The following is a 72089-nucleotide window of genomic DNA, read 5'->3' on the forward strand; positions in this document are numbered from 1 at the left end:
CAGATGTCAGGCCTGTTCTAGTTATGCTGTGCTGCAGCCTGGAGGCATCATAGTAAATCATTCTGCAATGATAATCAAAAGGATGCCTCGCAATTCTGTTAAAAGTAAACTGTTTCTAGGTCTTGTTTGCTAGTTCGCTTTAATGTCCTTCCCCCTTATTAATTAATGTACAGCTATATGTCTAATTAATGTTCTGTCAAAGTCTCTGGTAACTTCAAAAGAAACAACCATTCTAGAATTTTGTCCGGCCATGTTTTCAGTGTGCGCATGGCTCAACAGCAATGAGCTACTGCAGCTTCACCCATACACCCCATAAGAATGAACCGGTGAATGACTCGGTGACCGGAGTAACATCAGTTGCTCCCGGCAGAAGGGAATTGTTTTGTATTATCTCATTTCTGCTCTCCTGACCAGGGGTCACAGTTATAAAACTTGCAGATACACATAAAAGAGGCCTGAAATGTGCTGTCACAAGAACGAGTCAAAGACATCATGAAGGTTTGGGACAGCCACCCATATATTGTTGCAAGGCAGCAAAATAGGTTTGAATTTGAACAGAGATGTTCACAGATCCAAGTGCAAAATAGAACTAACTTCTCTGGTATCAAAGATGGCATCTTTATTAGTCAGTGTAGGAAATTACATCATTGTCTTTGGAACCGGAAGTAACGTCATCATAGGCGCTGAAACTGGAAGTTGCATCTTCATAGGCGCCAGAACCGGAAGTGCCATTTTCCGATGCGCCGGAACCAGAAGTGACGTCATCGAAGGCACCAGACCCGAGCAGGATTTCCTGAGCATGGTCTGCAAGGAACTAAGAGAGACAGTTATCGCACCCTGCCACCCCCTGGTCTGGTGTGGAATTACTGTCACTCAGGCCCTTTAGCTGCCTCCTACTTACAAGTGTGTGACAGTGCATATGCAATTTTCCACCCAAAAGCAGGGATTTATAAAAGAAATCTTGATGGGAAAACGTGTGTATGCAACGTGTTGGAGAAAGTGGGAAATATCGACACCCTTGATCAAGTAGGGAAATGCAAAAATTTATATCACCAAGCTGATATTATATTGTGTGATGACGTGACAAGACATGTCAAATCTCAAAAGTGATGGAAAATGGAATGAACATTAGAAAAACAGTCCCATTCGGTCCACCAAAGCTCGCCGGTCCCAACCACTTAACTCCAAAATTACTTAAAGTCAAGTTTTGAAGGTCTACCACACTACTTAGTAGCTTATTCCAAGTGTCTATGGTTCTCTTGAAGAAAAAACTTCCCAACATTTGTGTGAAATTTACCCTTAATGAATTTCGAACTGTGTCCCCATGTTCTTGATGAACTCATTTTAAAGTCACAGTCTCGATCTACTGTACTAATTCCCTTCATAATTTTAAACACTTCAGTCAGGTCTCCTCTTAATCTTCTTTTGCTTAAACTGAAAAGGCTCAGCTTTTTTCATCTTTCCTCACAACTCATCCCCTGTTACTCTGGACTCAGTCTAGTTGCTCTTTGTCCTTTGTCCTCTTTGCTGCTATGTACTTTTTGTAGTCTGGAGACCAAAACTTCACTCAGTACTCCAGATGAGGCCTCACCAGTGTGTTATAAAGCTTGAGCAGAACCTCTTTGGACTTGTACTCCACACGTACTCCACACAATAGGACACTATATAACCTGACATTCGGAAAACTGCCTGGCAGTTCATAGTATCGGGTCCAGTATGACTCCTAAATCCTTCTCATAAAATGTACTTTCAAGTTTATGACCTTCCATTGTGTTTTCAAACCTAACATTTTTAATTCCTACTATGTAGGTGTTTTCTCATACCAGTGAATCAGAAGGTGCCAGACAAAAAGTACTGAGAACAAAGCATTGTTAAGTAATTCTTATTAACACGATTATCACACAACTCTGAATAATTCTTGAATTAACCTCATATACACCTCAGTATCCCAGCCTGTGAAGTCAGTATTAGCTCTGTATGTACACTGTGAAAGGCACTATATAGGCGCCTGACCCGACACAGATGGACATGGAGACACACGTAAAATAAAACACAAATTTATTTTTCTTCAGCTGGAGGGCACGTCTTCCCCGTGTCCCCCAGCCACAGCACAGTCCCAAAACACCAACACAATACCACAGAAATATCCTCCACTCCTCCCAGGTAGCTTCTTCCTTCTTCTCCTGACTCTGGCCCCTCAATTAGTAGCTGCAGGCTTCTTTTATAGCCCACCCGGAAGTGCTCCAGGAGGTAATTGGCCTAATTAGGCTACACTTCCGGGTGTGCCTGTGTTACAGCCCACATGGGCTCAGGATGCATTGCAGCTCCCCCTGGCGGTGGCCACGGAGCCCAACAAGGATGAGCTCCAGTATAACATAATTGTGGCCCCAATGCAACCCAGGGGGGTTGCCACCAAGTGTTCTGGGGGACGTAATGTGCATCTCATGGCTGCTCCCCTGGATCCAGTACCAAAGGGGCATCCTGGCTGGGCATGGGTCCCGGCCGTCTGCCACAACACTTAAAAGATCATCTCACACCATACATTGCTTGAGCTGCAAATTTATTGTCTACATGTTAATGGCCACTCCTCTGCAATGGACAACCGTTCATCTGTGCTAGAGACCCTTATCTCCAAAATATTCATTTTAAGTTTGTAGAAGCAGAAGACATTATATTTATATAGTGCATTTCTCACTAGTCAAAGTGCTTTACACACTTTTACCACCACCAAAGTGTAGCATTGACTGGTGTGATGCAATGGCAGCAGTATATACTCACCACACATTAGCTTTTAGGTGGTGAAGTGGTGAGAGAAATAGCCAATTAGAGACAGGGAGTGATTAGTGGGACCAGAATGACCAGGTCGTGGTAGCCTGGACATTGGGATACACCATACACTTTATGAAGGGATCTTTTATGACCACAGAGAGACAGGACCTCAATTTTATGTCTCATTTGAAGGATGGCACCATTTTGACAGCACAGTGTCCCAATCACTGCACTGGGGCATCAGGATCCACAATCAGACCAGAAAGTAAGTGCCTCACCAACACCTTTTCCATCAATAACCCAAGCTTTTACTAGATGGACTTCCGTCCAAGTACTGGTCTGTCCTGAATGTGCTTAGCTTCATGTGGATGATCTGCTCTGAAGTTCATTTGGTGTGGCTCCTGGTCAGATTACATCTACTCTGATTAATCTACTCAGATTATATTCAACTTTATTATGTGCTTTACCTGTGGGGCCCATTTGTGTCAATCTAGGGTAGAAGGCACTTTTCGTCAGATGTTTTGGTTATGTCCTATCACTGCCTTTTTTCAGTTTTCCACTCGATATTCTTCTTACTTCCTCATTTTCTTTGGCTTGACCTTCCTTCCCTCTGATTTAACCCTCTTCAATAGATGCTATACTCCCTTGGCCCTCTTGCTGCTAGATTTATTTTAATAACTTACCAGAAATCTGGATATCTCCCTATCAATTTCAATCTGTGAAACCATCTTTTTTAATTCAATTTTACCTGAGCTATCATTAACAAGGGCTAACATTACCAAGTAGCAACATTGGATCAAAATCATTCAGAGCCAAGGGTCAGGTGGTACTCACTACTCATCAAATAGTACCTCCATGGCGCTGGGGAGCCGTCAGCTTGGCTGCCTGTCTTGTTTGTTTGGGTTTCTCTAACAATGTATAATAGTATGAGGGGCAGGGGAGAGGGGAATGGGGCTAGGGGTGTGTGCCAAGTGGTGGGAGGCTAATGATGTGCTGGGCAGTTTTCAACACCTGCTGTAGGGCCTTCCTGTCAGCTGCCATACCATACCGTAATGCAGTTTGTCAATATGTTCTTGCAAGTTCATCTGTAAAAGTTCAACAGAATTTGAGGAGTGAGGCAGGCGTTCTTAAGCCTCCATAGAAATTAATGTCACTATTGTGCATTTTAACCCTTGTTTTAATGTTCAAGTGAGTTCCTCGGAGATGTGGACACCCAGGAATTTGAAGCTGGAAACACACTCCGTGTCAGCCCCATTTATATGGATGGGAGCCTGTCTGTCTTGAACCCAAACGAACATCTTTGGAGAGACCTAAAAACAGATGTCCACCAGCTGTCTCCATCCACCATGACAGTGCTTGTGAGGATCGGTGGAGAAGAACAATAGAAAATCCCCAAATTCAGGTGTACAAAGTTTGCCACATTGGACCCAAGAAGACTCCAGGCTGGAATAGCTGCCAAAAGGGTTTCAACTAAGTTCTGAATAAAAGATCTGAAGATTTCTGTCATTGTAATACTTCAGGGTTTATTTTTAATAAATGTGCCAACTTTTCCAAAATTCTGCTTTTCTTTGGTAATGCTGGGGTATTGAGTGTTACTTGATGAAGAGAAAAATTGATTTAAGAGATTTTAGGAAAAGACTGCGACATGAAGTAAGTGAAGGGATCAGAACACTTTCTGGACCACTGTAATGCAGAAGTAATGTATACGTCTATTTTAGATATATATCATAAATATTTTATTTCTTACTTTTGTTTATTTCATTTAATAGTGTCATTTATATATTTTCAAACATCACATATGATACTTCTATTTTTCTGCTTGCAAACAATGTGCAAATTAGAATTGTTAAGCAGTAAAATGTTAACATGATAGCAAAGTATAAATGAATAGATGCAAATTTATTTAAATGACATTCATAGGTTAACTAAAACAGTAAGCAGTATAACTACAGTAATGCAGGCGTAATCACGACAGCCAACTTATTTTATATTAGCCTAACAAGTTATTTTATAATAAGTGTTCATAGTGTGATGACTTGTCCATTTTGCAAGGGAGTATGAGGGCAACAGTGAACTGGGACTACTGCATATAGAGAAACAGAACAGTCAGTTTTGAGTCTATGAATGTCCCCAGATAGCTGTCATCAATCTTCACTGTTTGGTCTTTGATGATTGCTTCTTGTTGGTGAATGATGTGTCTTCTGAAATCCATTATAAGTTCTTTAGTTTTTAAAGCAGAGTTTTAAAGAGTTAACCAAATCATCTACCAGTGGATCATGGCTGGTTTCATTCTCATGCAGTACACTCACAATCACTGAGTCATCAGCAAATTTTAAGATGAACCTGTTTTGAATGTCATATTAGTAAAGTGTAGAGGATTTACAAAAGAGGAGAAAGAACACACCCCTGAGGGGTCTGTGTGGATGAGGATAGCATGTCAGACAGACAACCACTTGCCTGTTAAAAAGTCAATTAGCCATCTTCCCAAAAAGTCCAAATTAAAATCTTTTTTCCATCTATCTGCAAGAAGGTGGGGCTGGATGGTGCTACAAACTCGGTGAGAAGTCCACAAACAGGAGCCTTTCAAGTGGTTACCGGTTGTCACACACATGCGCATGGGAAGCAGCTAAAGGGCCTGAATGAGAGTAATTCCATGCCAGACCAGGGGGTGGCAGAGTGCATTAACTCTTTCTCTCACTTCTCTGCAGACCAGTTGCGGGAAATCCCAGCTGGCCCAGATGACTCAACTTCCCATCCCGCCCTAAATGATGCCACTTCCAGTTCCAGCGCCACGGATGACATCACTTCCAGTCCTGGGCCCAATGATATCAATTCTGGTTCTGGCCCTATCGATGACATCACTCCAGGTCCCAGCCCCCAATGACACTAATTCCAGTTCTGACCCTACTGTTGACATTGCTTCCTCTGCTCTCCCTTAAAGCTGCCATCTTTGTGACAGCAAATCAGTTCTGTTATGGACTCCAACCTGTGCACTTCTGTACAATTATTCATTTAATTTTGCAGCCAGGAAACAATATATGGGTGACTGCCCCAAACCTTTTTGTGGCTTTTGTCGAGTTTGTGACACTATTTATATGAGAGATGAAACAAAGTGACAATGGCATCCTCTGTACCTCTTTTAGACTGGTGGGTAAACTGAAATGGACCTAATAACAGCTTCCTCTTTACATTTTTTTTCAACTAATTTCATAATCAGTGATTTCAGAGCCAGTGGTCTGATGTCAATTAAGGTTTTTGAAAGAAGCAACCCTGCATGGTGCAACACCCATACTCACTCATACCAGGGCCAAGTTATAGACAACTTTTACTTATCTTTGAGATGTTCGAAAAAAAAACAAAGTCATTTTTGTTTATTTCCAGTGTAGTTCCTGCCTTGTACTCATTGCTCTCCAAATGTGGATCAGGCAGGTTAAGAAAAAGAGTTGATACTTAGAAGAAACCAACATGAACACAGAAAACACATACAGATTTATAAAACTCTTGCAAATTGAACCAGGGTCCAGGTACTAGAAGATGGTGATGCTACCCATAGCCCCACAGAATGTTTCCGTTGTAATTAATCAAATATGAATTTTATACAAAGCATAATCACATTTATAATGGGAAGGGTTAGCTTGATTTAGATCTTAGTTTTGTTGCTTTTTAATGCTGTTATTTGTATTATTGCTAGCATTGGCGTGATCTGAGCACTGCAGTGGTAAAGAGAACAGTCAATGGCTTTCCACATACTGACAACTGATTCTGAAATACATGCATATGGAACCGTACTCCCCCGACGGCTTCATTTGAAAAAATAACACAAGATTAGAGGTCAATGATTTTTTCATATCCATATTGTAGATTGATCATGCTCTCTTCTTGACTTTTCTAGGAAAACTGAAGAAAATTAGGTACACTTTGCATACTCTATATACACCGATATCCTGGTGTGCTTTGGCTAAATTTAGACAATATTCAGACCCCCCTTTTAAAGTGAAAAAAAGAGACAGAGACAATGTCCTCTATGTGGCATTCAAGAATGAAAATCTGCCCTAGTTTGAGACTACAGAACATGAGAGTGGGGAAAGTTTTACTGTGAGCTTGAATTATTCTTACAATCTCATCTTAAAAGTAGTCCATCAAATCATCGATCCATCTGTCCATTTACTGGACTAGAAACTCGGTAAATGCTGTAATTAGAACATCTCTGGAAAATGCAATGCCATTTCATACAATATGTAAATTATTTATTGACAAATATGTATAATTTATTAATCATCAAATACGAAATTGCAATCCATTTCCTGGACCCATTTTTTTATTTATTAGGGTGACAGGTATTCAGAGTCCATCTGAGCAGCATTTGAAACTAATCCAGGATGTGGAGCCAAGGAGTAATCAGGCACGCACACACACACACACACACACACACACACACACACACACACACACGTACTTGCAATCCTGGGACACTTAAGAATTATCGATTTAGTTAATATGTGCATTTTTGAGACCTGGGGGAGACAACTTGAGCACCCACAAAAAAATCCACACAAACTTGTTAATATTTGAACTTCCAGTGCTTCATATCATAAGAGGGATTCCCCAAAAACTACCAGAATTATTAAAAATGAAAACTTTATACAGTGGAACCTCAGTTTGCGAGTATAATTCGTTCTGGAAATGTGCTCGTAGTCCAAAGCACTCGTATATCAAAGAGAATTTCCCCATAAGAAATAATGGAAACTCAGATGATTCATTCCACAACCCAAAACTATGCATATAAAAATGTTTAATACAAAATATAAAGTAAAAATACATAAAACAAATTAATCTGCACTTTACCTTTGAAAAGAATCATGGCTGGTATGAGTGAGTTTCTAAACTCTTGTGGGATTCCACCCAACGGGACGACACACGGAAGAGCATCCCAAAGCAATCGCAATCTCCCAGCGCTGTAGCAGTTCGCCGTAAAAGCGAATCCGAAAAGATCGCGGACATGCTATAAACGCCTAACGTCGATGGGTGATACAAGGAACAAGGAACATTATAAATGCGCAGGGCACAGTACTACTTGGCCACGACCCTGCGTGACTGCTGTGTATGTGTATAGGAGAGTGGCAGATCCCGCTACAATAAATAACTGTGCTGTTGCTGTTTCAAGCTGAATAAAGCTGGTGTTGCTAAAGTACTGAGACTCAGCTTCGTGTTTTGGGGTGCAAGACGGGGACTCGCACGTCACAGCACACACGCGCGCGCATGCACACACACACACACACACACACACACACACAGTTACAATGCTGTAGTAAACAGTATACACTCGTACAAATGTTGACTATATGAGTGAGGCACGGCGACTCAGATGGAGAATAGGAAATGATTACCCACAAACCCACAGCGAGAGAGAGAGAGAGAGAAGAACCATCAGTTTAATTGTGATCACATGACGCTCAGCAGACAAAGCGTATACATACTACTCGTATTGTGAGACCTCACTCATTTATCAAGTCAAAATTTATTAAAAATTTTAGCTTGTCTTGCAAAGCACTCGTAAACCAAGTTACTCGCAAACCGAGGTTCCACTGTAATCTAAATTTACAACAGTTCCCTTTTAGTGACCTTCCAAATTCTCTTCTTGAGATGCGATACATTTTTCCCAATGCTTCTTCCATTCCTAAAAACATTTCCTGTGCTTGTCTTTTGTCACCATCTGTAGAGCCTGACATTTTTTTTTTATCCACAGTATCAAATCTTATTTCTTGTGTGACCAGTAGAGGGCATTGCACCACCCCAAACACAATACACTAAAAGGGTTTATTTGCATTCAAACCTTACTTTACAGAGGCTTTTGCAATTCTCACACCAATTGTTTTCCTTCACCTTCCACTCCTCCAGACAAGCTTCGCCCTCTGCCTCCCAACTCTGACTCGCCTGGCTGAGATCGAGTGGCTTCTTTTATTTTAGACCCGGGAGTACTTCCGGTGCTAGGGCATAGCCCATTGGAAGCACTTCTGGGTCAACAGGAAGTCCCTGAAAGTAGGGTCTATGAATCCAAACAGCGCCCCTAGGTGGCCCCCACAAAACCCCCACGGGAGTACAGATCACAGAATGCCCTGTGGGTGTCTGTGTGGGAATCCCAACCCAGGGATACTGCCATCCGGTGTATCAGGGGAGAACATGTTCAGCCATATATGAATATATGTATATGTATATATATATATACTGTGGGAGATTGGGGGTCATGCAGCCCCCTAACCCAACACAGACAGACACGGATACGCAAGTCCAAACAGCAACACATCTTTACTTTACCATTGCCTCTAAAGTTCAGCACACAAACAACCAAAAATTCTTCACAATAAAGCTCAGTCCCTTCTCTTTCCCTTTGTTTTCCTTTTGCCACCTCCACTCCTCTCCCAGCAAGCTTCGTCTTCCTTCCTCCTGACTCTGGCTCCTTGAACGGAGTGAGGCGGCCTCTTTTATACTGCCCCATGGAATTGCTCTAGGTGCTCTTCGGTCACCTGGTAGCACTTCCAGGTGTGGAGGAAGTGCTGCAGTCCAGGGCTTTGTAACTGTCCAGGCACGTACTGGTGGTGGCCATGGGGCCCCGGCAGGTTTGAGCTTCCAAGCCCCAAGCCCATGGCCCCAGTGCAATCCAGGGGGGTTGCCCTCTCGTGTTCCAGGGGAGGTATTGCCCCAAATATGTTCTCTCCCCCAGCTTCCATCACAGGGGCCACAATATGTATATTTAACAGTACAACCACTCAAAATTTAATGTTCCTTTTAACATGTTATCTTGCTGTCTATTTCAATTTCTCTCCACTGGTTTAATTTTCTTATTCCTCAGAGGTCAAATGCATTGTAGGGAAAAACATTTCACCCTGAAGCAGTGATCCAATTTGCATGAAAACTAGCATATAAAACAAGTAACGCAAGAGTAAGAAATCATTCGGAAAAACAGGATAAAAGCAACAATTTACTACTGATGCAAGCAATAAATGTGGAGATTATTACGTATTATCAGTTCAAAATTCTCATTTTCTGACAGTCTAATATAGTGTGCTGTCACATCAAGTTCTTTAGGTTTCAAATTGTGTCCTTTAACATATTCTACCAAACATCATGAAACTGTTTCTTCAAGAAAATAATGGTCCATGGAGATATGGAGAAAATTGCAGTTGGCATCCTAGTAGAAGGACATGGGCAGCCAGGGATTTCTGGGTGACATCAGCTCTTTGTAATTGAGCATCATCCTGTTGATAATTGAAGCCACATACACCAGCCAGGGAAAGACTTGTATATATACGATGGGTGAGAGAAATTCCTCTATGCATCCTAAACAGGTGTCAATGTCCTTGTGATCCTCTGCACTCCCATACCGAGATATTCAAACAGAATGAACAAATCTGTTGCCCAGAAAGCTACTATCTTCATTTAGGTGCAGAATATCACATATAATCACTCAACCATGCCCATAGCCATCACTCTGCCTCCAAGCAGAGCAGCTTCTTTGGGAATATACACTCCTTGTCCATTTTTATTCTTTCTCAGTTATATTGTGTAATGAACATTACAGAAACATTGCTCAATGAAAATTAATCAATGATACATTTTGAACCTCTGTAGATCAGGGTGAGCTCATACTGTATCTAAGAAGATTCTTCTTCTTCTTCCTTTTCATCTTACCTACTTCTATGTGGGGTTGATGTGCTTGATCAACCACCTCCATAGGAGGGGAGAGGAGAGGTTAGGAGCATCAGCTGTTAGCACAAACCACCTGGAGACAGAAAAATGTTTGGGGCAACCACCCTGTATACTTGAATTAGATGCAAAAAAATCAGCAATCAGAGGGTCATTACAGACTGAGTTCAAGACAGAACTGAATAAACAGGAAGAAGATAGAGTTTTATAGGCAGGTCAGAGGAAATGATGTCAGTGGGGCCGAAACCAGAAGTGATGTCATTGGCCCGGAACAGGAAGTGATGTTGACAGGCTTAGGGGGGGATTTCCCACGGGTGGTCTGCAGGAGAAAGAGAGAAGGGGTTAGTACACATTGCCACCCACTGCTTCGGTATGATGTTACCATCTTTTGAGCCCATTGGTTACCTCTGACTCATGTGACAATGGCTAAACGTTGTTTCACCGAATGAAAAGATCTATATTTAGTCCTTCACAGTTTTTCAAATCCCAAAGTATTGTTTTTGACTCCAAATTTTTTGATTGCATTATTACTGTGACAAAAGATTTCCTTGTTTCTGGAGTTTGACCTTTGGCCCATTTTTGGCCGATTTTTTAGTCTGGTAATTTTAATTTCCTTCGGTATAAAAGATTTTTTCATGGCTTTTATTCTTTCCTTTGAGAAACTCTGAATTACTTCAAATTAATTAATTCAAAGCTTAATTTTGAAATTTTCATGTACATTTTGACCATGTGTAGGCTGAAACCAGCCAGTATAGTCAGAGCTTTGGCTGCCCCTGTATGCACCTTTCTGGGCAGACTGTTGGGGATTTCAGTCTACTTTCTAGCTTATTTCTGAAAGTCTCACACCAGTTTGGCCATTTTGTGTGAGTAATCACAGCATTATGAAACTTAGAAACAAAATAAATCGATTCCTAAGCTTGAAACACCAAAATGGAGCCAAGTTGGTCCTTCTCAAGAAGTTTTAAACCCTTGCCCTATAATAACAAAAACAATGCTTCATTAAATTTTACCTAACTTGATCGATTTTTTCAAAAAAAAAGAACAAAAGAGAAATCAAAAACATCAAAACAATATGCCTAAAGGTGAACCTTAAATAACCAACACTGAGTCCTAGATCCAGTAACAAAGTCTAGAGCCAAAAAGATGAGAACTAGAAAATCAAAAAATAAAGCACTTGCAATCCAAATAATAGACTTAACAATAGAAAGTTTGAACTAATGGTTTGGCAACTTGTTATCTCTAGTTAGGGGATTATTTTGGTAAATAATCATGAAAAAGCCATAAACCAGAGATGCACAAGGATCAAAAAGCAGGAATCAAACTGATCTTTCATCAGAACAAGATTAAAACAAAAATCTTAGTTAAGAGTACAGAAAAATAAACCTTAACCCAGAAAAGCACTAAAAAGCCATTGCAAGTAATTTTCACAAGTGTATCCAACATCCAATACAACATAAAGAGCATGCCAATATTTATATGGATGCACTGATGATGTCACACGTAACACTATACCCAGGTGACGTCCACAAACAAAAGTAAAGGTTTTGCCACAAAGTAATAATAATAATAATAATAATAATAATAATAATAATAATAATAATAATAAATAATGATGAGAGAAATTGGCATTAGACAAGGAATATTCCAGGATGATTCCCTATCTCCCCTTCACTTCTTTTCAATTCTTGTACCACTGAGCACATATACTGAAAGGAAAGACAGTTGCATTTACATCCGGGAATGACCAACACATCAGCCACTTCCTTTACTGTATATGGACAATCTCAAACTGTTCCAGAATTATGAGAAAGATCTTTGAGACGTACTGAACATGGTGAAGAAGATCAGTGACAACATCCAGATGGAATTTGGACTTGACACCTTTGCTGTAGTGATATTCAAAGCAGGTAAGCTGGTCAAAACAGAAAACATCCAGCTGTGCAAAAAGACCATAATCAAAAAGGACCTCAACCAGGATGAGGTATGCAAGAACCTAAGCATCAACAAGAACAATGGTATTCAGCATACCCGAGCAAAAAGAACTATAACAAAGGAACATCTAAGTTGAAATAGCCTGAACCTGAAATCAGAGCTCAACTCTCGTAACAAGATGACTATGATCAACAGCCTAGCATTCTAAGGTGCTGTTGTATAGCTTTGGAATTATGAACTGGAGAAAAGATGAGGTTAAAAAGCCTGACAGGAAAACCTCTGTGAGGACTGAGGAAGAGAATGTGCATGGGGCATTATCTTCCCTGTAGCATTGAAGTGGGGCTCCAACCTTACCTGGAAGTGCTTTTGAGCTACAGCATCAATATCACTGGAGGCACTCCAAGGGGATCAGATAAAAAGAGCTGCTTACTTCACATTGATGAGCCAGAGTCATGTGGAGGGGGACAAAGCTTGCAAGGATGAGTGGAGGAGGCAGTGAGTTACTCAAGAGAGAAGACAAAAGAGTAATTTATTGTGCTATTGTGCTTTACTGTACTCGTGGCTGTGATTGTGGTGGGAAACGCTAAATGCAAGGAGTTTGCCACTAATATGGACTCTTTGTGCTCTGAACATGTGTCCTGAGCCTGCTTGTGTTGGGTGTTTTGGGGAGCTGGAGCGCCCACTACTGCCCATACCTTCTTGTCATGAATTAGATTCAACATCTAAAGGTTGACATTCAAAAACTGCATGTCCAGAGACAACATGGTGGATGAGGACTCATAGTCTGCTTACAACTCTGCCATCATCAGGTTTAACGAGTATATCCAGTTGGGCAAAGACAAGCTCAAAACCATGGTGCATACCCAGTGAAGCAGGGAACACCAAGTACTTGCTTTCCACAATTGCAATTGAGGTCCAAGAACAATTCCAGTTGCAAGAGCCTACAAGTGTACCCTTGAAATTCCACCTGAAAGAGTGCATGCAAAGACACCAGGAGGCAAGACTAAAAGAGTAGCCACTGCACAGTCAATTCTTTTTCTTAGCATTTTATTGATTTTATTAAAATCAAATAACATCCCATACAAGCAAGTCAAGTTTAACAAAACTAGGTTCGAAACACATCGATCCCTACCCATGAGAAAGAGAGCTAGGCCAGCAGAATAAAACTTTAAACTAGTAAAAATAAGTAAATAGATAAATTAATAAATTAATAAAAATAAATAGAATAAAAAAGAGGGGAGATAATCTGCTTCCTCAATTTATATGCTTATTCTAAAATTGATTGATTGATTAGTTCCTGCCAGGTTTTGAAAAAGTTTTATGCGGATCCTCTAAGTGAGAATTTGATTTTTTCCAATTTTATATAATACTAGGGGGCCCCTGGGTTTGGCTAACCAGATATACAATTTAAAGAGATTGTTATTTTTATTACATTCATTTTCATTCATTTTTTATTTCTTGATATTTGCCAGTAATAAAGCTATAGTGAATGAGTTATTCCTCGGGGGGCTGCTAGTGCCGTGCTACATGATCTGCATGTCATGCTGTGTGTCGATCATTTAAATGCCTGTACAGCAACTTCTGCTGCTTGTGGCTTGCTGTGTGATCTGCATGTTGCGCTGCGTGTCTATAATTTAAAAGCCTGTACAGCAGCTGTCCTTTAGCCACTTCGCGTCTCTGCTGCTCGCGTTGTGAAGGCGGTTGGGGGCTGAACGCACGCTAAGGTGATGCGGTTGGATCATCTGCTGGCGGTCTGTGTGTTCTGCTTGTTGCACTGTGCGTCAATCATTTAAAAGCCTGTACAGCAGCTGTCCTTTGGTTTCATTGCCTTGTCTTGCATGACATCAAAGTGACTTCCGAAAAGATCATGTCTAGTCTCCCTCGTCTCCCTCCCAAGATTTTTTTTGTAACAGAGAGTGTAAAATAAGACACCTTGACACAAGACAAAAGTTTGGGGCAGCCACCCTTGTACTTGACCTTGGCTGCAAAAATAAGCAAATTGTTCCACACAATAGTGTACAAAATTGAGTCCAAAACAGAACTGTTCAACAGAGGAAGGGAGTGGGTTTTTATAGGGAGGTTGGTGGAAGTGATGTGGTCCTCGGGGCCGGGACAGGAAGTGACGTCTCCAGACTTGAGGCAGAAGTGATGTCTTCGTATTCAGGTGGAATTTCCCATGTCTGGTCTGCGGGGACAAAACAAGAGGTTTTAGTGCACCCCACCACCCTTCGGCTAGGCATGGAATTCCTTTCTTTTGGTCCCTGTGGCTGGCTCCCATGAGCATGTGTGTGACAAGAGATATAACATCAGCTATCCACTGACTTAAAAGAGGTGAGTTTGGATTCTTCCAGTTGAGCAAGATAGGTCAACGTGCCAATAGTGTAGTAAAGGCAATTAGTTTGTTTGTCCTTCTCCACTTTAAGCCCACCTGGAAGTACCCCAAACACAGCTGTTTAATGAATTAGGAGGGATAGTGACACCAAGACTGTCTGAAAGGCATTTAAAGATTTTGGTCCAGCATGATGTTAATTTGGTGCACACCCAAAACATATGGCCCAATGAGGCTGGAACTTGAGTGCAGCGTTCGTAGGTTGGATCTTGCCCTGGAAACAGTTTGGACAATTTTAAACAAGACAGATGTGCTCGATATATAATTTTGAGTTGAATAATTGTATGCTTTGTGCATATGGAGCTCGAGTGAATTCTGTGCATTACTATCTTCCTGTAAAATGGTTTTATAAAGGCCTATTATGGAGATGCTGTCTGAGTCCTCAAGGCTGAGCAATATTTTTCCGGCATAGAGGTAGGTGGGAGTTGAGGTAACTTGGGCAGGTTTAGTTTGAATTTAATTTGAAGGTAGTGAAAGAAATGTGTTGCTAGAAAGTTAAATTTGAAGTATAATTGTTCGTAGGATACAAAGACGTTGTCTATGTACAGATCTCTAAGTGATTTAATCCTAAATGTTTTCCAGACATTAAAAACTGCGCACGTTTGAGAGTGTGGAAAAAGGTGGTTCTCATGCAGAGGTGCTACAGATAAAAGCTTCTCTGTCTTAAAATACTTCCTACATCAGTTCCATATTCTGAGTGAATGAAGCACAATTGGGTTGTTAGTATATTGGTGATGACTTGTACTTATTGGGGTACACAGCAAGGAATATAAAGACGTACTGCAGGATTTTATTTCTATTGCCAACCAAGCCTGTGTATGTTCATCTATTTGTGTCCATGTCCAGGTTTTTATCGCTTGTATATTTGCCATCCAGTAATAAAACTGAAAGTTAGGTAGAGCCATGCCGCCTTCTGCCTTAGGTCTTTGTAGGGTCACCATTTGGATACATGGATGTTTTGAGTTCCAAATAAATGAGGTTATGGTTGAATCTAATTTCTTAAAAAATGATTTATTGGTGTATATTGGAATGTTTTGAAATAGAAAAAGAAGCTCAGGAAGAGCAAAGTCAATTCTTTAAGCTACTAGAAGTACCACATGTAGATAAAGAAGCATCTTGCACATGTCTTCGAAGCTCGGTACTCAAAGGAGAGACAAGACTATCCTCTTTTCCATGACAGCTTCCAGTGTGTCCAGGGTTCACCCCATGATGGAGCAGACTTTCCTGATAAGTTTATTCAGACATTGTGCTTATTTTTAGCTAAGGTTGCTTCCCCCAAGAGACTGCAGAGTAGACAACCACACTGGCTACTATGGACTAGTAGAACGTCTCAACACATCAAAAGACCTGAGTCACTTTAGCAAGTACAGTGCCACTGTGTTGTCAGACCAGTCCAGTTTGACATGAATAAATAAATAAATACAAAGTGGGAATCCAACAGTGTTATGACAGAAATGTGTCTTGGTTGGGATGCCTGTCATAAATGATACTCATTCATGCTGACAACCACTCGTTTAGAGTGGCCTATTAACCTACAATTCATGTCTTTGGGATATGATAGGAAACTGGATTGCCTGAAGGAAAACCGACCTAAACTCAGGGAGAGCCTGCAGATTCCATGAAGACAGTAACCAGGCTGCCATGCGAGATTCTCCATTTACATAAAATACAGAAGATCTGCCACAGTTGCAATATGTGAATGTGTGCTACTGTAACTATTCAAGGTCTAACATATTATGTCAGTCATAATGTTGTAAAGTTAAAACCTTCTTGAAGCAGCAGTACAGGATTAATGATGTCAAAAACGGCAGTGAAGTCAAGGACAAAGAGATTGATCTGGCAACAGCATTTAAAAGGAAGTCATTTACAATAAAGACAAGAGTCATTTTGGTCATGTAGTGAGGCTGGAAAAAAGACAGTGGGGATTGAGACTCAAATGTATTTCTTGAATATTAGGTTAGCTAGAGAAAAAGAATATTATGATCATGGGAAAGTTTTATGTAAAATGACAGTTTGAGGCCAGGAAAGACCAGACTGGAGGGTCTGGTTGAGCACCTTTATAATAAAAGAAGCAGTTCCTCGTCCTGTTGTGCTCTTCTGTTTTCTTCAAAATCTTCTCTCCTATTTTTGCTTTGGCAGTTTCTCCCCACTGATGTGAAATAGATAGATAGATAGATAGATAGATAGATAGATAGATAGATAGATAGATAGATAGATAGATAGATAGATAGATAGATAGATAGATAGATAGATAGATAGATAGATAGATAGATAGATAGATAGATAGATAGATAGATAGATAGATAGATAGATAGATAGATAGATAGATAGATAGATAAAATGCTCAAAAAAATTAATCACACATTGGATCTCAATGAACAAACTATTCAAGTGGAAAATTTTCACTGAGTGATACTGTGTAATTTGTTCAGAACAAAATGATGTTACAATGGTCAATGGAGACCAAAATCACCAGCCCACTGTGGGCTAAATTCAACATCCCACTGAATATCAAAGTCAAAAATTGAAATGACAGACTGATTCAACTTGTGTGAATTTCATCATGGCAACTCATAATTTGACTCAGTAGTGTGTATGACCCCCATGTGCCTGTTTGCAATCTCTGCAGAGTCTGGGCATAGGCCTGCTGGAAGGGTGGATGGTGTCCTGGGGGATCTCCTCTCAGATCTGGATCAGGGTATCAGTCAGCTCCTGGACAGACTGTGGTGCTACTTGGGCAGCATCTAATGCACTGATACATAGCATCCCAGGGGATCTCAACTGGATTCGGGTCTGGGGAACATGTCAATGGCATCAATGACTTTGTCATCCAGGAACTGCCTACACACTCCAGCCACATAAGGCCGGGCATTGTCCTGCACCAGCAGGAACCCAGGGCCCAATGCACCAGTGTAAGATCTGACAATGGTTCTGAGGATTTCATCCTGGTATCTAACAGCAGTCAGAGTACCGTTGCCTAATACGTCTAGGTCTGTGCAACCCTCTAAGATATGCCTCCCCAGACCATCACTGACTCACTGGCAAACCAGCCATGCTGGATGATGTTTCAGGCTGCATAATGTTCACCATGACATCTCCAGACTCTTTCATATCTCAGTGTGAATCTGCTCTCTTCTGTGAAGAGAACAGAGCACAAATGGATTAGCTGACAACTGTGGTATTCTCTGACGAATGCCAGTTCAGCTGCACTGTGGTGGGCTGTGAACACATGTCTCACTAGAGGACATCAGGCCCTCATACCACTGTTTCTGATGGTTTGGTCAGAAACATGCACACCAGTAGCCAGCTGGAGGCCATTTTGTAGGGCTCTGGCAGTCCTCCACCTGTTCTTCCATGCACAAAGGAGCACATAGTGATCCTGCTTATGGGTTGATGCTCTTGAGGCTGTGCTGGACCTTCTTGCAATGGCACATTGGATAAGCTATCCTGGAGGAGCTGGACTACCTGTGAAACCTGAATCAGCTGCACATACTGCTTCATTTTACCAGTATTGACAAGGAGACTAACAAAATGCAAAATTTAAGAAGAATCAGTCAGGAAGGATAAGGAGAGAGCAATAGTCTGTAGCTACCTGCACAACCATTCCCTTTTTGGATTTGTCTTGCTGTTTCCTCTCCAGTGCACCTGTTTTCACTTTAATTTGCACCAAAGCAGGTGAAGTTGATTCACAGTCACATATGCTTCCTAACTGGACACACTGATATCCATGAAGGTCAATTGACTTGCTGTTAGACTGTGATGACTAAGTGTTCCCTTCATTTTTTTCAGCAGTGTACAACTCTGCCATTAAGAGTCAATGGATGAGACCACAACAACTTCTACTGTTGAGCTACCTTTGATAATCATTTCATAATGTTTCTCTTTTGCCTATTTATTCATTGGTATTTTTAATCTTGTCTGATTTTTTTTAAATTCTGTTTTGGTTTGACAATTCTGTCTCTTGAGACACACCTTAATTCTGAACCTGACCTTAAACAAATGAGGCTGATACTAATATATAGTGGATTCAGAAAGAATTCAGAATTCCTATTTTACCCATCATTCTACACTTAACCCATAATGACAAAGTGAAAACATGTTTTCAGAAATATTTACATATTCATTCAATAATGACATCCTTTACATCTTCTACAACTCTGTACTGGTCTGGTAACTTTCCTGCAATAGAGGCCCACTGAGTCAACAAGTTAATTAAAGGGACAAGCTCAGTTATGGGACACGTTCTCAACCTCACTGGAGGTAGTCAAGTAAGAGAGAATGAAGACAAAACTGAGTGCCATTATGAACAATGCTGCACATTGTAGGAAAAAGTGGGCATTGTCCATTCTGCTAGGTTTTAGTGGTACACCAGGCCTGTTCAGAAAGCAGATTTAACAGGGATGCAGGAATCCAGCCTGCGCCTTCCCCCACTTCCATTCAAAACTAAGTGACTACAGTTCAGCTAGTACTAGGATCTGCCCGGACTTCAATAACAAAGGTATAAATCAGAGGTGACCTGACATCTCTAGGGACCCCCCTGCAGACGACTTGAGCCAGAAGGTGCCAAATGGACTCAAGCAAGAACAACGACCTGTTATTCAAGGGATGACAACTAGGATGGACAGTAGAAGTCACCTGTGAGGACATATACTGATTTTGTAACTAGAAGTGATTTTTATCCTTCAAATCTTCTTTTACTCTATCCACCCACCTCATATAATGTACCCATATGCAGCATGTCATAGTTTATCCATTGTCACCACAAGGGGGCATTGCAGCACCCCAGATCTCAGGCCCATCTCCACAGTCAAGTCTCAATGTAATAAGAAGGTTCACTTTTGCAAATACCTTATAAAAAGGCTTCTTCGATAAACAAAATCACAATACATTTATTCTCCTTCCTCTCCTCCAGGTGAGCTTTGTCTTTCTTCCACCTGACTCCAACTCACCTGGACTTTTATGTTGGATCCAAGAGTAGTTCCAGTTCTAGGGCATAGCCTGATGGAAGTACTTCCAGGTCAAATGGAAGTCCAGGAAAGTAGGGATGATGATTCCTTGCAGCATTCCCTGGCGGTACTTATGAAACCTGACAAGACTGTTCTATGGGACTATAATACCCATGTGCCCACACAGGTAGCGATGTCCAGGGAGGCTCACCCTAGCGTGTCGGTCGAGCATGTTGTCTCCATCTGTCCCTCCACTATACTGGCCTTCTGTCTGGGCCAAGGATCAATTTTCATCCCAATCGGGGTGCCAATCCATCCCCAAGGGCACTTACATCACATAGCATTGAATGCAAGACAGGAAGAAACCCTGGTTGGGACACCACGCCACCACGGCACACTCAGTTATATGTGATATTGAGGAGATGTGGCAGGCTTAAAAAAGAAAGCCTTTATTAACAAAAAATACATGTTTGATTGGGTTTAGAGGGTAATTTAAGATTAAAACTAGTAATGTGATTACTTTTTCCAGAACATAGTGAGTTAAAGTAACCCCGTTACCATTTGAGAGAAGTAATTAGTCATTTTTTAAGAGTTGTCTTCTTTGAGATCTTCAAATCAAGAGAGTGTTTTCCAGAATTGGTTTATTTACCATTGTTTTAGTAAAAATACATGTTTTTGTGATGTTGTGCGCGTGCGACTGGATGACTTTCGATTGAAGATTAACGTAAGATTTTTTTTTCCTATGGGTGCTTTGATATTTTTTTTGCTGTTCTCCAGAGTTGATCACTATAGATGATGTCATACATGTGCTCATGGGAGACAGCTTCAGGGCCTTTTTGATGGTAATCATCATCCGGACCAGAGTTTAGCTCTGCTGTCTTCCTCCTTTCACCCTTAGATGAACAGCCAGACCATCTATGACTTCCGCCATTCTCCCTTGTGAATCCGCCTCTTCCTGCCAGGGCCATTGAAAACTGGTCCACAATACAATTTGCATCTGAGTAGATGTTATTGTGTTTCTTTTTGTTATTTAAAACCATCAATTATACTTTGGTGCCCCATCCCCTGATAATCTTCTTTTCTTGTTTGTTACAATGTCTGTTATGTAAAAAATGATGTCATCGCCATTCGGCATGAAAACATGAGATAGGCCATCACTACATCTCTATATATATAAAATCCAACATCTGTCTATCTGTCTGTCTGTCTGTCCGCTTCTTCACAAGAGAACTACTTAACGGATTTAGATTGGGTTTTTTTCTATAATTTGCTTGAGCATTCCAGGTGATTTTGTGACCTCTGTCATCACGCAAAGTATCATATTTCGCTTGCAGGAAAGATTTATTTGCGCAAATCCAAGAGAGACACAGTGGGCTGAGGGGAGAGGGGTGGGGACCTCTTACATCCACGTAGCTAGCGAACGAGAGAACCACTTAACATTTTTAGATCAGGTTTTTTTCTAGAATTTGCTTGAACATTCCGGTTGATTTTGCAACTTCTCTCATTGCGCTAAGAATCATAGTTTGCTTGCAGGAGCGATATATTCGCACTAATCCGAGACAGAGGCTGCGAGCCGAGGGGAAAGGGAAGCGTGACGTCAGGAGTGGAGACCCGGGCTGGACCCTCCTCACTCACGGCCAGCCTTAGTTCGAGTCACCGTACCCCTGCGTTTTGGAGTGTACCTTGCCTCTGCTTAGCTAGCAATAGCTTTTTGTTTACTGATTTTTAAAGTTTGTCCTGTTTCACTACTACAGGAGCAGAGCCAAGGGGGACAGCTTCTGTAACATATAAAAAACACCATTTTTGGTGGAGTATTCCTTTAAAGTCCAATTGCTTGGCTGCTAGACTACACTTCTTACCCAAGAAGAACTGAAAAATGATACTAATAAAGTAATACTTAATCCACCTCTAGTAGATCAAATTCCGTCTTTTTCAATTCCCAGAATGAGGCATTTGTCATGTGTTTTAAAAAAGCATTGCAGCCGTGCCTTCAAAGCATCAAACTCCTGTGTTAATAAAGCTACTGTAGACCGGTGATCTCTTGTTGTTTTTTTTTTTTTTTTAATACACTGTGGATTTGTGATGTTTAAAGTGGGCATTTATTCAAGCCCCATGTGCCATGTAGCTGTGATATTTTTTTACATGATTAATGATTTGTATGCTGCTAGCATTTGTTAGAACATCATTTGTGTCTTGTGCTTCAGTTGCAGAAAACACTAATATATTCCAAAGGCTTGCCCTCTCTGGAAGAACAGCTGTTAAGTCAAAATACCCCTAAGACCTGCCTGCAACCATTTTTAGGGGACAGTTTACAGCAAGCAGGGATTGTATGCTGGGTTTGAACAACTCATTAACATAAGACGTCTGCCCGTTGCTTCTCATGATTGCTCAGAATTGTAAGGAATCGGTCAAACCTGGAGTAACGCATAATGGATGGCCATAACTTACCCTGCTGCATTAGAGATTCATTTTCAGACTTGTGTGTCAGTGAAATATCAGCCGCAGAATAAAACAATTCTCAAACAAAAAGGCTTTTCATTTGTAGCCTCCTTAGTCGCGCAGCTTACTACTTTTTTGACTTTATAATGACACTAGTTAAGGAGAAGTGCTACCCTACTAAAAACTGACTGGACTATGAGACGGCGCTGTGAAGTTTGCAGATCGCTCCCTCCATAAGGCGAGAGTTTGTTTGGAGCCCTGAAGGCACGCAGTCCCAGGTCAGCAGATGGCCTTGTGATTATTATTTTCAGCCTGTCTTACCTGACCACTTCTTCACTCCATGAGCAGCTGTTTCATTCGCTTCACTGAGACACAACATGGACGGCTATTTTTCTTCTGTTCCTCACTTGGTACATAATATAAATCTTTGCAATGACCCTGCTCTTGGTTCCATCCACCTGCGCTTTGCCTGCAGCAAAAGCAGCCACCAGGGTTTTCTCTTGCCATTCTTTAAAAGTACGCTGAACGTGATACCGTTAACAAAAATGCTGCCTGTTTGCGGGACGATATAATTAAAAAAGGACTGTAACAATCGACCAAAGCTGAAAGAAATTAAACTAGGAGCTCAAACAAACTCTTGAATGTTCAGTACATGTTTATGGAAATTTAATTATGTAAATTTTTGGTTTGTTAAACTGTAAATATTTACAAACTTGTAAATGCTTTTAATTTTTTATTAGGAATAATTATTTCTCTTTCCATGGGTCATTCATTTCAACACCTTCTCATCTTAGAGAGCAGAACCTTTGTTAGAGCTGCTGCTTATAGCTCAGTGTTATGGATTTAGATCCTGGATGGAGTCACAAACGACTACAAATCTACCCATGATACTAACGTCATAATAAAGTTTGCAGACGACACCACCATCATTGGCCTGATCTCCAATAATGATGAACAAGTCAAGATAGAAGAGGTTGAGAATCTGAAGAGTTGAAGCCACAACAACAACCTTGCACTCAGTTCCAGGAAAACAAAGGAACTGATTCTGGTCTTCAGGAGACTGAACTGCAGTGGTCACCATCCCATCATCATTAACGGTGAGAGGGTGGAGACAGTCCAGAGCTTCAGATTCTTGGGAGTCCACATCTACCACAGCTACCACTCTCCTATACACAGACACATCAAACAGGCCTAGTCAGGGCCATGTAAGTGGCCAAGTTATACTGTTCCCCAGATTTACAATGTCTCTTATATCACCCATTGGCGACAGGCACTTATAGCTCAATCTCGAATGGCTCGTAGTTGTTTCCGTGGCACTGTGCTACTGCGTTGTGAATCTGTGGTTACCTCGGCTATGGACAAGTAGTCCTCCACAGACGCAGCAGTTACACTTTTGCATGTCGTCCCGTTGGGGTCGGGGGGGGGAGGGTTTCTAAAAGAGTTCTGAAACCTCACAATATATACACACATACACAGAGGACTGAGAAAGTGCTCAGAATTGCCACTTTTGGCATTTTTATTTAATTGTAGATTCAATTTTAAATTGATAAATTTGCCATTTTTGCCGATCAATTTACAATCAACAACCCATAATGTCAAAGTAAAAGCTGGTTTTTGGAAATGTTTTCAAATGTATCTCTCTATTATAAAAAAAAAAATCCTGGAAAGCAAAAGCAAGGCTACAATACGTGATCTTCTCGGAAGTTCTCAGAAGACATTTAAAAGACCCACGAGACAAAAGAGACTTGCCACGGAGCGGCTCGTGGGGACCGTAAACATGAGACTTGGTGCCAAGAGATTGTCCCACCCAGGGATGTCTCGCGGGGACGTGGAACATGAGATTCTTGCAAGACATGCCCTGCTTACGAAAGATATTATATAAGAGCACACCCATCAAAAAACACTCAGTGGTGTAAAAGCACGTAGTACACACAGATCATGTGCTCTCGGCACATATAAAGCGTATAAGGACAATACGGAGAATAGAGACCCAAAAGCGTTAGAGAGAAAAAAAGGCAGATAAGAGATTATGAAAGCAGTGGAATTCGAAAGGCTCAAACAAACGATGGCGCGATACACATGCAGAGAAAGGTACAGAATTTGAAAGCAGTAAAATTCGAAAGTATTGTAGCATCCCAGCCAGGTTGAGGGCTTTTTGGTTTTAAATGTCTGTTAGGTCCGATTGAGGGAGGGCAGAGTACAGCACGACAGACTGATAGCGGGGTATTGATTGATGCAGTAAGGGGGGGCGTTGGAGAGGGTGCTAGAAAGTTGTGTTTGGGGTTGGGAAGTCAGCGATTGTTCAAGTAAAACTTTTGTGACACTTTATCATGTCAGTCACCACAGTATCAAAGAAAAGATAGAAAAGATTGCAGTACCGCAAACAAAAAGTGATTAATCATCAGAACGTATGCACAAAATGCACAAAACGTGGATTTACACAATAATGGACCATACACTATGAGAATCTGAGGTCCTGGAACAGTTAAAGGAAAGACAAGTTAAATTTCAAAGAATACACAATTCGGTCAGGTGTATATTGATGATCACGGAGAAGCGATGCAAATTTTAACAGGAAAAAAGAAAGGTAATGTATATATTCTGCGAATAACATTACACACCAAAGGAGATCGTGATATGCCATTCGTATTAAAATGTTTACAGTTTACCGTGAGAATAGCTTTTGCTATGACAATCAATAAATCACAGGGACAAACATTAGAAAAAGATGGATTATTTATTAGAGAAACAGAAACAATATTCACTCATGGGCAGTTATACCTTGCATTGGCACAATGTGTCTCCAAAAAATATTGTTTTTAATGATGCTTCAAAGTAAAAGTGCAAACAATGAAATTGAAACAATTCCAAACAAAAAAAAAATTTTAAATTGTATATCTGATTAACCAAACACAGGGGTTGGCGAGCAAAGGGTTGGCAAAGCCCCCTAGTAAAAAATAAAAATCTAAAACCTCTATTCCCATAGATATTCAGACCCTTAATTTTGTACTTTAGTACTTTAGTAGAAGCCACTTTGGAGTGGCACAGCAAAGGGTATGAATACTTACATGAGGAGAGATTTCAAATACAAGACAATGCTGGAATGGTTTTGGGACACATCTCTGACTGTCCTTGAGTGGCTAGGCCAAAGTCCTGACTTATACTCCATAGTGTATATCTGTGGTGAGACTTGACAATGGTAGTTTACAGACACTTCTCATCCCATGTAACTGCCAACTCCTGGTGTGCAAAGCTTGCAGAGTCTTATCCAAGAATAATCAAAGCTGAAATTGTTACCAAAAAGGGGTTTCTACAACGTACTGAATTAAGGGTGTGAATGCTTATATGAAATAGAGATTTCAGTTTTGGCTTTCTAATAAATTTTCAGCTTCCTGTAAACATGTTTTCACTTTTTTCTCATTTTGGGGTATTGAGTGTAGATTGATGGACAAATCCATTTAAAATTAAATATACAACATAATAAAGTGTTGGAGAAAGTGAAGGGGTCTGAAGTTTTTGAAGTCACTGTATGCATACACACACACACACACACACACACACACACACAAAGACTAAGTGACAGAACACATCTAAAGCTGGGCTTGTGGCAATGTGGACATGGGGCTGATCGTCAATCTTCAAAGCATTTACAAAATCCAATTGTATTTTATGTCTAATTTGGAATTAATTACTTAAAAATGACTTTTTAAAACTCTTTTTCTTTTGTTACAACCTTTAAAGTAGATGGCAAGAACTGGAAGGGGATAAAAGAGCGAGGTGACAACCCTTTCACAAAGTTTTCAGTGACCCACAGACAACAAACCATTGATCGTGACGAAAAATGGATGTTAGAATTTCTCTTTCTATTTGAAAAAAGAGACATGCAGTCTTCACCGCCACCTGCTGTGCAAGTATCTTCCCTCCAATTATCAAATAAGTTAATTGTCCCCCAACTGGCCTGAACTAACATAACAAAAAGAAACTTAATTGCATCTGTGGGTATTAAACAATTAGAGCAGATAAACACAACGTATGGCAAACGATTTGCCCTGGCATTTACTGCTGTCAGAGCTGTTCCTAATGTAGTGATCAAGTGTGTAATTGTTTGAAGCAGAAAACAAAACTAACACGGCGATATGCGGAACATAGTACATTAACGTCCTGATTAGCACAAAATGCTTAGTTAGGTAGTTAGTAACTGTCTGTGGCGTGGGAGAGAAAAACTAAAAAAGCAATATGGCTTTGTGATGATACCTAATGAAGAAAGAAAATGATTCATGATTACAGATTTCAAGCCACAGTCCTCTTGTCTTTTAAATTGCGGTATGTTTAGTAATCAGCCTCAGTCAGCAAAAGCAGCACACAAAAAAGAAAAACACGATTATAATAAAAAGTTATCCTTATGAATAAAGATAGAGTATTAGAAGTACAATTTAGCTCTAAGCTGAGGATTTATTTGTCTTCTGTATAATTTTTTTTTTTTTCATTTCTCGACCGATAAATGCTTTAAGTATGTGATTGTCAGGTAGCAATTCAGAATGACAATCCTATGCAAAATCAACCTGCAATTAAGACTTTTGGCAAAGCTGCAAAATGGTCTGCAAATTGTATCTTGTAATTATTTACTGTAATGCAGCTGTGGGCAGCTTTTATCTTGTGTAGTTTCTAAAGCAAAAAGAGAGATTTTACATTTTTAAAAATGGCATTTTTCTATATGGTACCACTGTATAGTATATTTGTGTCATTTGCATTTCATTACTTAATTTAACTGTTTCTCAGAATCTGTATTAACTCAAACATTTTGCTGTACTTTTATTTTTATGTTTAATCTCAATTGCCTCATTATGAGAAAAATGCAATATGCGTATTGTCACTCACTGTCACACTCGTGCGCCTAGGGGACACCTTTAAATCAAGGCTCTGTACAGGTACAAGTTTCCACTCTGGGATGAGAGGCAGTGCTTTCACTAACCTTTACTTACCCCTTTGCCTGCAGCTCAGATGGCTCCTGACCATGCCCAGAGTTCTGGAAGCCCCTTCTCTTCCTGGATGACTGCTTCAGAGATGAAGAGGGCATTCAATCTAAGGGACCTGTTGGAGGAAGAAGGACTAACACCAGAAAGAGAAAGAGAAAGAAAATAATGGAGGAAATAATAGCCTGCTTTTGTTTTGTTATTAAAGGGGATTGCCAGACTAGAAACCCCAATCCTCCCGTGTCTGACTCATCACTGACTATATATATATATATATATATATATATATATATATATATATATATATATATATATATTGTGGCAGGAGGCTGGGGGCCAGACCCAGCCAGGACACCTGGAAGGACCGGGAGGCAGTGTATACGTCCCCTGGGCCACGAGTGTGCAACCGCCCTGGATAATGAGGGGACCACGGGGACAGAGCCAGGAGGCTCAAACCCATTGGGGCCCGTGGCTGCTGCCAGGGGGCGCCCCGAGCATCATGGAGCCCGGGAGATCTGCACTTCCACCACACCTGGGAAGGTGGAGGAAGGACCTTCCAGGGATGCCCGGAGTGCTTCTGGGTGCTCGTGCAGCACTTCCGCCACACCAGGAAGTGCCGCCAGAAGGACATCAACAAGCACCTGGAGCATATCCAGGTGACAATAAAAGGTGCTGCCTTCCTACAGTCGAGGAGCGAGAGTCGGGTGCTGGAGAAGACAGCCAACAGACAATTAAAGGTCCGTGGAAGGGTGTTTTGGTGCTGGAAGCACTGTGTGTGTGTGGGACTTGTGTGTTGGGGGACATTTGTAAGAATAAATGTGTGTGTTTTAAGAACTGCCAGTGTCCGTCTGGTTGTGTGCAGGCTGAACTCCTCACAATATATATATGTATATATTGTCACACACGTGCGCATGGGAGGCAGCTAAAGGGCTTGAGGGACGGCAGTTCTGAGACATACCAGGAGGTGGCAGAGTGCACTGACTCTTTTTCTCTCTTGCCTGCAGACCATTCCCGGGAGATTCCGCCTGGCTCTCGTGACATCATTTCCTGGACCGAGCCAATGGAAGGAGACCTGACTGGCTCCGACCCCTCTGACGTCACGTCCGGGCTCGGTCCAATGGAGAACGAACACATCCCTGATCCTTATGACCTCACTTCCTGTCTTCCCCTTTAAAACCCTGCCCTCTTTCCTAATTCCTCAGTCTTGTTTTGGACTCAGTTGTTTGCACTTCAGTGTTGTTATTTTGTGACAGAACGACTTTGCAGCCGGGATACCACATTATACGGGTGGCTGCCCCAACCCTCTATCTGAGTAATGTCTCGTTTTTGTGACAATATATATATATATACAATATATATATATATATGGAAGAGAAGGTCTGTGATACGGTTTGCATATTTGCAGCTGGAGATCCACAAAGGGAGAAAAATGAATCACATATCATAAAGCAGTTTTTATTCCTGAGCTTTCAACCCCTGCCAGGGGTCTTCATCAGAGGATAATGCTTAGACTTACAAGAATCAAAGGCAATATATAGCACAAAATTACGTGGAGGGGGTGGGGGTGGGGTGGGGGAGGTGGCTAAGTCAGTGTGATCAGGAGGGGGGGGGGGGGGGGTGTACAGTTTATTTATTATGAACATGTTCTTCTTAAGTTTGCATATGCTGGATTTATGTTCAAGTGTCTGTTGATGGCGTTCTTATTTGATAGCCAAGATTCGACCAGCTCTCTGGCACTTTTAGTACTGGCATTAAATTTTACTTGTACATTGTCCCAGTTAAATGTATGTCCTGTTGACTTAGTATGCGTATAGATCAATGAAAGTGAGTCCTTTCTTCTGACGGCATTGCGATGGTCCTGTATACATGTTGCGATTCTTTTTGATGTTTGTCCTGTGTATACCACTGAGCAAGAACTGCATGGAATACTATAAACTGCATTTCGTGTTTCTGGTGTCGATTTCTTGTTTTTAGCATTAAACAGGACCATGCGCAAATTTTTCGTGGGTTTGTGTGCTATTCTGACGCCTGACTTGGCCAGGATGCGCGCTGTACATTCAGACACCTTGTGGTGATAAGGGAGTGAGTGCCAGGTAGGGTGGGGGTTCTGATTCAAGTCAATTGTTTGCTGAGTTTTTTGGCGTCTTCTGTGTAAGCTCCGATTAATGAATGTTTTTGAGTATCCGTTTGAAGTGAAAAGATGGAAGAGATAGCGTCTCTCATTCATTTTTGTTTCCTTCGTATTACAATAGGTGTGGACTCTTCTGAATAGTTTTAACACAGCTCCGTTTATGAGATACCGGGTGGTTGCTGGTGAAGTGTAATATCTTGTCTGCGTAGCATTCTTTACGGTGAACACTTGTGGTCAGGGTGGCGTCATTATTTCTTTTGATGTACAGTAGATGTCCAGGAAGCTGATGTGTCGGTTAATTTCTTTTTCCATTGTGAATTAGATTGCAGGGAAAATTGTGTTGATATGATTGTAGAATTCATTCAGCTGGTCATTTTTTAACATGACGAATGTGTCGTCTACATAGCGTATCCAAATTCTGGGTGTGAACTGGGATAGAGCCATGTTTTCAAATCGCTGCATTACCAGTTCTGCTAGAAGTCCTGATAACAGCTATCCCATTGGCATGCCTTCTTTCTGAGTGTAGTATTTGCCGTTGAAATAAAAGTGAGTTTTTTGGCAAAGTGATATTAGGTGCATTATGTCTTTAATGGACAATTTGGTTCTTGTTTCTATGGTGGGGTCGCTTTCCAGTCTCACTAATAGTCTCATTAATTATCCTCTGATGAAGACCCCTGGCAGGGGTTGAAAGATCAGGAATAAATACTACTTTATGATACATGATTTATTTTCCTCCCTTTGTGGATCTCCAGCTGCAAAAAATAAATAAATAAATATATATATATATATATATATATATATATATATATATATATATATATATATATATATATATATATATATATATGGAAGAGAAGGTCTGTGATACGGTTTGCATATTTGCAGTTGGAGATCCACGAAGGGAGAAAAAACGAATCACGTATCATAAAATAGTTTTATTCCTGAGCTTTCGACCCCTGATAGGGGTTGAAAGCTCAGGAATAAAACTATTTTATGATACGTGATTCGTTTTTTCTCCCTTCGTGGATCTCCAACTGCAAATATATATATATATATATATACGAGGGGGGACCCAAAAATAACCGGATTTTGGGTCCCCCCTCGTATATATATATATATACTGCTCAAAAAAATTAAAAGAGTACCTTTTTATTCAGAGTATAGCATCAAGTCAATTAAACATCTGGGCTTTTGATCAGGTCAGTTAAGTAGGGGGTTGTTAATCAGTTTCAGAGGCTTTGCTGTTAATGAAATTAACAAAAGGTGCACTAGAGGAACAACAATGAGATGCCCCCCAAATCAGGAATGGTTTAATAGGTGGAGGCCACTGACATTTTTCCTTCCTCATCTTTTCGGACTGTTTTTTCACTAGTTTTGCATTTGGCTATGGTCAGTGTCACTACTGGTAGCATAAGGCGATACCTGGACCCTACAGAGGTTCCACAGGTAGTCCAACATCTCCAGAATGGCACATCATTATGTGCCATTGCCAGAAGGTTTGCGGAGTCTCCCACAACAGTCTCAAGGAAATGGAGGAGATTCCAGGAGACAGGCAGTTACTCTAGGAGAGCTGGACAGGGCTGTAGAAGGTCCTTAACCCATCAGCAGGACCGGTAACTGCTCCTTTGGGCAAGGAGGAACAGGATGAGAACTGCCAGAGCCCTACAAAATGTCCTCGAGGAGGCCACTGGTGTGAATGTCTCTGACCAAACAATCAGAAACAGACTTCATGAGGGTGGCCTGAGGGCCAGACACCCTCCAGTGGTCCCTGTGCTCACTGCTCGGCACCGTGGAGCTCGATTGGCATTTGCCGTAGAATACCACAATTGGCAGGTCCACCACTGGTGCCCTGTGCTTTTCACAGATGAGCGCAGGTTCGCCCTGAGCACATGTGATAGACGTGAAAGGGTCTGGATAAGCCCTGGAGAAGGTTATGATGACTGTAACAATGTTCAGCATGACTGGTTTGATGGTAGGTCAGTGATTTCCTAGGGAGGCATATACATGGATCGATGCACAGACCTCTACAGACTAGACAACGGCACCTTGACTGCCATTAGGTATTGGGATGAAATCCTTGGACCCATTGTGAGACCCTATGCTGGTGCAGTGGGTCCTGGGTTCCTCCTGGTGCATGAAAATGCCCGGCCTCATGTGGCGAGAGTATGCAGGCAGTTCCTGGAGGATGAAACATGACTTTGTAGAGCAAAACAATCTGAAATATCTCAAAATGTATCCATATAGTCAAAAGTCATCATAATTCCCCTTAATTTCATAAGAGTACATGTTAATATAAGAGTGTTAGATTTCATTTTCATCTCTGCTTTCAATTATCTTGTACCTAGAGTCTCATGTCTACATTTTAATGTGGTATGTTGCACTAAAGTGATATAAACAATCACCAGATACGACAGATTTCAGCTGAAGTGTGCAGGCCGATTATTATTTTAATAACACATTCCCTTCTGCCTACCGCTCAGGGATAACAATGGCACACAGCACCTTGTATTGATCAGGGATTTCAAATCCATACTTAACTCCTTTGTCATTGTCTGTGATGGAGGAAAAAAGTCTTCACTCAGACAAACATATGAAGCAGAATAAGAAAGTGAAACATGTATTATTATATCTCTTATGTCTTCAAAACCTGCTAAAGAAAACCACTCTTCTCAGTTTCAAAGAAATATTTTATGAGCAAAATTAATGGGTAGCTTCATTAAAATTCACAGATCAAAGGAATTCATTATTGTGTTTCAAATCTGTTTCTTTTCAAAATGCCTTTACAGGTACATGTTTTGCTCTCTGTGTGTGTGAGATTGAGAAAAGCAGAAATACCGGCTCATGGTTCATATGTGAAATTTTTAGTTAAAGAAATAACAGAAAGTACAATATCATATTCAGTTTTGTGATAACACTTTATGTGAGGATGACTGAGACCAAATGAAGCAATTGCAATCAACAAAAGAATACATAAGTGAAATGGCAGAGGAACACCACTGGTGCCAGCCCTTGACCGCCCACCCAGCCCTAGCTTCTGAGGACAATGCAGAAGGTAATGGTGACAAGTGCAAGTAAAAGGAGCCTGGTTGGTGTCACACACATGCGCATGGGACACAGTTTAAGGGCTTGAATAGTTGTGTTTCTCTGCCGGAACAGGGGTTGGTGACGGACCCTAAATCTCTCTCATTTTGTTCCTCTTCAGACCTATGAGAGACCCCGTCTCTTAGAAACATCACTTCCATTTCCAGTCCCATCAACCTGCCTTCTAAAGACGTCACTCCCTCTTCCTGTCCCCATAAGCCCATCTCTTCCTGTCACCTGACTATATAACAGCCTTGTGTTTATTTGTTTTGGACTCACGTCTGTAAAGACCACTTTCATTAATCTTATCTGATTGTCAAGGATGCAGGGTGGCTATCCCAAACCTTTTTTTTGTGTCTCTGCTTCTTATTTTACAGCAGTTGTGAAAAAGGGTGGCAGCTAACTGCCAAGTCAAGAATAAGTGAAAAGACAAGAAAGAGCAGTAAAATAAATAACAAAATGAGCCCATCACTGTCTGCTGGACACACAGTCTGCACATTAGAATGGTGACAAAGGCTCATTTCTTGATATTGTATCTGAATGTTTCATTGATCATAAATATGGAGAACTTGAAAAGTATCAAATTATCCAAACAGGATTTCCAAAGATCAGAATCAACAGGAAAACAGCTAGGAATGTACCAGTGAGAGGCCAGTGCTAATTTGGCAGCGATGGTGCCTGAAGATGGGAGAGGGGTAAAGCCGACGTCACACTGCATGACTACTAGTTATGGGGAAGATTAGACTTGCCGACTATGCTTGCTGATCTCATTGCTGAATCATGTCATTTTACACAACTAAAAATCACTGGACATGTCAAATTTAGTGACTGCATGTCAACTTTCCAGCAGAGTCTTGTCACCTCTTTTTCTTGTTTTTCTTTTTTTCTGTCATAGTAAGTAGTGCTAGGGTGTTGTACCGTGTTAGCCATTATGAATGTAGAGAAAAGCCAAGCAAAATGACACCTTTTATTGGATAACTAAAAAGATTACAATATGCAAGCTTTCGAGGCAACTCAGGCCCCTTCTTCAGGCAAGATGTAATCTGTAAGTAACCTGAAGAAGGGGCCTGAGTTGCCTCGAAAGCTTGCATATTGTAATCTTTTTAGTTAGACAATAAAAGGTGTCATTTTGCTTGGCTTTTCTCTGTCGTAGTAAGTAAATCACAAGATATCAGACAGACGAGCTTCTCTTTATATGTGTATGTGTGTAATAAAACACCCACGTTTGTTACTCCTCATTGCTGCATCATATGAATTGTACTTCAGGATGAGCATTTATTGGTTGTCAGCTGTCATGAACACAGAGCCCACTAGTTTAACTAAAGACAATCAAATTTGTCATGGCAGGTCACAGACTAGTTGAAGTGAATCACTGGGTACGTCAGACTGCACAACTGATGTTTATGGGAGTGTCCAACTGGCAGTGAAGGAACTCTCCTTTTTTGAAGTCACGTCTTTTGAATATATTGCTGTGAAACTGTTTTCCTCCCCTCTTGTGTTGCTCTTGTTAGTTTATCGCCCTCCCAAATCTGAGGTGAATTTCTGTCTGAATTTAATGAACTTCTCAATGTAATCTTGTCTCTTTGCCCTGCTGTAATTATACTTGGCAACTTTAATATTCACGTTGACATCAACTGCTCTCTCTCAGCTCCACTTTGGAAAGTTTTAACTTGATTTCCCCACTCATACTCATGGTCATATTCTTGATTTGGTTTGTTCAAATGGCTAGAATAATGTCACTGTCTCAGGTTCACTCTCTGGTATTTCTGATCATAAGCTTATCAAACATAACTTTAGAATTATTACCACTACTTCTGAGAAAAAGTCTGTCTCTTATCGCACCATTAGGTCTGTTAATTCTGATTTGTTTGCTGCTTCCCTTCTGTCTTTGTCTCTTTCTGGTCTGCATAGTCCTTTCCCTCCTGAAAACATGGTTTCCCTTTAAACCAACTGTGTTCCCCAACTGCTAAATAACTTTGCTCCTTTAAGGACTCATAAGGTTCCAGCCACCGCTCCTGTCCCTGGTACACCCATGAGCTCAGAGCTATGAAAGCCTCTAGCCTGCGTCTTGAGTGGCTTTATAAGAAAACAGGCCTCATAGTTCATTCACAACTTTACACTGAGCTCATACTTAAATACAGGGATGCCCTTAACACTGCTCGTTCCCCCTCCTCTAGCAGGCCCCAATACAGCTGAACAGTGTCAGGCTGTTCTTACATTTCTTTGATACCATAATTGATCAAATCTATCACAGTTTCCTCTCCACTCCTCAATCACTCACTCTTTCCGATCTGCCATCTCCATCATCAAGACTCACTTGTTTCTTGCTTGTTGACTCTCTTGCCATCTCTGAACTTATTAATAAATCTAATTCCTCCTCCTGTCTGCTTGATCCTGCCCCCACGTCTCTGCCTAAGATATGCTCATCCATAATTAGTATTCCTGTTGCCTCACTGGTAAATGCATGTTTCAGGTTCTCTCCCTACTGCCCTCAAAACTGCTGCAGTTACCACAGTCCTTAAAAAACCTGACTTGGATCTTGCTTCTCTCTCCAGTTACAGGCCTATCTCTAATCTCCCTTTTTTGGCTAAGGTGATGGAACGCGTGGTTGCTACACAGCTCCATGCCTTTCTTCTAGACAATACACTCTATGAGCCTTTTCAGTCTGGCTTTCGTACACAGTGCAGCACAGAGGCAGCTCTTCTCTATGTAGTTAATGATCTTCTCCGGCCTGCAGGTTGCAGTTCACTTAATATTCTCCTCCTTCTTAACTTAAGTGCAGCATTTGACACTGTTAATCATGAAATCCTCCTCTCACGTCTCTCCACTGTAGGGTTCTCTGGCTTAGCCATTTAATGGGTCACATCATATCTTTCTAATAGGCAACAGATATAAATCCTTCACCTCACCCTCAGGGCTCAGTCCTTGGGCAATTACTCTTTCTACTTTATATCCTTCCTTTGGGTCAGATTATTCGCAGACATGGCCTTAACTTCCACTGCTATGCAGGCGATATACAGTTACAGTATATATGTCAGTACAGACTCGCCTCTCGGCACACTCACTGACTGCACCACTGATCTTAAGTTATGGATGGAAAATAACTTTCTCAAACTTAATGCCAATAAAACTGAAGTATTACTGGTAGGCCCAAACTCCCTGCTTTCTAAGGCATACAACTCCTCCATTTCTGTTGTCAAACCTGCTCCTGTTGTCAGAAACCTTGGTGTTTTGTTTGATTCATCACTTAATTTTGAGCTACACATTAGGTCTCTTTCCAAAATTTCATTCTACCATCTCCATAACATCGCTTGACTCTGTCCATTTTTGTCCTTTAATGATGCTCAGACTCTGGTTCATGGTTTCATAATGTCTCGTATTCATTACTGTAATTCCCTCTTCATTGGCCTCCCTGCAAAATTTATACAGAGGCTACAGTACATTCAGAACTCTGCAGCCCACACAAGTGTTCTGCTCACATCTCCCCTGTTCTCTCCCATCTTCACTGGTTACTGGTTCCATTATGGATTAAATTCAAGATTCTGCTTCTCACCTTCAAAGCCCTACATAACCTTGCCCCTCTCTACTTCACTCAGCTCCTAGCTCCATACACTCCTTGTCACTTTCTCAGGTCCTCATGCAGTAATCTCCTTACTGTCCCACATACCAGACTCTCCACCCTGGGAGTGTTATGGCCCCTAAACTCTGGAACTCTCTTCCTCAGTCTCACCGAGATTGCTCCTCTTTCTCCACCTTTAAATCTCAACTCAAAACTTTCCTCTTCAGCAAACTTTTGTCTTTTGTGTGATATTTGTTTTTTTCCCATCTATATATAAAGTGACCTTGGGTTTGTGAAAGGTGCTCTATAAATGCAACTTATTGTTATTATTATTATTATTATTATTATTATTAAGATTATGAGAAGGAAGGCTACAGCTGAAAATCACATGGAAAGTTATCTAAAGTGGCATGGCCTTAACAGAAAGAGTAGAAAGGTCCAGGAGACAAAAAACATGGGGGTTATGCCAATCAACACTTCTCAGAGCTACAATGCCTGCTTTTTAAGTCCAGTTGACCAACTTTGTCTGCTGCAGAGCTGGTCAGTCCATTAGGTGACACATACAGATGCTTAAGGTGCTGTCATTTGAATGGCACCATTTGTGAAAGTTATGGAACCTGAATTCCGGAAACTAAGGGGAATGGGTTGTTGAACTCTGATGAGTGGGCGCTTCTACCCACAGGGTACTGTTTATGAATGTATTTTATTTTTCTTTGAAAAGACAGTAGTTGATGCTTGCGAAAAGTCTGAGGTAGAATTTTGTTGTCTCTAGCTTCTATAAATGTTGCTAATAACAGTGGAGGTAACATAGTTGAATTGCTTTTTATAAAATTCCACTGGGTGGCCATCAGGGCCTGCTGTTTCCTTTTTCGGAGTGAGTTTAGAGCATCTATTTGTTCTGAGAGTGTCAGAGGTCTGTCCGGTTCCTGTGCCCTAAGAGTATCTAGCTGTGACATTTGTATTGCGTCAAAAGATCTCATCAGATTGTGTCTCGTCTTCTTTAAACTGGGAAGAATATAATGATTTATATTATTCTTTAATTGTGTGGGTTTTATTTTTATGGTCAATGATTTTATCTCCATCTGCTTTGGTAATTTCTGTTATTGCATTGCTTCCTACTTGTTGACCTAAGATCTGATTATCCTTCTCTCCGTGTTCATAATAATGATATCACAATTTAAGGACGATCTGTTCCAATTCTTTTGCTGTCAAGAGGTTGCATTCTGATTGTAGAGCCTGTATTTTCCTGTAAAGTGCCTAATTTGGAGAACAATACCTAAATGTGCAGAGGCGCGTTTTAGGGTGTATAAGGAACACTTATGACATACGGGGTTGGTTGAAAGAAGTTTCACAAAATGTTTGAGGGGTGTAAGGTAAAGAAAAGCACAAATTTAAATTGGTTTTGTTCGTAAACAGGACTTTTTGAGGAGAGGGTGATAGAGTTAATAAGGTTTTTCCAAGATGGTGTCACACACGTGTGATTGGAAGGCAGCTAGAGGACCTGAATAATAGTAGTACCACTCCAGACCAGGGGGTGGTGAGCTGCACTAACTCTCTCTCTCAATCCTCTGCAGACCATCCACAGGATGGTCCTGCTAGGTTCCGGCACCATTGATGACATCACTTCTGGTACCAGTGCCATTAAAGATATCACGTCCAGTCCCGAAGATGTCACTTCCGGGTGCGGTGCCATTAAGGACATCTCTTCCGGTCCTGAAGACATCATGTTCTCACTGTCAAATCAGTTTTGTTTTGGATGCTGTACCATTCACAACTCATCAAAATTTAAAATTTTGCTGCCAAGGATATTATATGGGTGGCTGACCCAAACCTTTGATGTTTCCTCATTGTGACAATGGTTTAAGTAGTAGGGTGATGTACCATGTTAGCCATCATGGCTTCACTCAGGGAGGTTTGGGCAACTAACCAACAGAAACAGTGAACCAACAGAAAAGGCTGCATCTTTTTGCCTACAGAAAAGATGTAAAACGTGTGCTCATATTTATAATACAGATTGTGTAGTCATACCCTACTCCTGACAAGAACGTTGCATAACTGGATCATTCTCCTGCAGATTATCTAATGTGGTCTATCTAATCAAGTGAATGAAATGTCCCAACACTGCACTCTGTGTGGGAGGAACTGGACAAACACTCCACCAAAGAATGAATTCACACAGTTTCCACATTAAGCACGGCAATAGGGATGTTCCTGTAGGAGCTCACTTTAGTAGCAATGGACACTGTGAGAAAGACTTTAAAGTCACAGCAGCGCTTATGGGCAACTTCAAAATACAGCAGGAGAGAAAGCAGTGGGAAGTTAAACTGATGCTAACATTTGACACATTACATACAACGTGCTTCAAATAGAGACAAGAGTTTTTTGACCAGATATGAGGGCTATTTACATCTCTCTGACTGACCCAGTCGATTTGATTATGAGTCCATATTGTAGGGAAATCTCATCAAAAACTTTGAAAGACTTTGTTGGACGGTTATCTTATCAAAAGATCTTGACTGTACATAGTTCTCCTCTCCTGCTAAATGAAACTTAGGCCTTGTCTACACATACCCGGGTATTTTTTAAAATATGAGTTTTCTTCCTTCATTTTTTAAAAAAATTTTGTCTGTACTTGCACAATTTAAAAAAAAATCTCCATCCACATGAAAACATAAAAATCTAGTGTTAAGAGCATGAAACAGGTGTAGATAACAAAGAGAATGCCATAGATTAATGTCCATTGCTCTTTTTTTCTAATATGTGTTCAGCATGGAATTTGTGAAAATATGGGCATCACGAACACTACCTGGCCATTTCACTACGACGTCAGTAAATGAACACTTGCAATCCCGGGTGGCTTACATCGCCCACTGACGGGCGATCTCATTACATTTGTGTTTCCTTCAATGTGTGGGCAAAGCAGCTCACTCAAAGACAACAGTGATGTCCTTGACAAATGAAAATTCTCTCATCATTCTTCAGCAACAACCACTTCATTCTCAAAGTTGTCCCACCAACTAGAGGTCCTACTGGGTCTCGTCCAAAACCAGAGACGTTTGGCGGCTGTGTCTGTGTCGTTGGAGTGTTCGATATAGCAGTGATCTCCTTATTGTATTCTGACACCTCTATTGCTCATAAAGTAATTGTACGTTTAAATGTAAAAAAAGTCCCGTTGACAAAGTTAACACCAGCACTACTTTAGCTACGACCCCAATTACACAAAATCACTTCATGCAAACAAAACTGTGTGGTAAGCGGCCCGGACACAGACAGGCAAACATCGTTAATAGACCCAACACATGTTTATTTACAACTATTATTATTTACAAAGGTGCACACAACCCCAAAACTCCCCCAAAGTTCAGGCCTCTCACACAATGCCTTCTTCACCGCCTTCACTCCTCTCCACCAAGCTCTGTCCTTCTCCTCTCCCGACTCCAGCCATCGAACAGAGGGAGAGGAGAAGGACACCCGGATGTGCTCCAGGTGCCTCCCGATAATCTTCCGCCGGCACTCCACATTGTGGCGGAAGTACCGGCTGCGCACCCGGAAGCACTCCGGGTGTCCCTGGTCGTCTTCCCCCCAGCACTTCCGGGTGTGGAGGAAGTGCTGAGGACCAGGGCTTTCCAGGCATCGGGGCGCCCCCTGACAGTGACCACGGGCCCCTATAGGGTTGAGCTTCCAAGCTCAGTTCCTGTGGTCCCCAAAGCCACCAGGGTGGTCGCACCCTCGCAGTCTGGAGGAGGTGTAATCCCTCCTCCAATCCATCTGGGCCAACCCCAGCCGCTTGCCACAACAGATAATGGTGCACAGAGGCGGCCTTAGGGCTGACCAACCCCACACGGGCCAGTTATGTCAAACACTGTTACTGGTCTGTGTGGACTGTATAAACTTGTGCATGAATTTAATAAAAAAACGTTAACAAACACTGGATTTTCTCATTACAGGATTCAGTTAATATTTTGCAAGATAACATGCGGACTTTATCAAAATATAATGATATAATCTATTAAAAAAGTGCGCCATGATCTCTTCCACTCATGGCGTCGATAGCGATACAGCTAAACCAGTAATAAAATGTTGCTGCACCTTCTACTACCAAACATTTCCTGCATTGTTTCAGCTAGGCCTATTGTAGCCAGCTGAACCAAAGACTCGACTAAGAAGCGATGGTTGGCTCTCTGGACACGAATGAGTTATAAACAACAAGTCATCTGTTGTTCCCAAGTCAAAACAGAAGCCAACCCAGCGACTAATGGGCTAGACCTACTTTAGGAAGGGATTATACTGGCGACCCTTTTTAGGCAATGAAAGACATGCAGATGTACATGTGCAGAATTTGTCCTTGAAGAGGGATTTTAAAAGGGTTCCTCTTAGAAGCATCTCAAATACAAGATACAGTATATATATATATATACTGGAGAATATAACTTGACAAATCCACTCTAACGGGACACGCACACCTCAAAAGCGTGGTCCCCTTAGGCGCGGGACCTGGGGCGGTCACCCCACTTGCCACCCCCAAACGCTGCTCTTGATGGCGTACACACTGACATCAATCAAAGAAGATACCGGTGAACGGTCTGACGTTACAAGTCAAAAACTCTGTATTCCTCTGTTTACATGTAGTTTCTAAAAATGTTCACCCTGGCAGGAGCTTTTCCAAAAGTCCGTTTTCAGGGACCTAAAATGCAGTTTGCATGTGGACAAAAGGCCAAAATACTTACTAAAAGCTTTATTTAAAAAACACCCAGGTATGTGTGGGCATGGCCTTAGGCTGGAGATTTCTGGTAATTTTTAACACTAAAAATGACCCACTTAAAGGTTTTCGAATGCTGTTTCTTTCCTAGTGTCTCTATAAACACAAATTTCAGCACTGCAACCTGCCTGAAAAAGGGCCCTGAGCTGCCTAGAAAGCTTGCATATATCATAATCTGTTCAGTTAGCCAATAAAAGATGGCATTTTGCTTCACTTCTTATTGCATGGCAGTTTAATAGATAATGGGATTCTCCACTGCCAGATTCAATGCAGCGGTAGAGAATTACATGGCTGTCATATACTGGAACAGTGTTAACTGCTTAGGATTTCTTAACAATATATTGATATATGTGCCTACTGTAAGCCCAAAATTTTGACACTTCTCAATAGGATCATAGAGTTTTGAAAGTGAGAGTTCACTAGGAGGTATTTTAGCTATTTATGGTGTTCAGATTTTAAAGATACCAAACCAGAACTCACCAAACATGGAGGCAGTACCAGAATAACAAGTGTGTCTCATATTGGTGTTTGTGTGCCCAGCAGAATTAACTGTGATCAAGAAGGTTAGGATATATACAGTGGATTCAGAAAGTAGTGTGCAGACATTGTAAATACTTAATTTTGTTGTAGATTTCATGTTAAATGGTGAAATTTGCCACTTTTGCCTATCTATGTACAAGTGAAAACATTTTTAATTAAGGTTTCCAAATTTATTAAAAATCAAAAACTGAAATCTCTCATTTCTATAAGTTTTCCGACCTTTTGCTGTGGCACACTAAATTGTACTCAGGGGCATCCTGTGTTCTTCAGTTCTCCTTGATGTGTCTACAACTTGATTGGAGTCCACCAGTGACAAGGTGGATTGATTGGACATCATTTAGAAGGGTTTACACCTGTGTATAGAAGGTCCCGCAATTCACACTGCATGAAGTCCAAGGAACTCTCTGTAGACCTCCATGATCAAATTGTGATGAGGCATAGATCAAGACAGCGGGATAAAATCATTTCTAAAGCTTTGAGTGTCTCCAGGAGCACAGTGAGCTCAATAGGAAGACGTTTGGAACCACCAGGGTTTTTCCGTAGAGTTGGCCATTTGACCAAAATGGATAACTGGGCAAGAAAGGCTTTAGTCAGTGCAGTGATGAAGAACCCAAATGCCACTCTAACAGAACTTCAGAAGTCCTCTGCTGAGATGGGAGAACCTGTCAGAATGATGACCATCAATCTAGCGCTTATGGTAGAGCCATAGTTGTGTAAAAGATATATGAGAGCATGAGGAAAAAGACTGTCTAGACAAAATGTAAATTTTTTGGATGGAACTTGAAACACTTGATCTGCTCATTCCCTTCCTAATACCATCTCTGTGGTGAAGCATATGGGTCGCAGAATCATGGTAAGGGGTTGCTTCTCAGAGGCAGGGACAGGGAGACCGTTTAGAATTGTGGGAATGATGAATGTAGCCAAATACAGAGAGGTCCTTGAAGAAAACCTGCTCCAAAGAGCACTCCACCTCACATTTCTGCACGGCAATAACCTGAAGCACACAGCCAAGACAGCACTGGAGTGGCTTCAGGACAAATCTCTGACTGTCCTTGAGTGGTCCAACCACACCCCAGACTTAAACCCCATAGAAAAGCTGTGGAGAAACCTGAAGATGATAGTTTACAGACACTTTGCATCCCACCTAACCCAGCTTGATAGGATCTGCCAGAATGGGATGAACTGCCAAATCCTGCAGTGCAAAGCTTGCAGAGACTTACCCAAGAAAAATTAAAGCTATAATTGCTGCCAAAGGGGCTTCTACAAAGTACAGAATTAAGGGACTTATATGAATGAAAGATTTCAGTTTTTGATTTTTAATAGATTCTTAAGGCTGTCTGAAAACATGTCTTCACTTTGTCATTATGGGTTAATGAATGTAGGTTGATGGGTAAAAATGGCAAATTTACTCATTTAAAATTAAATCTATAACTCAGTAATGTGTTCAGAAAGTGAAGGAGTCTGAATCCATCCATCCCTTATCCAACCCGCTATATCCTAACTACAGGGTCACGGGGGTCTGCTGGAGCCAATCCCAGCCATCACAGGGCACAAGGCAGGAAAGAAAACCCGGGCAGGGTGCCAGCCCACCGCAGAGAAGTCTGAATACTTTCTGAATTGATTGTATCACAATGTGTGGAGTACAAGGGTATGCTTAAGTCATATAATACACACTAGTGAGGCCTCATCCAGACTACTGTGTTCATTATGGCCTCCACATTACAAAATAGAAATAGCAGCACTAGAGAAAGTCCAGAGCAGAGTGATTAGCCTGATTCTGAGACTGAGGGCTATGAGCTATGAGGAGAGCCTGAAGGAGTTGAATCTTTTGAGTCCATGCATACGGATATTACGAGCTGAGATGATCAAAGTGTTTAAAGTTGTGACAGGAATTTGTAAAGTGTCATTTAGTCATTAGTCGCCTCACTAATAAAGATTAGTGAGCTACTAATAGAGATGGACAAGTCAGCCCAACAGACATCAAGGAATGAAGTGATATGTTTTGAGGAAACACTGCTTTGGGTAGAATGGCTGCTTCACAGATCCAGCATTCTGGAGTTAAGGTTGTAGCGGGGCTGCATAATAAGTATTTGTTTTATGTCTGTGCTGAGTTACATTTTGTTTTTATCGTCCTGTTTACTGTCCGTTATATGTGTATCAGTAAATGCTGTCCTCATAAGTGAAAAGGGGAAGGATGATGGAAAGAGACCGCAGCCCTGAGACGGAAATTGCCTGTTAAACTCACCAGATACATCGGGGACATTCCGTATTTAAAAAAGAGGAGCGAAAGGCAAAAGAGAGAGGGGAGAGAGGGGAGAGAAATCGAGAGGAAAAAGAAGACAATTTACCCGTTCAATGACCAACTCATCACTGCCGTTTATTGCATCTTTCCACTGCTTGCTTTTTCAACATCTAATTCATCATCATGACAGCCAGTGCCGAGAAACCCCTGGGTTCGGATTCATACCAGCCATTGCCAGGACTTTCACGGTGAGGTTGTTTTGTTTTCGGGAAGGAGAACAATAACACTACAGCCAGTATCAATATTTTGGACTCATTTATCAGCACATTTCAACTGCCATGCATAACTAATCTGTGTTTGTGTTCCGTGTTTCTATTTAGTGTTTAGGAGCAAGGGAGGGCTCTTTGTAATTATTTGTATATTCGTGTTTTATATAATAATTAGTCACTGGTGTCATCGGGATAGTGGTGTTTTGTACGCACATATTTACATTATTGAATATTTGTTTGTCTCTATCACTTACAATATATCCGTGTTAAAGAGTACTTGTAAAGAGTACGGCTTGTTACTAGATCAAGAAGCCTCAGGTTATCCAAGGAATAGTCTTTGTATTATAATAACTATTCATTCAAAATCTGTACTAACCCCATCTCTCTCTTCTGTTTCCTTTTCCGGTGTCCTGTTGGTGGTGGCGTGCGCCAAAGCACCATGATGTTCCAACAATGATGGATGGATTAAAAGCCAGAAGTCTGTATGACCATCAGCATCAAGTGACTCTGTGAAAAACCCGAACTACAAAGAGGACTATTTCATTTATGTTAGGTAGAATGCCCAGAGGGGACTGGGCGGTCTCATGGCCTGGTACCCCTACAGATTTTATTTTTTTTCTCCAGCCTTCTGGAGTTTTTTTTTTTTTTTGCTTTTTCTGTCCACCCTGGCCATCGGACCTTACTCCTTTCTATGTTAAATAATGTTGTCTTATTTTAATTTCTTATTTTGTCTTTTATTTTTCTTCTCTTCATTATGTAAAGCACTTTGAGCTACTTTTTGTATGAAAATGTGCTATATAAGTAAATGTTGTTGTTGTTGTTGTCGTGTAGTGGCCGGTCTGGGTAAGGGTCAGGCGTTAAAAGGTCTAAACCCAGACATTGTCCATGTGAAGTTTACATGTTCTTTCTGTTTCTGCATAGCATTTTTTTCCTGCACATGTCCACATCAAATGAACTGGAAATTCCAAATTTCCCTCACAATGTGAGTGGGCTATGCAGTGGTCTAGGGTTGTTTTCTGTATTTTCTAATGTGGTCCTCCTACGTTTGGTGGGGACAAGCTGCTTATTTTTTGCACAGTGGTCTTTATAAAATTTGTGCAGTGGATTGTAATAACTTCATCCTGCACTGTGCTGGGTGTTTTCAATTTCAATAACTGCTGCTTCATTCTTCCATCATGCACTGCAGCTGCTTTGTTCCATCTGATTGGTTGATGTCTATTGCTGAGCATACCAGTGATTTCTTTCTTTTACAAGACATTTCAGATCACTGATTTTACCATGCTGTGTTTTTGCGTAATGGCCTTGATGTAAGCAGAGCATGGCACAAGATGGAAATCCTGCACGATTGAAAGACATAGATGGTGAAGATCGCAATTTGCTAACCTTTGATTATCACTTGTTTTTATTGCTTGAAGGTGATTGGGTTGACGCCCCAACATCTATTGAGTAAGACTTGTAATTCCTCACTCAATTACTATATATTGTGAATGACTGGAGTCGAGAAAAAACAAAACAAAGATTTGAGGATCAGCCCTGTATATTGTCTGCGAGTAATCAGTTGTGACTGTTACCGGACTTTTCTGCAAAATATCGTAAAACAGGTTGGCTTTAAAGAGAAACAACAGGAAATGAAAATTGATGGCATCGGTATAAGAAGGAAGTGAGATCATCAGGACAGGACGGAAGTGAGGTCATCAGGATGGGATGGAAGTGACGAGTTATGTCTTAGTCTTCCGTGGTTCTGAAAGAGGGAAAGAGAAAAGGCATTAATGCTTGTTACCAACCCTTTTTCTGGTGTCTTTTACGCCCGGTGTTAGACCGTTTGGCTGTCCCCTAAGCGCATGTGTGTAACAATATGTATATATATATATATATAATTTTTCCTTTAATGTTATAAATGTGTTTTCTGAACCTATTTTCAGTGACAAACACTGTGTAAGAATAAACACAATTGTGTAGACAATAACACTTAAGACGTTTTTCGCACCCCTAGTGCGTTTGCTTTGTTCTGAACCCGGAGGTGATTCATTACTTTGTTTCCATTTATAGTTAGTTCGGTTGTGTTACACACTGCAAACTTTCAAGCAAATTAATCGTACCAATAAACCCTGTGGCATACCTTTAATTGGGCAGAAATTGTTTCCTGGGAAAAAATAATGTGGAGGGTCAAAAAAAAAGTTGTATTTGTGCCCCTCTTCATTTCCTGTAATTATTTGTTATTTACTAAACACAGCCAAGTGAGCAAAATGCCTATTTTTAACAACTACAAAACACTTAAAAATTAGGTGCTACTTATGCATGGTAATGAATAGGGCCCATTTTAAAGAGTTGAGTGCAATAAGGAAGACAATCTCTGTGGAGGACTCACACTGAGGTGCTTCAGTTTATTGAGAAGACGTGTCAGGTGAGTTTCATTTAACTGTATGATGTTGCATATTTTTTTTTAATTTGATATACTTTTATTAATCTCCCAAGTGGAAATTGTCTTTTCGCATGTACTTTGGAGAACAGAGTGCAGGGTCAACCATTGTACAGAACCCCTGGAGCATTTTTCAGGTTAAGGGCCTTGCTCAAGGGTCCAACGGAGTAGAATCCCTTCTGGCAGTAAGAGGATTTGAACAGGCAACCTTCCAGATACCAGCTCATTTACAAGATACGTCAAAGTTGCTGTGCCTCTATATCCACTTTATGGCTGAAAAGCGGTCGCCTCGAGACAATGCCTCCACCCTCACGCATCACTTTCGTGGTATGTAAGATTAGAGGGTTTGCTCGTCGGGCTCACAGGGCATTGATGTCTGTTTCTCGCCACCTCTGTATGTATTTTGACTGACACAATCACAAGTTGAGTTTTCACATTTTTATTTTGAGGGACATCTATCAGGTGCTCAGCTTTCTCTGACTGACTGGTAATTGTGCAACTTGTTTTATGCAAACTGTGTCACATCTGTACCTTTCTGCATATTTATTTTTACCTTCTAATTGTTTCTAATGTTCCATCTTAACCAAGAGCGGCAAGTGGAGAAACTGCCCCCGGCCCCGCTTTTGAGGTCCGTGTGTCCCGTTCGAGTGGATTTGTCAAGTTATATCTTCCAGTATTGTAACAAGGACGAGCCAAACACATCGTAAAGGTTTAGGGCAACCATCCGCATATTGTTCCACGGCTGCTAAACAGGTTTTTAGAACCTGAACAGAGATGTTCACAGAGTCGAGTCCAAGAATGAACTGATTGCATGGACGCAAGATGGCGGCTTTAAAGGCCAGTACAGGAAGTGATGTCATCAGTGGGGTTGGAACAGGACGTGATGTCATCAGGACTGGAAAGTCACATCATCATTGGGGCCGGAATCGGATGTGATGTCTTTGGGACCGGAATTGATATCATCATTGGGGCCAGAAGTGATGTCGTCAGGACTGGAAGAGAGCCCATCAAAGGCGCTGGAACTGAAAGTGACGTCTTCAGAGGTGTCGGAATCTGGCAAGAATTTCCTGAGAATGGTCTACATGGAACTGATAGAGACAGTCAGCGCACCCCACCGCCCCCTGGTCTGTCATGGTATTACAATTACTCAGGCATTTTAGCTGCCTCCTACTCGCACATGTGTGACAGTATATATTGTAAGAAGAATGAGTCAGAGACGTCATAAAGAGTTGGGGCAGCCACCCATATAATTTATTCTCGGCTGCAAAATTGTGTTTTTAGTAGCACAATGTGCTTAGGTCAGAGTCCAGAACAGAACTGCCTGTACTGAAGCAAGATGGCAGTTTTAAAGGCCTGGAAGGGAAATGACGTCATCGGTGCAGGAACTGGGAGTGGCGTCCTCGTGCCCAGAAGTGACGTCATCCTTGGGGCCGGCAACAGATAGATAGATAGATAGATAGATAGATAGATAGATAGATAGATAGATAGATAGATAGATAGATAGATAGATAGATAGATAGATAGATAGATAGATAGATAGATAGATAGATAGATAGATAGATAGATAGATAGATAGATAGATAGATACTTTATTAATCCCAGGAGGAAATTCACATACTCCAGCAGCAAAAAATATTAAATTAAAGAGTAATAAAAAATGCAGGTAAAAAACAGACAATAACTTGAATAATGTTCAACGTTTACCCCCTCTGGTGGAATTGAAGAGTCGCATAGTTTGGGGGAGGAATGATCTTCTCAGTCTGTCAGTGGAGCAGGACAGTGACAGCAGTCTGTCGCTGAAACTGCTCCTCTGTCTGGAGATGACACTGTTTAATGGATGTAGTGGATTCTCCATAATTGATAGGAGCCTGCTGAGTGCCCGTTGCTCTGCTACGGATGTCAAACTGTCCAGCTCTATGCCAACAATAGAGCCTGCCTTCCTCACCAGTTTGTCCAGGCGTGAGGCATCCTTCTTCTTAATGCTGCCTCCCCAGCACACCACTGCGTAGAAGAGGGCACTCGCCACAACCATCTGATAGAACATTTTTAATAAATCCAGGCGGGATTTCCCGGGAAAGGTCTGCAAGGGACTGAGAGAGATAGTACATTCTGTCGCCCCCTGGCCTGGCATAGAGTTGCTAGTGTTTAGGCCCTTCAGCTGTTTCCCATGCGCACGTGTGTGACAAGAGATATATATTTGAGATGCTTCTAAGAGGAACCCTTTTAAAATCCCTCTTCAAGGTCAAATTCCGTACATGTACATCTTTGAAAACATTCCATAGTCCGAATATTAATACACAAAAATGTGTATTGCTAATGATAACTGGCTAACATGACATCAGTGTGAGTTATGACTATGACATCCTGCATATCGAGACTCAGAGTATACTTTTCTAGAAGTTCTGCTAATTTCTGCATGACACCACATCGCATTTCACACTGTCGTGGTATTGTCATGAATTATGAATTGCACTTTTTTTATAGATTAAATCGTTATATTTTGATAAAGTCCACGTTTTATCTTGCAAAAATTTAGCTGAATACTGTAATGAGAAAATCCGGTGTATGTTACCATTATTTTTTATTAAATTCGCTCGCAGGTTTATAGAGTCCACACATACCATTAACAACATTTGATGTAACCGGCCCCGCATGGGGTTTGTCAGCCCTAGGCCCTACACACCCCAAAGGCTGCCTCTGATCTTAAGCCTGCACTCTACTGTGAATGAAATTTGATGATTACCAACAGCAGACGCTTAGTGTGTTTGACCACCACCTGGACGATTTGACCCATAATGCACCGTATATCTTTCATGTAGTTAGATTAGTCTCATGCCAGATCACATTCATAATTAGACCCTCTCCAGGGCTCACTTGGTACTGCAATGAGATCACCCCTTCCAAAGCGTCTTGGTTCTTTTGGCCCACACCCGAGTGCAATTGCTGTGTTCAATTCTACCTAAATAAATTGGACTCAAAGGGAAATCACATCATAGTTCAAAAAAACAAAAACTGGTCCACACAAACTAAGGTGTGAAAGCGCCTTTAGTCTCAGATGTGAACCTTTATGGTTGAAGAGTGTAAATTTGCATTTGGCAAAAGGAAAGTTTGGTGCTGAAAGTGTAAATTTTGTTCTGAAATGGAACTACTGTAACTGCTATTGGCATATCCATTGTCTCCTTTTTATGGCAAATGTGTTTTTGTTTTTCATGTATGGCTGATTAGTAGGACACTCAGTTGTTGTCTCAGGTGCTGGAACAGCCAGGTAGGTGGTGCTTATGAACTGAGAGCACATCGGGGTGCCTCCTCCAGCAAGCGTACTGCTGCCTTTTCTGTTACATTAGCAATTAAAACTTAAAAAAGATTTATTGCTATTCAAGTCTACATTAAATTTAAAAAGGAGACGTAAAAAAAATGTAAATATCGATCATTAGACTGAAAGTGAGAAGATGTCACTAAAGGAAGACCTGCCGTAAATAAGCCGCGTCCTGTGATGACAGCCTGCCTTTTTACTGATCAGATGGTAGATGCTCGAGGCCACAGTGCGACAACAAATGGACGCCGAAGGTAGTCTGCAATTGGAAATGAATCTTTAACCGCATCCAAGTGTGAGATGCAGTTTTCACTACCATCTTCCAAGAACTTGTTTTATAGAAGAATGACAGTGTTATTTTACAATACTTTTACAAGCACTATTTTATTTAGGATTTTGCCTGTTGTAATAACTGATTATTAACACAGTGGATTTAGAAAATATTCAAACCCCTTTGCTTTTTATCACATTTTGCTGTTGCAGCCTTGTGTTAAAATCATTTCATTTAATTTTTTTCTACACGTCAAGCACCACTTAATACCTCACAATAACAAAAGAACAAAAGAAAGTTGGCAAATGAGAGAAGAAAAGCCTATCACGCCCATTTGTTCAGCTAATAGTTAAGCTGTCCCAAAAGTAGAACTCCCTTTTGGGGATTCGAACCTCATGTGACACTCACCATTATACTAATGAGCAAAGTTAGTTAGACACAGCAAAAGCAGGATTTTAAAACTTTTTGCAAACTTATTAAAAATAATACACTGATACAGTATATCCCATTGATACAAGTATTCAGACCCTTTACTCAGTACTTAATTGAAGCCCCTTCGGTAGTGTGGAGTTTCTTGGGTATGATGTGACGAGCTTTGCCCACCTGGATTTGATAGTTTTTCTGCCATTCTTCTCTCCAGATTCCCTCAGGCTCTGGCAGGTTGGATGGAGACTGTCAGTGGGCAGCCATTTTCAGGTCTCTTGAGAATCATTCAGTCAGGTTCAAGTCAGGACTTTGACTGGGCAACTCAAAGACATTTCCACAGTTGTCCCACATCCACTCCTGAGTTATCTTTGCTTGATGGTTAGGGTCATTGCCCTGCCGGAAGGTGAATCTTTGTCCCAGCCTAAGGTCAAGAGTGCTCTAGAGCAGGTATTCTTTTAGGATATCTCTGTATTTTGCTCTGTTCAGCTGTCTTTAAACCCTGACAAATCTCCCAGTCCTAGCTTAATCACTGAAATGGTAATGTAGCAGTGCCAGGTTTCTCCAGACATGGTGCTCGGTTTCATCAGAACAGATAATCTTGCTTCTGATAGTCCGAGAGTCCTTTAGGTCCCCATTTGAAAACTCTTAGTGGCCTTCCGTGTGCCTTTAACTGAGGAGAGGCTTCTCTGTCATAAAGGTCACATTGCTGGAGTGTTGCAGTGATGGTTGTTTTTCTGGACATTTCTCCCATTTCCACTCATGTTCTTTGGAGCTCAGCTAGATTCTTAGTCACCTCTCTTACCAAGTCCCTTCTCCTCATGATTGCTCAGTTTGTGCGGGTGACCAGTTCTAGGAGGAGCCATTTATGTTCTAAACTTCTTCCAGTTAAGAATTATGAAGGCAAATGTGTTCTTGGGAGTCTTCAATGCTACAGAACGTTTTCCGTAGCCTTCCCAAGATCTGTGGTTTGACTCTGTTGTAATTCCCCACCATGCTAAACAAGTTTCAAAAATTGTTTGAAACAATTAATTTATCAATGTTGTTGTTTTTTTTATTATATTTTATGATGAAAGTAGCTATTCTATTAATTGATTGAATTAATTAATTTATGTGCGCCCCACGATTTTATTTAGTCACATGTAACCACACGAAAATTGTGGTTAAAGAAAAACTCATTTTTTGTTTTTTAATGTATTTATAACTAAAGTAAATAAAATCATTTTACTTAAAAAAAATTTTTTATACATTTTTAATCTAATAGTGTTTGTGATGCATAGAAATATATACAGGGAGATGATTGCATTCTCTTCATGTTTCGTGCCTTTTTTAAAGGGGCCATTCAGTCATCCTCCTTCTCAGCAAGCCCAAAGGCATAACATTGCTTTGATTTGCCAACCATTTAAGGAGCACTGCTACAATCTGTAGCTCCACATGCCCCTGTTTCTTCTACATCTATGACCCCAGGGTAACAAAACAGGGTTTTAAAACAAGCAAGAGAGAAACTTTACACTTTTATCCAAGTATTATATATTAATTTAAAGTTGCTAAATGTGCCCAGAACAGATGCAAAGTAAAAATGAGTGTGACAAAATAATACCAATACAACCTGGATGGAAAACAAACTTGCCTTGCTGTAAGTCTGGGCATCTTATACACCTAGATAACCAGGTGGATCTTCATCTTATTTAGCAGATTGGCCTCTGATCTGGTGGGGTGTCTGGAGAGATGGAATGAAAGAGATTGCAGGGCTTCTCTATTGACCGGAATTAATGCTGGTCTTTTGCTTCCTTTGTGTACCTCTTGGGACAGTGAGACTTTCTAGGATTCTTGAGAAAAGAACGAGAGGCAGAGGCAGGTCTTCAATTCAAATGCACAGCATTATGGGAATGTTTATCTTTAATGAGTTTTCTGGAAGTAAGTATTCATTATATTTTAGCAAAAAATGCTTTTGCACTTTTGCCAATTAAAATACTTTAAAAAAGAAAATGGAAACATGCAAATGAATGTGTTGGGGGTTTCTTCAGTCACTGTTGCATATCACAACAGCACATGTCTACATTTTCTGGAGGCAAAGTTATCTGTGAGGTCACCACATGACAGTTTCTGTGCCCGGTCTGAGTTGATGCTGATGACAGCCGAGCTACTTATACATTACTCTTTTACTTGATATATCCAACAGTATCACTTGTGAACAATAACAATTTCATTATTACTTCTACTACAACAAATATGAATAATAAATCTAATAATAGAAAATACAGTCAGTCGGTCAGTCATTATCCAACCTGCTATATCCTAACACAGGGTCACGGGGATCTGTTGGAGCCAACCAGCCAGCACAAGGCACAAGGCAGGAACAAATCCCGGGCAGGGCGCCAGCAAACAGCAGATAGAAAATACAACTACTACTAATATATAAAATACTACATTATGTAATATGTAAACATGTATCACCTCCTCTTGCATATTTATCTAAACTTTATGGTGTCCTTCCAATGACAGCAGGCCGCAATAAGGCATGAGTTAAATCAGTAATGTTAGCTGCCAATAAAATGAACCAGCAACTGAAGTTGATCTGCGCTGACTGCTCTTTTTGTATGTCAGAGTTGCTTGTCTGGTGCTTTTTCACAATTTTGCCAGTAGCTAACTAGTGAGCCAGAGTGTCGCCTGTGTGTGTTGGTAAAATTTACAAACGTGTCCTCAATGTACCAAGAGGCAGAACACTTCATATGTCAACTAACATTAGAAGCCTTTAGCAACATGTAGAGGTCTTGAGGTCTATGGTGGTAATAAATACCGTACATACTTGCGGATAAGTCGGGACTTGATTTTACCACATAATTTCTGATATTTTATAATGTTGGTTGTATAAGTTGAATGCAGAAAACTCAGGCTATTGGTCCAAGAGATTATGATATGCTAATGCCCACCTAAGAGAGTAACCACGGAACACACTGCCTTTTTTTTCTGTGTGGGTGCGGCAATGCGCTGTATCAGCATGTGCTCCTAACCTCTCTCTCTCTCTCTCTCTCTCTCTCTCTATTTTGCCTACGTGACCACACAGTAATACCGAACTATTCTGAATTGATCTTGCACTGATTTATGTTTTTTGTATCTCTCACCCTTATACACCTTTATCGTAAGAGCATACCTTACCTACGATGGAGCGTTCAATCAGAAGAAAATACAAAACTGGCTTTAAATTAAACGTAGTTGAAGTAGCGAAAGAAATTGGTTACTGCGCTGCTGCAACAAATATTCGATGCATCTGAGAAACTAGTGTGAGATTGGAGGAGGCAAAATTAAGTGTCGTATTTTTTGACGGGTGTTTAAATCGGGGTCTGATTTTATGAGTATATATGGTAATCCTCAACCACGTGTCAGCTAGGTACTGTAACATCAGATAATATCTACTATCTGTTAAACACTCATTAGCAAAACTATTACACCTACTGTAATGTCGCTCCGTTGAGAAGGTTGTCGTTCTGAATTATACTTCAGTGATGATATGCCCAGTAACACTGCTGTCAAGATTAGGGTTGTGGGAGGAGTTATCTGACTCGAGTCAAGTAAAGCATGTGACAGAAATGTGCAATGCAATTGGCTATCCTGCTGAGCTCTTGAATCGCAGACATCTGTAGAAACCTTTACATTGATCCTCTGGTCACAGACCCCACGCACAGTGCATAATCAGTGTATAAGAAATGATAAAATAATTATGTCTAGTTTCCTTTTGATATCAGAAGATTGCTTTATAAATGCAGAAGACATTATTTTTTAAACAGAATCCTTTGCTGCTTCAAAGTGGATGGAGGTTAATGAGAGTGAAAGGAGTACCAGAGCATGATGTGAGCATTGTCCAGGATATGTATGAGGGAGTGAGGATCCCAGTTCGAGAAGGTCTGCAACAGGGATCTTGTTGAAGTCCTTACATCTTTGGTCTGGTTATGGATGTGTTGAGCCTTTGGATTAAAGATCAAACCCTCCTGGTGCAGGGTATTTGCTGATGATATTGTGTTGTGTGGCAGCAGAAGAGAGAAACTGGAGCGGAAGTTGGAAGAATGGAGAATGGCTTTGGAAGACAGAGGACTGAAGATAAATAGTAAGAAGTCAGAATGCATGATGATCAGGGTTCAGAAGTTAGCCGGCAGGGAGAGCTATTGAAAGGAGTGGATAAATTTAAAAATCTAGGATCAATTATAGCCCAAGATGGTAAACTACATGGAGAGATAACCCAAAGAGTGCATTGTGGATGGAACAGTTGGAAGAAGGTATCAGGAGCATTGTGTGATCAAAGAATTAAGCTGATGGTTAAAGGTGAGGTTTTTAAGGCAGTGGTGAGACCAGCAATGATGTTTGAAATTGAGACATGGGGGCAGTAAAGGGAGAGCAGGAGAAGAAGTTCAGATGTGGCAGAAAAGAGAATGTTGAGATGGATGTATGGAGTCACAAAAAACTACAGAATAAGAAATGAGACAATCAGAGGAACAATTAAAAAGTGGGAGAGGTAACTAAGGAAGTACAGGAAAGTAGGATGAAGTGGTATAGACCTGTGATGAGGAGAGACGAGGAATTTGTGGGCTAAAGATTGATGGAAATGGAAGTTCAGGGTAGGAGAAAACAAGGGAGGACAAAGTGGACATGGATGGAGAATGTAAAAGCTGTAAGAAGAAGGTTGATTAAGCACATCAACCCCACACAGAAGAAGAAGAAGAAGAAGAGACAAGGAAATTTCTAAATGTATAAAAAAACAGTTCACCTCAGAACACAATTAATATATGCCATGACTGCGAAGAAATAATTTTGACATGAAAAAATATCAAACTTATCTTCCCTTTTAAAAATAATGGTTCTTTAATTTGCTGGGTTGTGTTGCTCCTTGTAAAACCTTTGCTTGGCAAAGAACCATTTAATTTTGGAGAGGTCTCTTTGCATATGAAAACAGAAATCTTTAATCTACAGCAGGCTACTTAGCAGTATATGGACAGATCAAGAACACCTGAATTTAGCCTGTGTTATGGTATGCAGTAATAGTCCTTTTAAAATCAGGAGCTCACTAGGATTTCGTAACTTTGTTATTATCTATTTATGGGGCTTGTTAAAGATCTAAATAAATAAAGGTTCTTTCTGGAACCCTCATGTGGATGGTTGCTTTGGCATTGTTCTGCAGATCTGCTCCTTTTAAGTGTTTAAAGGTATCCACAATAAATTGAAAAAAGAAAGGAGATCAATATCAGCAATGACTCATTCATAAGACGTTACACTGCATCTTGATTTTTACCCACCACTGAGGAGGACCATACTAAATTTGAAAAAGCCATCAAGGAAACTTACATGTGCCCCTTCCACAAAAACAAAAAACACCAGCAGTCTGATCCTCCTGCTTCAATGAAGCACAGAACACCATTTTGGAAAGAACAGCTACAGTATGAATGAAGAAAATCATTTTTGCAATTGTTCTCATGTTGAACCACAAACATCTGGCTCTATGGTAGTTAGTGGCATTATTGGACATGCAGTGTGCAGATCGAGTCAAGTCTTGGGCGTAGTCTGCATATTTTTTCCATGTTGTTGTGGTTTGCCCTAAATTGCATAGTTTCAATCCGACAGGTGCACTAAAAGCTTAAGAAACACTCTTTGTGCTCATTTTGATATTATGATAATCATATTGTCAATAAAATCCTGCAATAACTGTACCTGTTAGGATGTGCAGCAATTTTCCACTATAAAATAGTGTTTAAATGTGTTGTCCTAAAGATGTAATTTGGTGTAATTATAGCTTCCATTATGAATACATTATAAGCCATCATTGATTCAGTTCTAAGCTTCCGGGTGCCACACTGCCTTTTACAGGAGCCCCCTCTCTTTCTTCTTTCAGTTTGAGAGGTGGGGTACTTTATTTATTTATTTATATTTTTTTATGATTATTAATCAATTTAAAATGTTAAGATTAAGTTTTGGCCCCTGGCTAGTTACTGTTAATCTTAAATGACTTTTCTTGAAAGTTATCATATGGTTAGCGGAGGGGGTCAGAAGATGACATCGGAGAGACTCTGAGAACATAAAATGTTGCTGTAGCCCGCTAAGTCTGTGATCACCGCTGCCTCATGCACCTCATAGAAGGAGTAGCTCGACCAAGGCTGGAAAGACTGAAAATATGCCAAAAGAATAAAATTTAGGTGGAAAATACGTACCACTGGCTTGTCTCCATTAATGTGGAATATTCGATTCCTTTTAGATAAACTTTTACATGTCATGGTGGGTCACAGAGAGTTTGCATCTGTTTATTGTGGAGGACCACCTTAAATTTTCTGTTTCAGACACTATTTTAATGCTGGACAGTTTTTTACCTGATATGATCAGATGAAGTGGAAAAGGCAGGAGTGGGAACTGGAAATGAGTGAATGAGCGAATGGTGAAAAACTGAGCGCATTACAATAAAAACTAAAATGTGCTATCCTGTGAGAACTTGTGCAGAAATGACAGGGTGAAGAAAAGGAAAAATTGGGACACAAACCGGTTTGTCCTGTTTAATATCTAACACAAAAAGACACGGTCTTTGTTAGGGCTGGGCGATTTGGGCTAAAATCAAAATCACGATTAATTGAATATTTTAACTCGATTACGATTACTGAACGATTATTTTATTTATTTTTTTTTTTTTTTGCCCTCATAGTTCACTGACAAGTTTTGTACAGTAAATATGCTCACATATTACAAGTGAGAGATTTCTGAATGAAGGGTGCATTACTTGATTTTAAAATAATTGAAGGAAACACACTATCTACTGTCTGTGATTATTTATTGAACATCAGTGTTGAACAACTGAAATTAAAGCACACATTGCCTAAAACGAACAGTCACTTTGTTCTTATAAAAAAAGTCAAAATAAATAACTTGCACTTTTGGAAACAAAATAAATTATTTTCAATGTTTTTCTTATTAAAAGTAGAAAATAAGCAGTATCTCTTCTAAATAAAATAACTGTTATATATCCTGTAAATAATATTTTAAACAGTGCATTTCTTGCATCTTCTGTAAACAAATATTTTAATGTTGTAATGAAAATAGAACTCTCTAAACACTGTTGCATGAGGTGATCTTAGCGATCTTGTCATGTCACTATATGAACATGAATTTACTCTAAGTTCTTACTAAGAAACACGAGCATGTTAACCTTTTCAGGTTTCAGGCAGGACCTGAGGTATGTAACAATGTTTCCGCCCGAACTGAAAACCCGCTCTGATGGGGAGCTAGTAGCTGGTATGCAGAGATACTTTTTTGCCACCTTACTTAGAGTGGGAAAGTGTACATGATGCTTCCTCCACCAGTCCAGTGGATTTGCCTCACTATCCAGCATGGGGGACATCAAATAGCTGCTCATCTCTGCTTCTAGCGATTGCTGAAGTGACAGAGTGGGTGTAGCGGTCCATCGTCCTACTTGACCAGAGATCAGATGTGGCTGCAAAGTGTTGAACATTTTTCAGTTCAGCAGCTACATTTTTACAACATGTCTTGTACATGTCTGGCAGCGCAGTTTTAGAAAAATGTGATCGCGATGGCACAGTGTATCTTCTGTCGAGAGTTTTAACAAGGTGTTTAAACCCGCTTCGCTCCACTGTAGCCAAGGGAGTCATATCCTTTGCGATGTAATAACAAATAGCGTCAGTTATTTCTTTCCATCTTCTTGAACTCTTCTCATACTGTGTGGCATTTGTGAACGCTTGTGTTATCGACATCTGCTTTGCGGAGGCACTTGTTGCTGGGTGCTTGTCAGTTTCTTTTTGTTTTTTTTGAGCCATGCACTGTTTATATTCAGTAACGTGACTGTGCTTCAAGTGTTGAAAGAAATTGGTGGTGTTACCTTTGGGCGTCGAAACTGTTTTTCTACAGTGTCTACATCTGACTTCATTTTGTTCAATGTCATCCTTACTGAAGCCAAAATGTGTCCAAATGACGGAGACTGTGTTTTTCTTTGGTACAAGCTGCTCTTGTTGCTCAGTTGTGTCAGTGTTTAAGCTCTCCATGCTTGACATGTCAGCTGAATAACTTAACGTAATGGAGCGGGGTCACGTGACTCCACACGCGGTAGTGTTTTTAAAGGGAAAGTAATCGAAATAATCGACCTGGAAAAATTTGATCGATTATAGGTTCTGAATGTCGATTTCGATTACTTTTCGATTAATCGCCCAGCCCTAGTCTTTGTCATATTTGTCCTAGGAGTTTAGGGTTACAAAAGGTACAAAAAACAGGGATTTAACTTCTAGTTACAAGTTAAGGTCGGTCTGCTTGGGAGCTCTGTCCGCCATGTCACTCTTGCCAAAAAAACGCCTCCTTCCAGGAAGCTGGAACTTTCGTGGACGGAAAGCCAGAAAAAGATGGAGTCAGTTGCCCTCACTCAGCTGTTTCTGAGCACCGTGGTAAAAGAAGGAAATGACAGTTAGGTGATGACACCCACTCTCATCTCAGCAGGTTATTGCATACCTCAACAGAGCCTGTAAGGAGATCCTCTGACACATGTGTGACTCCAGTCAATGAAATACTGACTGCATTTGTCCACATTACTGTCTAGAAAGGTAAACTATATCATCTTGATTAATGTCTATTAACTCAGGAATAGAAACAATTCACTCCATACTAATATTCCAATGAATGAATCATTCTGACTCTAGAATGCAATTGACGTTAACCAGGGGGACACTGAAAATGAAAAAAAACATCAGTTATCATGTTGGGTTTGTGGACACAACAAGCTTGACCTGCTCTGTTTGAGTGTCAATGCCGTCAAAGGTAAGTCTGCACATCTTACTGCTGCCTATAAGCCTGGGATTCAAGCCAGAAGTTCTTATGTGAGTTTGTGGGGTTGTTGTTTGCTATTACATAATATATATAATATATCTCTTGTGGCGGATGGCCGGGGTCCATACCCTTCCAGGATGCCCCTATGACACTGGATCCGGGGTAGCAGCCATGGGATGCACGCTATGTCCCCTGGAACACTTGGTGGCAGCCCCCCTGGGTTGCATTGGGGCCACAATGATGGAACACTGGAGCTCATCCTTGTTGGGCTCCATGGCCATCGCCTGCACTGCTCAAGGTGCCAGAGTCGAGAGGAGAAAGAGGAGGAGGATGATGATGATGAGGAGGAGGAGGAGGATGAGGATGATGATGATGATGATGATGATAATGATGATGATGCAGCTGCCCTGGGAGGAGTGGAGGAAAGAAGAGTGTGGTTTGGGGTGTTTAATTTTTGATTTGGGACTGTGTTGTGCCTGTGAGGTTCACGGAGAAGATGTGCCTCACAGGTGAAGAAAAATAAATCTTTTGTTTATTTTGTCCGTGCCTCTGGTGTCAGTCTGTCGGGTCGATGCCAACCAAGCGCCTTTATCACACTCATATATATATAAAATCCAACTCCTGTCTGTCCGCTTTTCACAAGAGAACTACTTAACGGATTTAGATCAGTTTTTTTTTCCTAACCTACCCACAGGGGATGCACAAACCAGTGTGTTTCTTCGTGCTGGTCCCAAGCCCGGATAAATGGGGAGGGTTACGTCAGGAAGGGCAAATCAATATGCGGAAAACAATACAAATTTCCATACCGGATCGGTCGAGCCCCGGGTTAACAACGACCACCACCAGTACTGTTAGTCAACAGGGTGCTGGCAGAAATTGGGCTACTGTTGGCCGAAGAAGAAGAAGGGAGAGACATGTCCGGAGGCAGGAGGAGAGGAGGAAGGTAAAGAGAGTGGAACTGAGGGTAGGAACTTTGAATGTTGGCAGTATGACTGGTAAGGGGCGAGAGTTAGCAGATATGATGGAGAGAAGGAAGGTTGATATATTATGCGTGCAAGAGACTAAATGGAAGGGGAGTAAGGCCAGGTGGATTGGAGGTGGATTCAAATTGTTCTATCATGGTGTGGATTGGAGGAGAAGTGGAGTAGGGGTTATTCTGACGGAACAGTGTGTCTAGATTGTTTTGGAGGTGGAAAGAGTGTCAGGTAGAGTAATGATTATGAAACTGGAATTGGAGGTGTGATGATGAATGTTGTTAGTGCATATGCCCTGCAAGTTGGGTGTGCAATGGATGAGAGAAGATTTTTGGAGTGAGTGGGATGAAGTGATGAACAGTGTACCCAAGGGACAAAGTGGTTATTGGAGCGGATTTCAATGGACATGTTGGTGAAGGGAACAGAGGAGATGGGTAGGGTAGGTATGGTGTCAAAGAGAGGAATGAAGAAGGTCAGAGGATAGTGGATTTTTCCAAAAGGATGGACATGCCTGTGATGAATATGTATTTTAAGAAGAGGGACCCTGGGACCCTGTGCTCGGATTCAGCGGGTTGGAGAATGGATGGATGGATGGATGGATGGATGGATGGATGGATGGATGGATGGATGGATGGATGGATGGATGGATGGATGGATGGATGGATGGAACATAGGGTTATGTACAAGAATGGAGGAAGATGCACAGAGGTAGATTACATCCTATGCAGAAGAGTCAGTCTGAAGGAGATTGAAGACTGCAAAGTAGTGGCAGGGGAAAGTGTAGTTAAGCAGCATAGGATGGTGGTCTCTAGGACAACGTTGGAGATCAAGAAGAGGAAGAGAGTAAGGGCAGAGCCAAGGATCAAATGGTGGAAGTTGAAAAAGGAAGATTGCAAGGTTGAGTTTAGAGAGAAGGTGAGACAGGCACTGGGTGGTAGTGAAGAATTACCAGACAGTTAGGAAACTACAGCACATGTAGTAAAGGTGACAGCAAAAAGGGTGCTTGGCGTGACATCTGGAAAGAGGAAGGAGGAAAAGGAAACCTGGTGGTGGAATGGGGAAGTACAGGAGAGTATACAGAGGAAGAGGATGGCAAAGAAGAAGTGGGGTTAGTCAGAGAGATGCAGAAAGTAGACAACACTACAAGGAGATAAGGTGCAAGGTGAAGAGAGAGGTGGCGAAGGCTAAAGAAAAAGCATATGATGAAATTGTATGAGAGGTTGGACATAGGGAATCCATTTACGGATGGGTTTATCTATTCCTGGGAATTTGGGAGTCCCGCATTTCATTCCCGGGAATCCCGGACTCCCGGGGATGACACAGTGCACAAGCATCTCACATGTGAATGGTTTTAGAACGACCAACACTTATTTTTAATAAAACTATTGCAATATGTTGACACAAATAAAAGACTAACCTTATCTACAAGCAGTTCATGCTGTCATATAAGTACATGTACCTAGTTAGTTGCAGTAATAAGAGCGTAGAAAGCACAATGTGTCCAGCATGCGGTCATCCAGGCTAGAGCGCACCTTCATGCAGAGTACACCAGCCGCTGAGAAAGCACGCTCTGCCTCCACTAAAGTAGGCGGCACAGTCACCAGATACTGATACACTTGTTCTAAACAACGCCCATGCTTGCCATTGCTCTGAAACACCGCCATTTCAGCTTTTACTGATGCATCCAGTTTCTTGTCATCATTCTATGATGGCAAGTTTCTTGGCACAGATAATGCGGATGCAACAGACTGATGCATTGCAATTTCAAGTTGCTGTTCAAAGCTGTTGTCTGATGAAGTGCAAGCTGCAGCAATGGCACCACCTGAATTATTTTCAACTATAACTCTGTTATTTCTTGATTGATTTTTACACTTTTACACGCTATATATGCAAGCATTTCCGTTCCGTTTTCCCAGGAATTTCAGCAGTTTCATTCCCAGGAATGGATTCCCTAGTTGGACACTAAAAAGGGAGAAAAGGACTTGTACCGATTAGAGGGACCGAGCTAGGAAAGATGTGCAGCAGGTTAGGGTAATAAAGAATAGAGATGGAAACGTACTCAGAAGCGAGGAGAGTGTATTGAGCAGATGAAAAGAGTACTTTGCGAGGTTTATGAATGAAGAGAACAAGAGAGAGAAGAGGTTGGATGATGTGGAGACAGTGAATCAGGAAGTGCAACGGATTAGCAAGGAGGAAGTAAGGACAGCTATCAAGAGGATGAAAAATGGAAAGACTGTTGGTCCAGATGACACACCTATGGAAGCGTGGAGGTGTTTAGGAGAGATGGCAGTGGAGTTCTTAACCAGATTGTTTAACAGAATCTTGAAAAGTGAGAGGATGCCTGAGGAGTGGAGAAGAAGTGTACTGGTGCCGATATTTAAGAATAAGGGGGATGTGCATGACTGCAGTAACTACAAGGGGATAAAATTGATGAGCCACAGCATGATGTTATGGGAAAGAGTAGTGGAAGCTAGGTTAAGAAGTGAGGTGATGATTAGTGAGCAGCAGTATGGTTCCATGCCAAGAAAGAGCACCACAGATGCAATACTTGCCCTGAGGATGTTGATGGAGAAGTTTAGAGAAGGCCAGAAGGAGTTGCATTGTGTAGACCTGGAGAAAGCATATGACAGGGTGCCTCGAGAGGAGTTGTGGTATTGTATGAGGAAATCGGGAGTGGCAGAGAAGTACATAAGAGTTGTACAGGATATGTACGAGGGAAATGTGACTGTGGTGAGGTCTGCGGTAGGAGTGACAGATGCATTCAAGGTGGAGGTGGGATTACATCAGAGAGCAGCTCTGAGCCCTTTCTTATTTGCAATGGTGATGGACAGGTTGACAGACGAGATTAGACAGGAGTCCAAGTGGACTATGATGCTTGCTGATGACATTGTGATCTGTAGCAATAGTAGGGAGCAGGTGGAGGAGACCCTAGAGAGGTGGAGATATGTTCTAGAGAGGAGAGGAATGAAGGTCAGTAGGAACAAGACAGAATACATGTGTGTAAATGAGAGGGAGGTCAGTAGAATGGTGAGGGTGCAAGGAATACAGTTGGCTGAGGTGGATGAGTTTAAATAGTTCAGATCAGCATTACAGAGTAATGGAGATTGGGGAAGAGAGGTGAAAAAGATAGTGCAGGCAGGGTGGAATGGGTGGAGAAGAGTGTCAGGAGTGATTTGTGACAGACGGGTATCAGAAAGAGTGAAAGGGAAGGTCTACAGGATGGTAATGAGACCAGCTATGTTATATGGGTTGGAGACAGTGGCACTGATGAGAAAACAGGAGACAGAGCTGAAGGTGGCAGAGTTAAAGATGCTAAGATTTGCACTGGGGGTGACGAGGATGGACAGGATTAGAAATGAGTACATTACAGGGTCAGCTCAGGTTGAGCGGTTGGGAGACAAAGTCAGAGAGGTGAGATTGCGTTGGTTTGGACATGTGCAGAGGAGAGATGCTGAGTATATTGGGAGAAGGATGCTAAGGATGGAGCTGCCAGGCAAGAGAAAAAGAGGAAGGCCTAAGAGAAGGTTTATGGATGTGGTGAGAAAGGACATGCAGGTGATGGGTGTAACAGAACAAGATGCAGAGGACAGAAAGATATGGAAGAAGATGATCCGCTGTGGCACCCCTAACGGGAGCAGCCAAAAGAAGAAGAAGAAGAAGATCAGGTTTTTTTTCTATAATTTGCTTGAACATTCCAGTTTATTTTCCGACTTCTCTCATTGAATCATAGTCTCATAAGAATCATAGTTCGCTTGCAGAAGCAATATATTTGCACTAATCCGAAACAGGGCTGCAGGGCGAGGGGTGGGGAGCGTGACATCAGGAGTGAAGAGTCGCTCTACCTCTGCATTTTGGAGTGTGACTTACCTTCACTTAGCTAGCGAACAAGAGAACAACTTAATGGATTTAGATTGTTTTTGTTGTATAATTTGCTTGAACATTCAGGTTGATTTTGCGACTTCTCTCATCGCACTAAGAATCATAGTTCGCTTGCAGGAGCGATATATTTGTGCTAATCAGAGACAGAGGCTGTGGGCCGAGGGGAGGGTGAAGTGTGACATCAGGAGTGGGGAGCCGGGCAGGGCCCTCCTCACTGTCCTGTTTCACTACTACTTGGTGAAGAGCCACAGGGAATGGCTAGTATATAATATATATAATATGTGTAATATATTTATATTTTCTTGTGCCTCTGTAAAGTTTTAATTTTCCCTTGCAAATGAATAAAGTCTATCTATCTGACAGACGTGCCTCTAAATTTAGTTGGTGAGAAAGGTCATTTGTATTTACAAGTATAGCTGTGTATTGTCAGCATGACAATGAAATTAACACCATATTTACAAATGATGTCACCAGGCAAAAGTATATAGAAAGAAAAAAGCACAAGGCCAAGGCCTAATTTCTGGGATACACCAAATATTACTTCAGAAAATCTATCTATCTATCTATCTATCTATCTATCTATCTATCTATCTATCTATCTATCTATCTATCTATCTATCTATCTATCTATTGATCGTCATGGACATGACAGAAAGCAGATGGCATGGACTGGCATTCTGGCCGGTTTTCTACTGGGCTGGGAGGCCAATTTAACGAAGGCCAGGGGGAGACTAATTGCATGGACTATTTGCTCCGCCCAGTATAATAGGTGGTAGTCTTCCTGGACTATCTAGCCTCACGCCTGGACAAACTGGTGAGGAAGGCAGGCTCTATTGTTGGCATGGAGCTGGACAGTTTGACATCTGTGGCAGAGCGACGAGCGCTCAGCAGGCTCCTATCAATTATGGAAAATCCACTGCATCCACTAAACAGTGTCATCTCTAGACAGAGGAGCAGCTTCAGCGACAGACTGATGTCACTGTCCTGCTCCACTGACAGACTGAGGAGATCGTTCCTCCCCCCAAACTATGCGACTCTTCAATTCCACCCGGGGGGGGGGGGGGGGGGGGGGGTAAACGTTAACATTATATAAAGTTATTGTCTGTTTTTACCTGCATTATTATCAATCTTTAATTTAATATTGTTTTTTTGTATCAGTAAGATGCTGCTGGAGTATGTGAATTTCCCCTTGGGATTAATAAAGTATCTATCTATCTATCTATCTATCTATCTATCTATCTATCTATCTATCTATCTATCTATCTATCTATCTATCTATCTATCTATCTATCTATCTATCTATCTATCTATCTATCTATCTATCGTTCCTGCATGGATACCCTCAGGGCAGGCTGGGAATTGCAGTCCTGTGAGACAGCCCTGTTGTGGTGCATGGGTGCCGCCACAGGGGCTGCAGGAACAGACCATCCCCAATTTAAAGAACTTCTGCCTGGCCCAGAAGTGCTTCCTGGATGTGATGTGGTTGCACCAGAAATACTTCCGTGTGTGGGATAAAAGAAGCTGAGTTTAATGTATGGGTAGTCAGAGTCAGGAGGAGAGTGGATGAGACTACATGGTATGAGACTACAAAATATAAGCGGTAGATCCAAATCCTCTTTTATTGGCATGTGGGAGAGCCCAAAATTTTGAAGCAGTCAGATTGCTCCCAGTGTTACAGTGACGTTTGAAGCTTCAAGCAACATTAGTTCCATGGCAATGGGACTTCAATACAAGCTTTGGTACACAGATTCAACACAGTGTGCTTCATTAAAGTGATATGATCTTCAAAGTCTCAGTGACAAACTCCCCAACCCAACTAGTACCACTTTAAGCTGAAACCTTTTTATTTATATTAACTTTTATTAAGCATTACAGGATGATGTTTCTTTAAATAAATTCACTATTAATACTCTTTTATGGATATTCATCTCTTTTGGAAAATAAATAATAACTTGTTTTCTTGCTTACCAAATTGAATAAAGCACTCTCATACTAGAATATTAGGGGCTTCTTAATTTGTAGCTGGAATGTTAACATATTGCTGTAAGCATTTTTAACAAAGAAAGAAACCAAGATCTTTTCAAATGAATCATCTTTTGATGTTACTTCAAACGAGTTGCTCCACGTTGGCTTATAAACATATCAAAAGAGACGTTTAAAATTATTATTACATGATAAACACCACCATCTTGTGGACAAACAAAGGAAGATACATTGTTGCAGGAAAAACAGAAAGCTATACAGTAAATATCCAATAAAAGAGATTATATAAAGTGGATTTAGACCCTTTCACTTTCAGCAAACTTTATTGTGTTGTAGATTTAATCTGCGTAACAATTACGTTTGAACGCTTTGAAATCACTTTAGTTTCTCATTGTTTTGTCAGGTGCCTCTGAATTCACTAGTAAGTGAAAATTCCCACATATGATATACCATTGATGTCTAGTTATGCAAGACCTTAAGCTTTCTTGGTTTATATAGTGCCTTTCATATCTATCTATCTATCTATCTATCTATCTATCTATCTATCTATCTATCTATCTATCTATCTATCTATCTATCTATCTATCTATCTATCTATCTATCTATCTATCTATCTTAGCTTATTGTAGAATAAGTGATGTTTTTGTGTTGTTATTCAATCATTTTAGTAATTCTGGATTTTGTTTTGTCTTTTCATGATTTTATGTTTATTCATATTGTTTTTATTAATTGCTTTACCATTTTGTATCATGTAAATATTGGATAATATCTTTTTGCTCCCTTAAAGTGAACACCATTGAGGCGGGACCACCTGATAAGGCAGCAGTGTAAATGAAGAAGCTGATATTTTCACAGTAGCTTCAGCATGCCGGTTTTGACTTCACATTTTTTGATTATTGATTAATGATTTTTGTTTGAATTTCCTGGCTTCTGACCCTAGCTCTGATTAAAGGTAATGATTCTGTGCCTTTCATATAGTGCCTTCCATATCTATCTGTCTATTATATATCACCTTTCATATCTCTGTATCTATCATATAGTGCATTTCACACCCATCTATCTATCTATCTATCTATCTATCTATCTATCTATCTATCTATCTATCTATCTATCTATCTATCTATCTATCTATCTATCTATCTATCTATCTATCTATCTATCTATCTATCTATCTATCTATCTATCTAAATAATAAATTCTGGTTGTCTGTATTTGATGGGGGTTATGGTTGCTTGTTATAATGTTTCTGGAGTGTCACACAAATGCACATTGGAGACAACTTCAGGGCTTTTCAAATGTGTAAGTACACTGTGAGCCAGGGGTTGGCGATGCCACTTGATGGGTCTTCTCTTCCTCCTTCTGCAAAATGGATGATTAACAGACAAAACATTGATGATGTCACTTCTGAACACACCCCTTCCACTCCTCCATCCTAAAAACTGCCATCTAGAAATCAGTCACATTTATGACATGCATCTGAAAAGATGTCTCCACTCTATCTATCTATCTATCTATCTATCTATCTATCTATCTATCTATCTATCTATCTATCTATCTATCTATCTATCTATCTATCTATCTATCTATCTGTGTCTGTATTATATAGTGCCTTTCATTATCTATCTATCTATCTATCTATCTATCTATCTATCTATCTATCTATCTATCTATCTATCTATCTATCTATCTATCTATCTATCTATCTATCTGTGTGTGTATTATATAGTGCCTTTCATTATCTATCTATCTATCTATCTATCTATCTATCTATCTATCTATCTATCTATCTATCTATCTATCTATCTATCTATCTCTGTGTGTGTATTATATAGTGCCTTTCATTATCTATCTATCTATCTATCTATCTATCTATCTATCTATCTATCTATCTATCTATCTATCTATCTATCTATCTATCTATCTATCTATCTATCTATCTATCTATCTATCTATGTGTGTGTATTATATAGTGCCTTTCATTATCTATCTATCTATCTATCTATCTATCTATCTATCTATCTATCTATCTATCTATCTATCTATCTATCTATCTATCTATCTATCTATCTATCTATCTATCTATCTATCTGTGTGTGTATTATATAGTGCCTTTCATTATCTATCTATCTAAATAATAAATTAATCATACGTATTTTCAGGCTGTGGACTTTTCATCAAGTTCAGATGGTTAAATGTTGCTCATTATAATTTTTATCATTATCATTATACAGTACATTGCCTATAAAACGTATTCACTCCCTTAGGAGTTGGCACATTTTATTGTTATATATACAATATTGAATCACAATGGATTTAAAATTGCTTTTTTAACATTGGTTAGCAGAAAAGAATCTTTGCAAAGTGACCTAAATCAATTACAAATTTAAAATACATTTGATCACATAGGTATTCACTCCCTTTAATATGACACACCTAAGTCATCACTGGGGCAGCCAATCAGTTTTAGACACCTTAGAATGAGTTCAGTGGTGATCACCTGTCTGCGTTCTCGTGTGACATGTTTTGAATCAGTCCCTAATGCACGACTCGATGCTGTACTCAGGACAGTAGAAGTGTGTTTCTTTGCACCCGTTTCTTGCACATGTGAGGGACCTGAATGATCGATGCTGCCCACTGTGTTATTGTAAACTAGCACAGTACAAGCGCTAATGACGTGCATATTTCCCCTGATTCAAACATTGCTGCATTTTGAACAGTGCTTTCTGTCCAACTTGCCCTTCCATCTGATAGCAATCATTTTGTCATTTGCCACAGAGAGCGAATTGCACCATGGTGGAGCTTCACTTGACCAGATTCACCTGGCATATCATAATGGTTTGGTTGTACAGTCCCATGTACATCATGGTCATTCTCTGTGTCAACATCTGATGGCCAGTTCACATTGTCCTCACTATCGCTTGATTCAACTAATGGTCCAGTGTCAGTTTATTCCAGCTTTTTATTTACACACCATTGTGTGTTTTGGTTGAAAGCTCACTCATGAATATTAATGAGTTACATAAAAATATTTATGATTGTTTTGCAGCATGATGATATTGTATCCACTAGATGGCAGCATTATTCAGGCTTAACACTGCGTATGCCATCCAAACAGCTTTTTTGCAGTCACAGTTAACTATTTAGAAGAAGCTGCAGGGCAATGCCAAGGCGTTTCATCTCTGTTTGAGCATATTGTGTGCTATGCTCCTGTCCTCACACCAAAGCAATCATTATGCTCGCAGCACAAAGTGCTACACACTGTGATGATGTGAAAAAGAACTCCAACTCCTGATTGTCAAGCCAAACACAGGAGGTGCTTCAGTGCTGAAGAATAGTGAGAGGTTTGCCTAAATATAGAGCCATTGAACACCTGGCTAATGCTAAGGCTCATTGACATGCCAGACATACTCCAAGATACAGAATGCAAGAACGACAACGACAGAGAAATGTATACCAACAAACAAGGAGATTGTGAAAGCCTCAGAACTTAGGGCTGCCGACCGTCCTCATTTTCCAGGACATGCAGGGCCATGTTAACAGCATTATAGGCCCCCAGGCAAAGCAGTGCACTGGGTCCCCTGCCTACACAACCAGTCAGCAAGTCACAACATACATAGATTAGCATGGGGCCCCTATGCTTGTGGGGTCCCCGGGCAACTGCCTAGTGTGCCCATGCGTTAAGACGGCCCTGCAGATATATCCTCATTTTTAATGTGCCACGGACTGTCTGGGAGGAATTTATAAAATTTTGAAAATATCCGGAATTTTGGCTCCTAAAATTTGAAAATCTCCATATCTTTATCATTGGTAAAAATTGAAAGCCGTACACCAATCAGCATTTGCAGAAGTAGTGCACGTACTTTTTTTCCCAGAATTGTTCTTTCCATTCTGGTAGTAAACAATGCCGATATTGACAAGAAAAGTCAATGTCTGTCCAACTTGGTTTTTTCACTTCATCTTTTGAGTTCAGCTTTATCTTCTTGGAGAGTAGGCAGTTACGGTGAATTAGGATTATAAATTATTAAGGAAAGGAACAACAGTTATAATGAACTAAGTGAATTTATTCAAAGTACAATTTCACGTTTTCTATGTGAGATCTTATTTTCGATTCTTCTTTCAGCAGCTTGGTTAAACAAGAAATCTCATACATCCAGGTACAATCCATCGTATTTAAGTGTGAGTAAGTATTGCTTTGTAATATTTTAATGGAAAATATTTTTTATTTTTAATTCCAAAATGGATTTATAATTGTAAATTTCAGCTATTAAAGATTTAATTAATTAAAAAAAATTCTGTCATATAAATGCAATATCTTTTCAGTTATCACTTGATCAAGTAATAAGTCACTTCTTCAAGTGATTTAATGATATTTTCATTATTCTTTCATTTACATAAATTTAGGAATACCCATTATGCCAAAAAGAAAGTGCAAGTTTACAGACTGCTTGAACAACAAATCTCCTCGTTTTCAAAAGGGCAGAACAAATTCAATTAAGGGGCTGATGCTCTCAAGATTCAATTTCAGTAGCGTGCTATATAAAGATTTCTATTCATGCTTCTCCAAGAACCCAGATATACTGAGAAAAATAGTTTGATTGGAAAAATATAAAAGAATGTAGATAAATGCAAATAAACTAAATTGAAAAGAGTAAAATCATTTTTATTTTATTAGAAGTGAATTTACCATGTGTATCATTTTTTAACAGGTTTACGACAGTTAAGCTATCCAAATAAGAATGGAAGGAATGAAGTCTGTTAATTTAAGAGGCTTGACAAAATATTTAATGAGTTATTAGTTTGCCAGTGACTGGGATTGTGCCCATCATATCACAATTTAAGTGATAAACTGCTGCTAAAGGTTTATATCATTTAAAAAATAAAAACATAAACAATATAAAGGCGTATTATGACATCATAAGGAATGGCATCCTCAAATGTCCTCATTTTTGGACTGAAATTTCCTCATTTCCGGTGAAAGAGAGTTGGCAGCCCTATCTGAACTACTTACAAAAGTTACATCGCGATGTGCTTACTGGGGGGTCAGTATTTTTTCAAATTGAAAACAGAACAATGTGTGGCCACAATGGAAATGTTTAGCTTGTTCTGTATAAACCACCATTATGTGAGGATTGTGTACAGTAAGATTGTGGTATTTAAATCTTCAAGTCAGTGTTTCTTAACTACTGGGTAACATGCTACTGTCAGTGAGTCAAGAGTTGCCGTTGCTTATAATGGTAATCATGTCGCAGCAGGTTGCTGTGGGCTGAAACTGTCATGGCAGGTCGCCACTCAATCCTCTGCACTCTGATAATCATTACACTTGATGACACTCCCAGAAAGTCATCAAAGCACTTACATGAAGAAAAGAGTGAGTCGTGACAATAGAAAGGCAGAGAAAGCCTGCTTTAAATCAAGATGACTGTCTTGGATGCTATTAACTGTAATGGACTGTAGCGATGATTCTACTCTTGTACCCAGTGCTGCCGGGAAAGGCTCTGCGACCCTTACATTGAATTATGGGTTTAATGATAAGAAATATAAAGGCACAAATACATTATATAATGATTTTCATTTGATTTCAAGATTTCACAATACATTAATGATTTCTGAATAATTACTTTGATGCAGTGAGGCCATATAGTTGATACAAAAAAATATCCTGTTGGAATTGCTTTAAGATTTTTAAGCTCGTGTTACCAATAGTGAGCAGCAGATGGTGCCACAGGGCTGAATGGCACTGCAGGTCCTAACTGCTGTAACAAACGTACCTGAAAACTGAGCATTTAATTTATCCTTTAAAGAAAATGAAACCAGAATGTGTTGTATGTGTCCAATGACTTTAAACAGATTTGTCATCTTCCCAACCAGCTGCAGTTCACTTGTGAAATATACTTCATTTATCCATTCCTTTATTTTGAGATCCAGTCCAGGGCTATGGGGCCCATAGTGTTCTGCATCTTGGCAGTATTTGGTGTAAGTGCAGGGCACTAAGGCATCAAAGGGTACAGACATACACCAATCAACTGTACCATTAAAAGCACTGACAGGTGACGTGTATACCACTGATTATCTTGTTACAATGGCACCAGTCAAGGGGTGGGATATATTAGGCAGCAAGTGAACAGTCAGATCTTGAAGTCAGGAAAAAATGTGCAAGTATAACGATCTGACAAACTTTGACAATGGCCAGTTTGTGATGGCTAGACGACTGACTCGGGGCATCTCCAACATGGCAGGTCTTGTGGAGTGTTAGTACCTACCAAAAGTGATCAAAGGAAGGACAACCAGTGAA

The sequence above is a fragment of the Erpetoichthys calabaricus genome, chromosome 17 (assembly GCF_900747795.2).
Source record: "Erpetoichthys calabaricus chromosome 17, fErpCal1.3, whole genome shotgun sequence".
Lineage (NCBI taxonomy): Eukaryota > Metazoa > Chordata > Cladistia > Polypteriformes > Polypteridae > Erpetoichthys > Erpetoichthys calabaricus.